Consider the following 72,089-nt stretch of genomic DNA (forward strand, 5'->3'; position numbering starts at 1 on the left):
TGGTCAGGTTACAATGCCACAACGATGGCTCATCATAAAATGAACTGAAATAAATCATGAAATGAGATCACATCAGATGATACACCAACATGTTCGCTCACAAACATGGCTTCCGTATTCACCCATTTCAGAGTGCAGGGAAAAATTAGTTTTCTTGATCAAACGTTAAAATCACCCGAGATACCCATCAACTCGGATCCCTTTATTGCAGTGGCCATAGTGGAGTGACCCTGTATCCACATTAAAAAGTAGGTTCTTTTCAGCATTGGCTACAAGCATTGCGAAAGCCAAAAGGAAAGACCTATTGGGGTTTCCTGTGCTTGGTCTGAGTTAGTGCTCTATTTGTATGGCCTACAGCAGGGGTCTCCAAACCGGTCCTGGAGGGCCGGATCCATGCCAGATTTGTTGGATATCCCCATTGAGATACATGTAGTTATTTTAAAAATCTGGCCTGGATCCGGCCCTCCAGGACTGGTTTGGAGACCCCTGGCCTACAGGGTCATTTTCCTACTGGCGATTTCTCACATTCTGTTTAGCAGTGCTTATTTTTATTTTACTTGCCCATACTTTACTGTCATTACAGTTACAGGACACACATACTATTCAGTGCAGCTGTACTACAGACAAACGTTAAATAAATATAAAATAAATTATCCATAACAATAACTGTCAGCAATAGACATGCACTTTACAACACTCCCCGAATGCTGATAAATAAGAGGGCAACAACCCTCCATGCATTTTACCTCTAACGCACCACACAAACCCAAATACTCTTTGATCCAACATCACATGTTATTATCTCAATTTTAAGTGCAGTACAACCTAAACACAATCAATCATAGATCCATCTGCTTATCCATCTGTAGGTCAATAACCTAATCCAAGCCCACTGACCTATCTCCTTGATCTCTTATTAATGTTGCCCTCCTGAATCCCATGTAACGGCCTCTAATGCAATTTCCATATCTTCCCTCATTCAAGGCTGGACTGAGTGCCATAGAGTCATGTTCATGCTCCATGCCAGTATTTGGCCAATAGGATACAATATCCTTACCTCAAGAAACAACTGGTGGGTTGCATGCCTATATCTTCAAGAAATCCCCTGAGTGTAAACTAACTATTTGCACTTACAGTCTCGATATTTTGGTCCTCAATATTTTTAACACTATATTCTGTCAGTGATTCACTTTATAGCTTGAAATTGTAATTATATCTCACTTTAAATTTAAAAAAACTTTAGAAAATCTCTGAAAAAAACATAGGTTTAAGGGACTTTATAGTTAGGTGAAAATATCAGTTAAAGAGTATGGTTTTAAATCAACAAAACGGATGAAATTCACCAGTTATGGCTATCTCAAGTAACTGTAAGTCTTGCCTTAAAGTAACTATAACTTGTGCATTCACCACGCACTGCTAATTGCCTCCTCTACTGCATCATTCATGACATGTTCGATGACATCTTTGATAACATTCTTGCAACATCTTAAATTACATCATTGATGGCAATACTGTGCATAACTGGGTAACAAGTTATAGTTACTTTAGGCACAACTTATAGTTATTTGAGATAACTTTAACTGGTGAATTTCAGTGGTTTTGTTAGTTTGTGGTAACCAATTTGTTTCATTAACCCATGATCGCAAATGCTGGTGTAAACACGAGAAACGTTTTGCTTCTACGTTAATGTGAGCGATTAACCTATAATTGTTTGGTGAGGCTGGGCTTCCATTCTTGTAGACGGGTTGAAAGATGTTTCCTTTCCATGAATCTAGGATGATGTTTGTGCGAAAGATTTGAGTGAAGAGCGGTGCAAGATAATGAGCCCAGTAGAATATGTCCCTTTTAAATAGGACATTGGACCCGCGGACCCTTCAGCCTTCAACTTCTTCAATATGTTTACTGGTTGTTTGATGTCCCAAATTAAATCACATTCTTCTGAGGGTTACTTGTAAGACTCTCAGTTTCTATAGGGTAAGCCAAGCCACCCCGGGTTTTCGGTATTGGTTTTAACTTTTGTGAATCCTTGATTTTGGCTCTGACCTGATGGCCTTCGTCCTTGCCACCAATGGCTGGCAGAGGCTACATTTCTTGAATGTGGGCTTCCCAGGCTTTTGCTGCAATCCCTGCGTTTTGATGTCTGGCCTTCCCAGATAGTAATCCGTTTACCGCTTGCCAGAATTCTTTGATATTTGGCCTCTTGTTGGACCATAAGAGCTTATTCCAGACATCCTCTTAATATTTTCTTTTTGCTCTCTAGAATTCCTTTTGATATTGTGCTCTTGAGCTCCGTAATGTGGTTTTATCAGACCTCTTCCCTTTATTTGCTTCTATTGTTATTTTTCTCCCTTCTCTTGTGATTTGAGTTTTTTATCTTGCGCAGTCCACTACCATACCAGCTTTGCCTTCCTTAACCCCCTTTTTTATGCATACCGTCTGAGATATTCAGAAGTTGTGCTCTGGCTGGGAATTCTGTGAGTAAAGTTGAAATTAAGGTTGCCCATGCTTTTTCACGTTCACCTGCTGCATTTTTTACTTCTTCAAAGTTTACTGTTCATCTTTTTACCTCTTCTAACATTCCTAAACAACTGTAGACTTCAGCCATTATCTTCTGTATTCTAGGTCAATGTCATTTTAGAATGTTTAGGTTGTCAGTGACTGGGGTGGTGATTAGACCATTTGTTCAGTGCAATTGGTTAAATTTACAACCTATTCGGAGAGTTTGTAGTAGATAATCACTTTCTGTGTGTGGAATGATTTGAAAAGTGCTGCACCAGGGGCAAGGCTGTCTCACTTATCAGCGTGAAATATTTTGTTGAACATGTTTTTCCACAAAGATAGGTGATTGACACGGGAATGTCCTCCTTAAAATTTCCATTTGAGATCTTTTGACCTAATTTTTCCATTTGCTTCCGTAGCCTAAGACTACCAAGTTGGATCCCCTTTTTTGCTTCCGTGACTTAAGTTTCTGTTGAAGTCCCCAGAAATTATGAAGAGCAAGTGCCACTGTAGGTTTTGTAGCATCTTTAGTAATTTGCACAGGATTACCATTTTTTCCACTTTCCTCTCTTTGCAAGGATAAATATAGACATTTATGATGAAAAGTGACTTCAGATTAGGTCTGTCTTTTTTGTGTACTAGCTTGGTTGCTTGTATCTAATTTACTTCACAAAAGAATGTTTCTGAATCCCAATTAAACTTTGCGGAGAAGTAATTGACCAGGCCCTCCCATGATGCCTGAAATTTTATAACTTTTCAGCTGGAATTTGATGTTCCACTTAGCCAACAATTGGTGCTGGTTCTAGGCTCCAGGTTTCCTGAGTTAAAATGATGTCAATCCTTGGAGAAATTACATTGCGTCTCCATCTTGTAGTAGGTTCTTGAAATCATGGGTTTTCCAAGAGCAAATACAAATACAATCTGGATCCGTGGCAGAAGTTGTGCTGAAATGGGTGTTGATAGTGCAGTGTGGATCCATTACCGGGCTGTTGATGTCAGGACCTGTTGGTTGCCTGGACCTTGGGGTCCCATGGCCAAACCTAGTTTGCAACCACCATAACATCATGTTAAAATTGCTGGTCCTGACCAATGTGCTAATTTCTTGGGCATTGGACTATCCTTAAAATTTCAAAGTTTGTTGGACTCCGGTCTACCCCTCTTGCCCCCCTGAAGACTGAACTCCTTCCTCCATTGAGAACTGCTTTTTGGAGTGTGTTTCTTTTAATTGAGAGAAGCAGTGGACCTGGATATCTTGGCAGTTCGATCTTTTGTAGCTCCAATCGCCATGCTTGAAAAATTTCCCACTATATTGGGTGAGGTCTAAGTTGTTACAGTTGCCTCTATTAATTGTTTAGGGGTGAGGTTGGAATTATATTCTAAGGAGATCTGAGGAAGTAATATGAGCAAGGTCCTTTATTTCCTTTGTTAAATTTATAATGGCTCCTCTGTTTAAGTGTTGATGGAGCAAGGTGGTAAATCAAAATTTTGTGTACCCCTCCCGAAATCAATGTTCCATAACGTTAATATTTTACTAATGGCGTGATGTGTTTAAATAACCAACCTTAGAATAATATGCATACATGAACATATGCGAACTCTAATCTAGCTTGCATGATGCCATAAAATGAATCAATATGTGATGTTATTGTGATGTGAATTAACGCACAGTTTAATTATAAACAAACGCAAATTAAATGTGCTTATTGTAAACGTTTTGTGCTAAAAAGTCGCTGGATATGTGAGTATAAAACGCATCTATGTGGCTTATTTGCTAGGTAACAACTAATAGGGAAATATTAGAATGGTGGCAGGTAAACAGAAGGGTCTCGTTACCATAATTAACATGAATTTGTGTTTGTTTCTATGATAACACCAAAATGTGGCCTGTGCGGCCTAGTCTGAAAATGGCCGTTTTGAGTCACTGCGAGCGAATATTGGTCTACGGACTTATCATCTAAAATTCTGCCAGCGCGAGTGAGCTGACTGTACTTGGATGAGAGGTTCAAGGACACCTCGCCCCGGAACCTAGGATGGGTGCCAAGCATGGACGATGTAATGCTCAGAGCCTGGGAACTTTCTCCTATGTTTCGATTGAAGGAAGCGCCTAGGTCACAATCTGTCTTAAACAAAACCTCTTTATTTTTCTGCTGATTCATCGTGAAAAACATACTGTAATGATGAGGAAGTGCTCATCTACCCCAAATTTGTCCAATCAGAACTAAACTTGGTGATGTTAGTTACTTTTTTAGATCGATTAAGTTAGGAAATAGTGTATAAAACCCCTGATTTTGCTTAGAAGGGGTCGCTCTTTCGATTTCCCCTGGAAGTGCTGCCGGATTGAAGATCGATTCCTGGATGTAAGAACTTCTGTTTTATTTTGTTTTCCTTTGCAGGTCTGTTAGGCTAAGATGAGGGTGTTAGCTAGGGATGTGAGGAGAAAATGCATTTGGAACTATCTTTTCTTAGCTAAACTTTACTGAACTTTAAAATAAATGTCTATTTCTGAGCTTTAAAATAAAAGATTTTATTGAATAAAGAAATAAATAAACGCCTAAATGTCGGACATACTAAAAGTTTGCTTTGAATAAAGATTAGATAAATGAAGAAGTAAAAGCTGGTCTTTGGTTCTTCCTACGCCTAATTTTCGTTCTAGCAGATCAATTGCCATTATGGTGGTGTGTCGGAATAAAAAGGTGTTTAAAGAAACCATGGTAAAATGTTTTAAACTGCAGGTGTAAATAATAAATAGATAAATAGGTGTAGACATTCCTCCAATGTTATAGTAGGACTACTATATGGTTATTGGCCAAATCTTTGCGCTGAATTAATTGAACAGAGTAAGAAAGCAGTGTAATGGGCCCCACTGTTGAACGTTATGTGTGTTTCTGAGGTATTGGAGAAATGGCCATGGTGATTTAGAATTTATTTCTGGAGTCCCGCTGTAGCAGTTATTACTTGGTAGCAGAGTAGTGGTTGCTAAGGAAATTAGCTAGGATTATGTATAAAAGCACTATATAGAGTTTAAAATGTACAGATTTATGAACTAACATCTGTTGAGTTCGTATTACGTTATATGTAGTTCAGAAAAAGCTTCCAAGTATTGTGTGAAGCTAGTGCCTCTGTCTGCAGACAGAGGAAGTGTGGCAAGTAAAGTCGCACAGTGCATTGGTCTGTTTCAAAGAAGTAGTATTGTCATATACTGCAGTGGTATTGTCGTATATCACTTTTTAGGGACATTAGGTGTGAAAGGATAAATGTATAGTGAGGACAGTCTATGAAATCTCAGCTTTAAAGCATAGGGATCATTGTGTATCCTGATTAAAACTTATCGCTGAAGGAAATCCTAAGACTTAACCCGAGCTTGATAGAAGGGTAAAGGAGTGGTGTCTACTCTACTAACGATAGAGGAATTCTGTGGTGGGTTAGCAGGAAGCCCTGCCTGCTGGTGATAAAGAGTTCATGTATACATGAATAGGGTTTTCTGTATGAACATGTGTAAATGTAATTGCAATACGCGTTCAAGTGAAACTCTGGGACTGTCTCTAAGGAGGTGAAAAAGATCTCTGTATGAGCTTACCTAGAAAAACAAGTTTGTTATTGCCTGATAGAAGGGTAAGGCCAGTAGTGTTGCTTTATCAGAGAGTCTAAAAATTCTGAGGAGATAAGCGTCGTCTACTCCGGTTACAGAATACTTGTGCGATTTAAAATTCTATCACTTCATTAGCGAAACAGGCACATGGTATTGTTTTCTGTAAGTTACTAACTGATTTTGTAAAATATCTTGTAAATACGGCTTCTTGAAAAATCCTTGAAGGGAAGGGTTAATCGGTGCTGCAGAAGCCGAAGCGCTGGTGACGTCAAAAGTGTCGCACTGGGATTGGTTCTCGTGACCAAGTCCGAGTCGGAGCTGATAGGTTCATCGCGAAAAAGCAGCAAACCGATTGGTTAAGCACTTAGAAAAACGTATTGTGTTCTAATTGGTACGTTAGTGTGAACCGCACCGCTATAGGTTGGTGATACGGAATAGCAAACAGGGAAGTGCACAATCTTTTGAAAGACAGAGAATTATCGGAAAAATTGTCTTAATATCACGAAGATGAGAAGAAGAAACCTTCATGGTTTAAGAAATTAAAGAATGTATTTTCAACGAAATTGTGACTAGAGAGGGAAAATTACTTCCTCCAACGCAAACACCCGCTTCTTACATGTTAACAAAATATGGCTACCATACATGTGTTTGGTTAGAGAACTGGGCAAGGTATACTCAGGAGGATGGTGTGTTAGCTTTTCCTGAAGAAGGATCGCTTGATTCGGCAGTGTTGAGAAATTTGAAAGACAAAATGATGAAGCTTGAGCCGAGGCCTAGACACAATTTGAGGCTTTAGTTGAATGGGAAGATGAGATGCATGAGCAAGAGAGTGAAAGACTATGCAGACATATCAGACCGAGAGGTAGAGGTCGAAATTTATGGGGTGAAACCCATGAAAGCAGAATGCGTAGATGGAGAGACAGTAATATATTTGATGGTATGTATCCCGTTAGGTTAGTGGATGAATATGAGGGTCGGAAATGTACGGAAAAGAAAGAGAATATAGAGACAGCGAACCAAAGTTATGGTGACAGTGAACCTGAAGATGTAGTATTAGAAGAAATATTAAAGAGGAGACCACCACCATATCAGCCAAGTTCTTTATGGACTACTCCGAATGCTCCGGTAATAGATGAAAGAAATAATGAAACCCCAAGACCATATTCGAGTTTAAAAGATGTGCCAGGCAGAGTAGAGGTTAGATATGTTCCAAATACACCTGTTGTGGAAGCTAGAAATTACAGGTACTCCTGTATCAAGGAATGATTCACATTGAAGTGTGCAAAGTAGTGAAAATAGAAATGATAAGCAACCAAATATTTCTGATTATGAACATTCTACACATGAATTAATTCAGAACCTTACTAAAAACATGGAAGCAGTAACTGTACCTGTAACGTTGTATTTAGGCTCCTGGCACCGATCCGCCACGGCTTGTGCCGTTTGCAGCGGCGGTGGCCACACGAGCACAATCTCACTTCCGCCCCCACATACTCACTTCCGCCCTGCTGGCCAATTGGCAGGTTAGCGGTCTAGTGAGTGGAATACTCAGCTGTACTTACCTGCAGCGCTAGCGTCAGTCGGGGCTAATCGGCTGGTAAGAGAGAGGCTGCTGAGGCTCCGTGCTCGATTGCATGACGAACAAACTTTTAACTTCTTTGTAACAGAATAATTGTTATTTTAAAATTGCGCCTTAGCGCCTGTGATCCGGTACAATTGTTGATTTTAATAACAAAGGCTACCTGTACTTCATCGCCGTCCTGGCGCAACGCCCCTGCATCTAAGCTTTCATTGGGTTAACGTTGTACTTAGGCTCCTGGCACCGATCCGCCACGGCTTGTGCCGTTTGCAGCGGCGGTGGCCACACGAGCACAATCTCACTTCCGCCCCCACATACTCACTTCCGCCCTGCTGGCCAATTGGCAGGTTAGCGGTCTAGTGTGTCTCTTCCCTAAACTTATTTCATGTGTCAATGGCGGAAGCGCAGCGGACGAGCGCAGCGGGAGCGCCGACTTCGCGCCGAAGTCGTGCCAAAGTCCTGCCCGTCTGCGCCCGTCCGCGCCAGCACGGGCCCAGGGACCAGTCCCCCTGCCCGCACTTTTACGTCTTATTCTCGCTCCGCCTTACTTGGGCTGCGAGGGTTTCCGTGTCCCTCGGGCTTGGTCTTGACCTGCCAAAAAGTGCCTTTCACCTGCCCACACTTCTCCCTTGCCTTGGACTCCGTCAACTCAAGCATTGACTGCCTATCCTCCACCTTCTGGAATCTCCCCCCCCCTAAGGACACCCTTCTCTCCACTTCGCAGAATGCTTGCCCCCCTTTGAGCTTCATCAGTATTAACTGTCGCTCTCTCTCGAAACATAAGAGAGATATTTTCGACCTTCTGGAGACAGCTAACCCAGCTGCCATGTTTGTCACTGAAACCTGGTTAAATGATAGCTCTGGCCCTGATATCGCCATGGCTCTCCCCAATGATTATACCTTTATGGGGCGTAACCGAGCTCTCAAAGATGGCGGGGGAATTGCCATTATTTTCAAGCGAGAATTCACCTGCAAATGGGAAGACCTTGACTTTCCAAACTGTGAAGCTGGCTTGTTCAAACTTACTCTCTCCCCCCAATTTACTTTAACTGGTACCCTGATCTACCGCCCACCGGGCTCCGCTAGCAGTTGGGCTGCTTCACTTCCTGAACTTATTGCCCCATATTTAGCGCAATCTACTAATTTCACTATCGTTGGTGACTTAAACATTCACTTCAACTCTGCGTCGTGTGCCATTTCTAGACGCCTCCTACAGGATCTTGAAGCGCTAGATCTACACCTCTACAATTCCGACCCTACCCATAAGGCCGGCAATCTTCTAGACCCCATCATTTCTAACCCTACTAGCCTCTCCTATCATTCTTCAACCCCAGTCACCTGGTCGGACCATTACATTGTCAACTTTTCAATCAAAATGACTGTGGCCAACTCCGCTAACCCTGCCCTCCCACACAAAGCCAGTAGGAACTGGAAACGTCTAGACGTAGATAAATTAAACTCTCTTCTAGCCAATTCTATACCCACGTTTTCGAGCATGTCTATTAAAGAGCTACCTACGGTTAAATCATGGTTGACAACTGCTTTGGACTCCTGTCTCCCTACTCAAAAAAATAAATCACAAATCCAACATCCACCGGCACCGTGGTTTAATGACTCCCTCCGCCAAGAAAAATCCAAATGTAAAAAACTGGAGCGCATATGGCGTTCCAATTACAATCCAGAGCACAAAGCTAAATATAAGTCTGCCCTCAAAGCCTACCACTCCGCTTGTGACATAGCCAGAGCCAATTTTGCAAACAACACTATACTCACGGCTCAAAACAGACCCAAAGCCCTGTTTAAAATAGTCAAAGAACTGTCAGGTGCATCCTCTGTACCCAAGGATCCCTGTCTGGACACTGCCCAGTGTAATGCTTTAGCCAACTTCTTTCGCGAGAAAATTGAGAGGATTTATGACATCTTTAATTCAACTCCCACTGTTTCCACCTCCTCTGGTCAAGTTGTATGCCACTCCCCTGCTTCTAGCCCCTGCTCCACCCCAACTACTCCCCCACTCCATGCTTGGGATCCTATTTCCCCCCCGCTCCTAAAAAAGTATCTCCAAGACATCACTTCTGGCTCACCCTTAGACCCAATGCCTCCTCAAATTCTGAAATCTCTGGACCCAACCTCACTTCACATTATCTTGGATGTCTTAAATGCTTCATTAGCTGAAGCAATTGTCCCAAACGAATGGAAGCACGCAATGGTGGTCCCATTACTAAAAAAGGCGAACGCAGATCCTAACAACCCCTCCAATTTCCGCCCCATTTCTTTGCTTTCATGTTTCTCCAAAATCTTGGAGAAACACGTTAATTCCCTACTAAATTCCCATGTTGAATCTTCTAATCTCCTCCATGGTTCTCAATCCGGTTTCAGGGCTGGCTTCTCCACGGAAACCACGCTCCTTGGCGTGTCGGAGACCATCAGACGTCAGGTGGACAATGGGGAGACTGTGGCACTCATCTTACTTGATTTGAGTGCCGCATTCGACACCGTCTCCCATTCCATCTTACTGTCCTCCCTCAAGGCTATTGGTGTCGGTGGCTCCGCCCTCGCCTGGATTGCCAACTTTCTTTCGGACCGCACGTTTCAAGTCTTTTCCTCCTCTTCTGTCTCGTCCACTCTCCCTTCCATTCACGGTGTCCCCCAAGGGTCTATTCTTAGCCCCCTCTTTTTTAACCTATATGTGAGACCTCTTGCTTTTCTGGCAGAACAGGCCGGTCTCACAATTTATTCCTATGCTGATGACACTCAAGTCATCTACTCACTCTCTACCAACAAAAACCTTTCCTTCTCCTCTCTTCAATCCGGGCTGAAACAAATATCTGACTGGATGCTGAAACACAAATTAAAATTGAACGGGGACAAAACAGAACTGCTCCTGTTTGGCTCAGACACCTCGCTCTGGGGCCCGCAACATTGGCCACCAGAGATGGGCCCCCTACCTATTCCTACCGGGTCAGCTCGTAATCTTGGGGTTATTCTCGATAACCAACTCTCCTTCAAACAACACGTGGTCAAAGTCTCTGCCACCTGCACCACCATCATCAGGTGGCTGAGGAAAATCACGTGGATGCTGCCGGCTGATACCCTGAGGACCGTAGTCCAGGCACTTGTCACCTCTCGCCTGGACTATGGGAACATCTTACTCTTGGGTGCCAGCAAGGAGGTAACCAGGAAATATCAGGTTGTTCAGAACATGGCAGTCCGCCTTATCTGTCATCTGCCTGCTAGATCCTCGGTCACACAGCATATGCGCAAACTGCATTGGTTGCGAATCGAGACCAGAATTCAATTTAAAGCTCTTTGCTATATGCACAAGATCATGACTGGAAAAGCCCTGCATTATCTTTCTGCTCTTGTGCACCAATACATTCCCCCTCGCTCACTTAGGTCGTCCACTCAGAACAAGTGCACAATTCCTCGCGTGAACAGAGCCAAAATGGGAGGACGCTCGTTCTCCCTGCTGGCACCTTCTTTATGGAACTCCCTTCCCCAATCTTTGCGCTCTGAGTTATGTTTTCTGACATTCCGCAAAGGAATCAAAACTTGGCTTTTCAACACCTAGACTTCTGTTCTGTTGTCCCTCCCCATCCTCTTTACCTTTCAGTTTGCCTTAGCGCCGGGAAACCTCCGGGTAGCTGCGCGCTTAACAAATGTAATTATAAATAAAATAAATAAAACGATAGGGCCGGTAATACCAGTATTTGAAAATCAGAAAATAAAAGAACCAAGCTTGACTATTCCGTTACAACAAAGTTTGCAAAAAGCAAGAGAGAATATTTATCCTGATTTGTCAGAAATAAAGCGAACTGTTAATATGAATCCACCTGAATTAACTTTTAATCAAAGTTCATTGTACAAATACCCGATTGGTGCAGAATCTGACTCTGCAACACCAGAGAAAAGTCTAGATAAAATAGATGTATTACAAACTCCTGTAGGACCGTCAGATAGGGAGTTGAGTGACTGGATCAAAACTTTGAAATTAACAGAGAATGAACCGAAAATATTGGATGTAGCAAAACTAAAAGTGGATATGGAAGAATGAATTATTGGAACAATTGGTACAGATAGACTGAAAGCGTATCAGGATGATGAACTTATGTTTATGTGCAAAAGCATTACATGGAGAGTTAAAACAGTATATGATCAATTGGATGAATTAGCAAATGAATTGGGAGTGGAATTTTCAAAATTCAAATAATTGCAGAAATCATATAGAGTGGATTTTGCAGAAAGAGACATTGAGAACATGAATCCTGCAGGAAGGTTGTTTCAAATAAAAGAGCTAATTGTGCTGTTGCAAAGATGGGGAGATGAAAATAAATGGAGACTGAAGTGGGCAAAGAAGAAGGAAGAAAATATTGATAAATCTACAATAGCTTCAGTAACAACTGAGTTTCCTATGAGAGAGATACCTGGAGGAGGATATGTACATGTTCCTTGGAGCAGACAGGATATATTGTAATTTACTAATGATTTCCCAAGATTGAGAGAGAAACCGGTAGAGTGGTATTGACAAGTGGACAGATTTGTGAAAGTGTCAAAAGTCCTATGGATTGATTTAGATGGATTGTTTGACATAGTGGTGCCTGCATATTTATGGACAGAATGCAAAATTGTTATAGATTGGCTAAGGGAAGAATTTGCCAGAGACAAAGTCACAGGAGGTCCGTCACCAGATGTAATGCGGAAATATGAACAGGTAATATTATGGGTGAAAAATAAAATACCTCCAAAAGAGACTGATTGGGTAAAAATAGACAGGACCACACAAGAACCAAAAGAATCAGTACATTCATTTTATGAACGATTGCTGTTAGTTTTCAAACAGTATAGTGGTTAAGAGGAACTAAATGAGAAAGATATGAGCCACTTTATATACAGATTTGTGTATGGATTAAGACCAGAGATTGGAGACATGATTCGACACAACATGATAGGATGGTGGTCAGGTACGGTGGATGATGTTTTGAGAAAAGCAAAATATTGCAGTGAAGAGATTGATGCAAAACAGAAAAAGCTAAAAGAGAAAGCCATGTGGGCACAGGTAAAGGTAGCTGAACAAAAAGTGGCGCAGATGGAAAGTAAAAATGCAGGGAATCAAGGAAATTATAAGGGTAAACCAAAGTTAGTGGGTAACATAGATGAATTAAAGAAGAAACATCCTAGTTTTAATTGCGGCAAGTTAGGGCACTGGAAGAAAGAGTGCAAATGTCCGCCAAGAGTTAATGCAGAAAATAATTCATTGAATTCGCAGGTGCAGTTTGAGATAAATCCACAACAACAGCAACAGCAGATAGCAAATCAGCAAAGTCAGGTGCCACAATCGCCACTGCCAAACAGTGTAAACCAGCAAAGATACATTGCGGAGACAGGATTCAGCGGAGGTGAACAGATAAAAAGACCGCAAAGAGTGAATGCGTGTCCTCAGTATTGGTTACAAGAAGAAGGTGGCAGTGAGTCGGATGAAAGTTTATGACAGTGCCTGAGAGAGGGAGAAGAGTGTGTGCTTGGAGCCACTCTTGAGGTGGATCAGTCTAGTCCATTTGTGAACGGAAAGGTGAATGATGTAGAAATAACTTTTCTAGTGGACACTGGTGCTACCCGTTCTACTGTAAGATCAGTGGAAATTCAAAATCTTCCTCTCTCTGGAAAGAGCATCCAAGTTGTAGGTGTAGCTAATAGACAGATACAAACCCCTTTGACAGAACCAGGTGAAGTAGAAATTGGAAGTTACAAAGATATGCATCGATTTGTGGTGTGTGACAGTAGTCCTGTTAATCTGTTAGGTAGGGATATACTGTGTAAAATGAATTGTGCCATATATTTTTCACCACATGGCATAGAATTGCAAAGCCCAGATGAAGGCAGTTTGTACAAAATGACGATGCTCATGATTGAGGCAGAACAGAGCAAGTTATTTCCTCTTTTTGATCGAGAAAAGATTCCTGTTGAATTGAAAGAAGTAGTGAAAGAGGAAGTATGGGATTTTACTGGAAAAGATATAGGATTAATGAAAGGTTTTAATCCTGTAAAAATTACAGTGAAAGAAGGTGCAAGTTACCCAAATATACCTCAGTATAAGATGACTGCAGAAATAATTGAGGGAATCACTCCAGTGATTGATAAAATGATTGAGCAAGGGATTCTTAGAGAAATAGAAAGCAGCCCTTGTAATGCACCGATCATGGGATTGAAAAAGTCAAACGTAACATTTAGAGTTGTTCAGGACCTTAGAAAGGTTAATAAAATTGTTGTTCCATGTTGCCCGATTGTTCCAAATCCAGCAGTGATTTTGTATCAAATTCCTAATGATGCAGAATGGTACACAGTGATTGACCTGTGCAATGCGTTCTTTACTGTCCCATTACATACAGAAAGTCAGACAATTTTTGCGTTCTGTTTCCAGAATCGTATTCTAGCATGGTGTAGAATTCCACAAGGTTACACTGAGAGTCCTTCGATTTTTAACCAGTTGCTAAAGAAACCATTAGAAAGTTTGAACATGCCTAGAGAGTCTGTATTAGTACAATACATAGATGATCTTTTGATTGCATCAAAAACTAAAGATGCATGCGTAACTGGCACAGTAGCATTGTTGAATCATTTGGCAGAAGAGGGACATAAAGTGTCTCTGTCAAAATTACAGTTTTGTCAGAAAGAAGTACAATATTTAGGCCATAAGATTGCAAAATGAATTAGACAAGTCACGATAGAAAGAATCAGAATGATACAAGGAATGCAACCACCCAAAACTCAAAGACAAGTGAGAATGTTCCTGGGAATGGAAGTTTATTGTAGACAGTGGATTAATAGATTTTCATTGATTGCAAAACCATTACAGAGATTGACAAAAGCAGACATCAGAGACCCAATAGTTTTGACTAAAACTGAAATGGAAGCATTTGAACAGTTGAAAACAAAACTATGTGAAGCACCGGCATTGGGAATGCCTGATTATGAAAAAGAGTTTGAACTGTACTGCAGTGAGCGAGAAGGATGTGCATTGTCAGTATTAATTCAGAGACATGGAAAAATGAGAAAAACAATTGCGTATTTTTCAGCTGTTTTGGACCCTGTTGCAAAAGCTTTGCCAGGATGTCTGAAAGCAGTAGCAGCAACCAGTGTAAGTTTGGAGCAGAGTGAGGGAATTGTGATGGGATTTCCTGTGAGGGTGTATGTACCTCATTCAGTGGAGATTCTCCTTACAAGAGCAAAGACACAATATATGACCAATAGCAGAATGAACCCGTTATGAAAAGGTAATTTTGGGAGCTGAAAATGTGACTATTGCCAGATGTGTGAATGTTAATCCTTCTACATTATTACCTGACACTATTGAAGCAGAAGAGAAAGGTGAACTTGATCATAAATGTCTGGATGTTCTTGAGTATTGCACAAAACCCAGGCCAGATATTAAGGATGAACCATTACCTGAGTCAGATTATTTGATGTTTGTAGATGGATCATGTCTGAGAACAGAAAGTGGCATTCTGAGTGCTGCTTATGCCATTTGTACAGTAGCAGAAGTGCTAGAAGCATCTTGTTTGAAAGGAATTCATTCTGGTCAAGTAGCCGAGTTGATTGCTTTTATACGAGCATGTGAACTGGGAAAAGAGGTGAAAGTAACCATAGTGATAGTCAATATGGTTATGGAGTTGTTCATGATTATGGACAACTCTGGTCTCAAAGAGGTTATTTAACTTCTGCGGGAACACCCATTTGGAATGCTGAGTTTGTGAAGACACTGATTGATGTAATTCAGCTTCCTGCAAGAATAGCTGTGGTAAAGTGTACAGCACATAAAAAGAATGAGGATTATATTTCTAAAGGAAATAATTATGCGGATGCCATTGCTAAGCATTGTGCAAAATATCAAATTTCAATCAATCGAGACAAAATTAAAGAACATGGTCCGAGTCCTTTAATGCTAACTACTGTAGTTGAGACATGGTGAAGCAGATACAGGAAGAGGCAGAATCAGAAGAAAAATATACTTGGCTAAAAGCAGGATGTAGACAGCAAGAAGAAGATGAAATTTGGGTTTACAAAGATGAAAGACCAGTAATGCCCGATAGCATGATTTCAGACATGGCTCGAATGTACCATGGTCAAGCCCATATTAGAAGAGATGCCATGATTCGTCTTTTCAGACAAACTTGGTATAATCCCAAATTCAGAATGATTGCTGAAAGTCTGTGCCAAAGGTGACTAGTATGCCAACAATTCAATCCAAACAGAAGAACTGTTGTGAGTTTGGGAACCATAGGACGGGAGGGTGGTCCATTTACAAGAGTTCAAATGGATTTTGTGGAATTGCCCCTATGCAACATGCTTAGATATGTTCTTGTGATAATCTGTTTGTTCTCTCAATGGGTTGAAGCATTCCCCACAAGGAGGAATGATGGAATAACTGTTGCCAAATTGTTTTACGAGAAATAATACTGTGTTTCGGATTCCCAGTGTCCATTGAATTAGACCGCGGACCACATTTTCAAAATGAGTTGATGCAAATGATCTGTGAAGCTCTGGACATTCGCCAGAAGCTGCATTGTGCTTACAGACCTGAGGCTTCAGGGGTAGTAGAGCAGGTAAATGGAACCATTAAAAACAGAATTGCAAAGATGTGTTTGGCAACAGGACTAAAGTGGCCAGATGCTTTGCCACTTGTCTTGATGACATTAAGAAGTATTCCTGACAAGAAAACTGGACTAAGTCCACATGAAGGGCAGGGTTATGAGATACGCTTATGTACCTGTTAACAAATTGCTAGCAATAAATGATAATATCATATTGGACTACTGCAAAAATCTGTCTGATGTGGTAACTTCTGTGCTCCACCAGGTGGGAACTGAGTCAAATTCTAAAGAGAAAAATCCAGCTCATGATCTAGTCCCTGGAGACTGGGTTCGAGTGAAAGTACATCGCAGAAGAAACTGTTTGGTACCTCGGTGGCAGAAGCCACAACAGGTAATCTTGGTCAGTACTACTGCAGTCAAGTGTGCTGGATTAAAGAGGTGGGTACATGCCAGCCACACCATCCGTGTACCTGCACCTGAATACCCATACGACGGTGAAAGTACAACTGACTCTGATTCTGAAGCTGAATCAGAAGAGAATCCAGATACTGAAGATCGACAGGAACGTCGACATCTGGAAGTGTCAGAAGCCAGTTCTGCGTCTGAAGGTGAAGGTGAAAGGGAGATTGTGGAGATACCAGATTCCGATGATCAACTTGAAGGTCGAGAATCGGTAAAGGCAGACACCAGTAAAGACACAAAAGCAAGTGAAGACAAGGTCATTGAAGTGGAAAAAGCTGAAGAGAAATCTGGAAACTCTGAAGGCAGGAACGGAAATCCTGAAACTGGGGAAGAGGAAGTGACTCACGAAAAGGATGAGATTCCAAGTACCAGTTATGAAGGTGTTCCTAACAGAGTGACAGAAAAGAAAGCTGAATCCGTTGAAGATAAAGACATTGTAAAGATCATAATCAATGACACAGTTGAAGATACTGAAAGTGAAACTGATGACAGTTCAGATGAAATTACATTAAGAAAAAGTCAGAGGAAAAGAGCGTGGAGAGTGGAGCATAACACAATAGAGCCAAAGACTAAAAGAATCCGTAAAGGAGATAATTGGCCTAAAGAAACTAGTGGACTAAGATTCAAACTGGTGAATAAAGCAAAAGAGGCAGAAGAACAAGCGAAGGAGATTACTAGCCAGAGAGAAACCCTGGGAAAGAAAATAGAAATTGTTCAAAGGCCAAAGAGAGTAAGACGACCAAATCAGAAATACAAATCGCCTGAGTGGACTTATATAGTTCTACCACCCATTGCTGAAGTCAATAGTAGTCAAGAAAACTTGTACTGCCCAAAAGCAATTGGGAAAGGTGAGTAAAAGAAGTCAGTTTAAGAGAAAATTGATTGGTATTCAAAGTATATGATATTAAGTAAAAGCCTGTAGTCCTGTGAGACGGATATTGTAAATATAGAAGAGGTCGGAGTTGACACAAGGTCGAAGAAAACTTGTTAGAGAAATAATTTATAATATAGATTAGAATAGAATTGACACAAGGTCGAAGAAAATTGTGTTAGGGAAAATGCCTATTAATAACCATAAAACAAAGTGTTCTATTTTTAGAAAATGGTGTAGATGTTGTTCCATTTGTATGGGATTATTTATAATATTATGGATAATTTTAGCTATTGTTACTCCTTTCCAGGATGAATTAACACAATTAAACTCAAATGTGAGTTTGAATAAGCCAAATGAGAAAGTAGAAGTTCATGAGACTCATGTGTATAAACCAGAGTTGCATCAAGATAGGTCTATCAGTGATTATTCACAAAATACATTTTCTTTTTAAAAAAAAATATTTTTATTAATCATTGCAAGAGAAACATACATAAGAAAAAAAAATAAGAGATTCTTAAAACGTTAGCATCTTATACGGTAATCAATGATACAGAGGAACACTTGAAAAATAATTGTTTTTTTCAGAATTCAGAGATGAATAAATGATGATTGTAGCCAGCATTACCCAAACAATAATATTACATGAAAGGTCTCCAAATTTTCTCTCTTTTCTTTAGAGATTGAGGTCCCCTTAGTTTTGCTAGTGAGAGTTCCATCAACTGTATCTTCTTGCTTAAAGCCCACCATTCCGAAATGAGCGGGGGATTAGGAGAAATCCATGCCCTCGCTATGACCAATCGTGCACAAGCAATTAAGATGGTAATGAGGTCTTTAAATGTATTACTTATATCCTGCAAATCGAGAAAAATCAGCTGTGCAGTGAATTTCGGGCTGGTTATTTTTTTTCCAAAATTCAGTCAGAGAAGGGCATGAAAAGAACATGTGCACTAGATTGGTGGCATGTAAGTCACATTTAGGACACTTCATGCGGCTGCTAACCTCATTGTTGCCTGCCCAGTTAGATATTCTCTGCGGAATATAGTAAAGTTGGCAAATAGTTCTATAGTGCTGCAATCTTAGGCTAGAGGACTGGACCACCTGATTGATTTTATGTAAAGAACCCGAAATTTGGTTTGATGTTATGTTTGTATCCATCCTATTGGTCCATTTAATAACAAGTTTGCCACAGTCGTCCATTTTTAAATTTATTAGACATGCGTACCCCTCACTAATAATTGATTTAGTTTTGTTAGAGTATAAACAATTTAAAATCTCTGATTGGATAGTTTCTTTAATTTTCATTTTTCTCACTAGAAAGTCTCTCAATTGTATGTATTTGAAGTACATGCCATCATCCAATTTATATATAGTTTTTAATAACGTAAAATCTAAGAAGCCCTCGTTTCCGAAAAGGTCTCCTAATTTACGAACCCCACATCTAGCCCAGGAAATCCCTGCCCCATCTGAAAAAATTCCAGGGAGGCCGGGGTTATCCCATAGGGGTAAGTCTGAGTGAAAGAAAGAAAATTTCCCATAATTTATAATGGTATTCCAGATGGCGATAATTTTTCTAGCAGTCTAGAATTTAACACATTTGAAAAAATTGGGATCATGGACCCTTAATAAGAAATGGTTGCTATCGGAGCCTAACATGAATTTATAGAAAAAAAATTGAGGCAATTTAGTGGTGAGCAAACTTCGTAGGCGAGAAAAAAAGGTAGCAAAAAAAAATAACTTAAAATCAGGAAACTTCAATCCACCTTTCTCAGTAGAGAGTTTCAATGATTGGATAGATCTGCGAGCTTTCTTATAGCCCCATATGTAGCTGCTACATAACCCATCAAGTCTTTTGAAAAAAACACTGCTAAGTCGAAGGGGGATGCATCTAAATAAGCAAAGAAATTTGGGGACAATTTTCATTTTAATTAAGTTAATCCGGCCAGCAAGGCTCAGTGGGATCTTATGCCACTTTTTAAAAGCCAGAGCCACTTCTTTCAGAAGTGGACTGTAATTAAGAGCGATTAGATCCCCAAGATAAGCTGACATTTTTGTTCCAAGGTACGTAGCGTTGTTACAGATGCCAAGGACTGGGGTCAATGTTTTATAATTTACTATTATTTGCATCTTGTTTAAATTCAATTTATTCCCAAATTCTTCTGATTCTCTAGTGATCAAGGGTAGTGATTTAGCTACATCAGTTGTAAAGATGGCTATATCATCCGCATATGCGGTTATTTTTAGAACATGACTGCCAAATTGAAAAGGAATAATGTTTGCTTGAGTCAGGGGTGCATTTAAAAATGGTTCTAAAAAAAGAGCAAACAGCAGGGGTGAGAGAGGACACCCCTGCCGGGTTCCTCTTGCTATTTGAAATTTGGTAGAGTCCATACCTGCATAACTTATCTTAGCTGTAGGTTGGTCGTACAGGGATCTGATCCATCCAATGTAGTTACTTTGAAAACCAAATGCCCTAAGAACAGCCCAGAAATAATCCCACCCCACTCGGTCGAACGCTTTTTCCGCGTCAAGCATTATCATACCGAGTGGGGAGAGCTCCGTAGAAGCTACATTGAAGGATGTAATAGCCATGTTGACATGGGCCCCGTTGTGTCTCTTCCTGTAACAAACCCATGCTGTTGTATGTTAACCAGCTCTGACATATGAGGGGCTAGCCGAGTGGCCAGTATTTTGCCAAAAGCCTTAGCATCAGTGTTTATCAAAGAAATGGACCTGTAGGACCCGCAGTCATTGGCTGGTTTCTATTTTTTTTTTAGAAAAAATACAATTTTAGCCTTATTCCATGAAGCTGGCGCTTTCCCTGTTTCCCTAATGGAATTGATAACTAAACTAAAAAGGGGAGCTAGTTCCTGTATACATATTTTATAAAGTTCGATTGGGATTAAGTCTTCCCCAGCCGCTTTACCGGATGGAAGAGAAGCTATTGCTGATCTTATCTCCATAATGGAGATATCGTCTTCCAATTGATTGAACCTTTCACCGTCATTTTGATTGGCCAGATTTTTATTAATGTAAGATAAGATGTGATCATTGGAAGGGGAGTTCTCAGGTGTATATAGCCTAGTGTAGTAGTTAACAAACTGATGTAATATATCTTCTGATTGAGTGTAACAGACCCGATTGACATCTTTAATAACTTTGATCATAGTCTTCGCTTTCTTGTCAGCAACTTTATATGCTAATAATTTTCCTATTTTGTCCCCACTTTCGTACTGCGAAACATGATACTGATGCAATTTCTGACTATGTCTCTCAATCAAGATCTTTTTAGTAACAAGCTTCAGATTAATCAAATCCATCTTTATCTGATCAGCATTAGGTGTTTCTTGCTGCAAAGCTTGTATTAGCTGGTTTTCCAAAGATATAAGATTAGAAGTCAATGTTTTAATCTCTTTCCGTCTTACTGAATTTATCCGTAAGACATATTATTGTGCGAAGCCCCTAATGCTAGCTTTACAGGCATCCCAAACGTGTATTACTGCCACAGAGTTTAAATTAATCTGTACAAATTCAGTAATGTGTAGCTTAAGCTGGGCAGTAAAAGTTGTATCTGAAAAGAGATATCTCGGGAAAGTGAATTGTCTGAACTCTTGTTTTTTAGTGGGTATATTAATTTCAATCAATATAGGATTATGATCAGACGTCACTCTGGGACATAATTCTATTGTACAGTTATTCGTGATTCTATCTGCCGCCCAAACCATATCGATTCGGGAACATAGTTTATGAGGTGCTGAGTAATATGTAAACCCGGCTACATTGGGATGTATGGTACGCCAAACATCTTTCAAGTTATGTATGCGACTTAGTTTTAATATCGCCGCTCTAACTTTACACATCCGTGTTAGGGCATGGCGATGAGTAGTATCTAAATGATAGTTCATCACACAGTTAAAATCACCCATAATGAGTTATTCGCCTTCCCAATGCAATAATTCAATGGTTAATCTATCATACATAGTTGGTTCGTCAATATTAGGGCCGTAAACCACACAGAATACATATTTAAAATGCTCCAGTTCTGCTTTAATAAAAGCCCATCTCCCCTTTGAGTCAGCCATTGTCCGTGTAATTTCTAAATTCAAATGTTTACATTTCATTATTGCGACCCCCCGTATGGAAACGCCCAAAGTTGAACAAATCATAAGATCATACCCCAATTGACTCAGCAATTTCAAAACTATTGCTTGAGTATATCAACACCTTGAATGTTGACGATTGCTATGTTTGTGTAAAATTGCCTGCATCAGTGTCAGAAGGTGTGACATATCATCACCTTCCTCTTACATATGGAGTAACCTGTAGTGTGATTGCAAGCTTGATTTATCAGGTTGGAAAATTGGAATACCATTATTCCAATACAGATGAGATTTTTGCTAAATTAAGGATTGATAATTCATTGAACAAAAAGAGACCTGGAAAAGTTATGGGAGAATATTTTTTACAAATGGAGGAATTGTCTCATGAGTATGCTTTTAAACATAATTTGACATGTAAACTGAGAACGGAGGAAAATACTTTTCTAGATATGGTTGAAGAGAGAAGAATTGCTTATAAAAGAAGAGAGAAAGTAAAACATGAAAAATCAAAATATTGGAAATTTAATGATGAAAATCTGGATGATAAGAATGTGAATGTAGCTATAAACATAGATACACCAATGTTAGGGAAATTTTGTATAAGAAGAGACAATACTCTGTATGACAATTATTTTGTGGGTGCAAGTCAATGTAAAGACACTTATAGAATTATAGGGGGTTGGGGATTTAAAGGAGGAAAAGATCCTGTTTTCCCAGGTGTTTATTTTATTTGCGGGCTTATTATAAGTTACCTGACCATGGGTATGGAACTTGTTATGTGGGTTTGGTCTTTCCTAAAAATTTTCATGTATATAGATGTACTAATGGTAAACATGAGATAGGCAAAGTTCTTAGTAGAAAGAAATGAGAGAGTGTATTAGAAATAACAGGTGATGTTTTTGGAGCACTGATACCAGCAGTGGGAATTTCATTCAATGCAAATAGAACCCGAAAATTATCTACAATAGTTGATCGATTGTCAACAGATACTGCAGGAGGTTTCTTGACGGTTGATACTGAAATGGTTGCCATGAGAGCAATGGTAATGCAAAATCGACTTGCCCTTGATATACTCTTAGCAAAAGAGGGAGGAGTCTGTGGAATATTGAAAGTGCAACATTGTTGTACTTATATTCCAGATAAAAGTAAAAATTTAGAAAGGTATATTACAAACGTTACAAATTTACATAAAGAGATTGAACCACTAGAGGTTGAAGGTTTTCTTGAGAAATTAGGTAGAAGTCTTACAGCAATTAAGCATTGGTTTCAGGAAATAGGTAGTTCAATAGTAGGTAAAATACTAATACCAATAACAATTATAGTAATAGTGATTTTTCTGATAAGTCTATGTTGTATATGTAAAAGTAGAAGAGATTTTAGAAAAACAATAAAGAAAACAATGCAAGAAAGAAAAGCAAGAGAAAGAGAAAAGAATAAAATAGAGATGGAAGAAGTCAGAGAGAATTTTTTAAAAGAAATAAAGGAGAAGGATACTAGAGTATAGATCATACTAATATGAAGAACTTGAAACATGTTCTGCTAAATTTTCCCAAATTTTGAGAGATGTTTGGTGATAGGATCACCAGATGAGGGAATTGATGGAGAGAGGTGGTAAATCAAACTTTTGTGTACCCCTCCCGAAATCAATGTTCCATAACGTTAATATTTTACTAATGGCGTGATGTGTTTAAATAACCAACCTTAGAGTAATATGCATACACGAACATATGGGAATACTAATCTTGCTTGCATGATACCATAAAATGAATTAATATGTGTTGTTATTGTGATGTGAATTAACGCACAGGTTAATTATAAACAAACGCAATTCAAATGTGCTTATTGTAAACGTTTTGTGCTAAAAAGTTGCTGGATATGTAAGTATAAAACGCATCGATGTGGCTTATTTGCTAGGTAACAACTAATAGGGAAATATTAGAATGGTGGGAGGTAAACAGAAGGGTCTCATTATCATAATTAACATGAATTTGTGTTTGTTTCTATGATAGTTCCAAAATGTGGCCTGTGAGGTCTAGGCTGAAAATGGCCGCTTTGAGTCACTGCAAGCGAATATTGGTCTACGCATGTACATCTAAAATTCTGCCAGCGCGAGTGAGCTGACTGTGCTTGGATGAGAGGTACAAGGACATCTCGCCCCGGAACCTAGGATGGGTGCCAAGCATGGACGATGTAATGCTCAGAGCCTGAAAACTTTCTCCTATGTTTCGATTGAAGGAAGCGCCTAGGTCACAAACTGTGTTAAACAAAGCCTCTTTATTTATCTGCTGATTCATCGTGAAAAACATACTGTAATGATGAGGAAGTGCTCATCTACCCCAAATTTGTCCAATCAGAACTCGACTTGGTGATGTTAGTTATTTTTTTAGATAGATTAAGTTAGGAAATAGTTTATAAAAACATCTGATTTTGCTTAGAAGGGGTCGCTCTTTCGATTTCCCCTGGAAATGCTGCCGGATTGAAGATCGATTCCTGGATGTAAGAACTTCTGTTTTATTTTGTTTTCCTTTGCAGGTCTGTTAGGCTAAGGTGAGGGTGTTAGCTAGGAATGTGAGGAGAGAATGAATTTGGAACTATCTGTTCATTGCTAAACTTTTCTGAACGTTAAAATAAATGTCTATTTCTGAGCATTAAAATAAATGATCATTTATGAAAATAAAGTTAAAGATTTTATTGAATAAATAAATGCCTAAATGTCGGACATACTAAAAGTTTGCTTTGAATAAAGATGAGATAAATGAAGAAGTAAAAGCTGGTCTTTGGTTCTTCCTACGCCTAATTTTCGTTCTAGCAGATCCATTGCCATTATGATGGTGTGTCGGAATAAAAAGGTGTTTAAAGAAACCATGGTAAAATGTTTTAAACTGCAGGTGTAAATAATAAATAGATAAATAGGTTTAGACATTCCGCCAATGTTATAGTAGGACTCCTGGGTTATTGGCAAAATCTTTGAGCTGAATTAAATGAACAGAGTAAGTATGCAGTGTAATGGGCCCCACTGTTGAACGTTATGTGTGTTTCTGAGGTTTTGGAGAAATGGCCATGGTGATTTTGAGTTTATTTCTGGAGTCCCGCTGTAGCAGTGTCAAACGCCCATATCGATGTATAGTCTGGTAATAACATGTGTTTTGTGGCAGGATATCCCCAGGTTGTTGCTTGCATTTTGGAAGCATGTGTCCCCGAGTAGGGCATCAGTTGGACTTGCTGGGGCTCTATCAAAGCTGCGTATGTTGCCCCTGTACTCATGTCTGCAGAGGTGTGTCTGTAGTGCATGCTTCTAGCTGTGTTTGAGTGTTTCTCCCTCTCTTCCCCCCCATTGGAGCTCGTATTGCTCATGAGTCAATTATGATGTTCCTTGCTGTCTAGGACTCTGGGAGGAGGTAGCTCATCAGTGCTGCTCAGGTGTCTGGCTTTAAGCTTGATTTATTTGTTTCCCAGTTGTGTAATGGATACATACCGACTGCTTGGCAGTCCCTGTACTGTAAAAGGAACAATTAATGTACTGTAATACGGCCCTTGATGGGTGTATTGGATTTTTTAGTGAATTCTGTTGTGTATAGGGAGGCCTTTGTGCAGTATATCAAGAAACACCAAAGGGCCTTGACGCTACTCAGTAAGGCTGAGTCAATATAACAACAAAACAAAACAATTGCCAATACTGAGCAAAACTCAAACACTTTTTTTGGAGGACCAGAACCTATGAATGAAACAAAAGGTCTGTACTTATTGCTAAATCATCATTTATTTATTCAATAAAGGGATATATTATCTTTCTACATGTGCATCAATAGAAAATACAGAAGAGAGAAAAGACTATGTACACAAAACTTCAATTCAACAAACAATCCCCAAGACACCACCATACTGTCAATGCAAACTTTCAGACATACCTCACACATATTCAATCAAGCATTCTTCTCCAACATTCATATCCATCCAAACAACACACCATAAAGGGTTAAATTAATTTTGCGTAACCCCAGGTCTGGTGGGCACCAATCACAATCCCAGGCTCAAACAACCAAATTAATAAAATGAAATCCAAACAGATTGTAGAAGAGAGTATAAATCAACAATATTTCCTACAATCAACAACTAAATAATTGCATTAATGATTCAATTGAATAACATGGTTTGTTTGCCCGGGATAACAATAGGTTTGGATTTCATCTTATTAATTTGGTTGTTTGAGCCTGTGATTGCGATTGGTGCCCACCAGACCTGGGGTTACGCAAAATTAATTTACCCCGTTCTGGTGTGTTGTTTGGATGTAATGTAATGTAATGTAATGTAATGTAATGTAAAATAGCATTTGTACCACGCAGCAGTCACTCCAGGGAGCATCAAGGCGCCAGATACTGATTCAGAGATGAAGGAAACAGGTAGGGAGTGGATGGAAACTCACCCAACTGTTACACTAGTGCTCTAACGCAGGAGTCCTGTAGCTTGAAAATCCAGGTTTTCAGTCCCTTTCTGAAGTCTTTTTCCTTGTCTAGGGCACGAAGGGCGGGGGGAAGAGTGTTCCACGCTTTTGCTCCAAGTACTGGTAGGGATTTACCACCTCTCGTGCTGAGCCTGAACCTAGGTACTGACAGGAAATTAGAGCTAGATGAACGGAGATTGCGAGAGGGATGGTATCTGGCGAATCTCTGCTGTAGATATTTTGGTCCCAGAGCATGGGTGGCTCTAAAGGTGATAATCAGTATTTTGAATAGAACTCTCTTGTTTATTGGGAGCCAATGTAGAGTATTTAGTGCAGATGATGCAGAGGATTTCTTCGGCCATTTAAGGACTAACCTAGCTGCAGCATTCTGCACCATTTGAAGTTTATGTGTGGTGGTTTTCGTAGTACCTGCATATAGACTATTACAATAGTCTATCCGCGACGTCACCAAAGCGACTGTTACCGTCTTCCTAGCCTCTAGTGGAAGGAGGTCGAAAAACTTCCTGAGTCCTTTAATGATGGCAAAGCAGTTACCTGCCACTTTCAAGGCTTGCTGCTTGAAAGAGAGATTGCTGTCAAATGTAATCCCTAGGTTTCGTGCCGATTGAGTTGTGTTCGGTGGGATTTCTGCCTTTTCTGGCCACCAGGTTTTGGGCGTGAAGTTGTTATTTGGGCCCATTGGCACGATTTCTGTCTTGCCTGTGTTGCATTTTAGATGATTGACTTTCATCCAATCAAAGGTTGCCGTGAGGCAGCTTTTAAGTTTTTCTTCCCATTCCTGTGTGTCTTTGTCCAAAACCAATATCAATTGAGTATCGTCGGCATAGGCGACTACATCAATTCCAAATGACGATATTAGTTTAATTAAAGGGGCGGTGTAGACATTAAACAGTGTTGGGCTGAGGCTTGAGCCCTGTGGAACGCCCATCTTTATCAATTTTTCCTTGGAGCGAAATTCTCCGAGAGTAACTACTTGTCTCCTGTCACTCAGGAAGTTTTTGATCCATTCCAACACTGTGCCAGAAATGCCAGAGGTTTCAAGTCTGTTAATCAGGATGGCGTGTGACACAGTGTCGAAGGCCGCCGACAGGTCTAATAAAATCAGGACGGCCTTCTTACCCTGGTCCAGAGCCATGCGGATGGTATCTGAGGTGAGCAGGAGGGCAGTTTCCGTGGAGTGTTGAGCCCTGAAACCCGACTGATTGGGATGCCAGGCTTCATTTCCTTCCAGGAATTTGGTGATCTGTTTGTTTACACAGGCTTCAGTGATTTTACACAGCATAGATGAATATGATATGAAAGGTTGAAGGTGTTTCTGTGAATTCTATTAATGGTGGATCCTGGGTTTCGGCGGCCTTAGGCAGGGCTGTGTGGTTAGCTGGATCAGTGCTTGGATTGAGGAAGTCCCAGTTACTTAGAATGGAAAGGTTCAGGGATGAGAATGATGCTGTTGAACTGCTTTTATATACTTCTACCTGTGTTGCGCCTGTGTTTGCAATTGTTGCTCCTGTAAGTCTCACATCTGGGTTATTTTATATCCCTCCTTTTTTGTCACAGTTGCAATTTTACCCTTTTTAGGTCTCGCAGAGAGACCTATTGTGGTGAAACCAAAAAGTTAAACCAGGCGGTTTGCGAGTGTGGATTTCCAACAGTTCACGTGAAATCACGTGACCACAAGCACGCGCATTTCCCCACCTCAAAGCCACATCAGACCCGACCTTACCATTTGCTTCTGTGCTTCCCCGCCCACTGCTTCACATTTCACGGCCGCCAGGCCGCGACTCACATTCAAACCTGGCCTAAAAAAAAAAAACGCTCTTCAAAGGCTCTGCTCCCTGCCCCCCCCCGCTCCACTCTCCTACTGTGCTGGCAGCCCAAACCCAGAGGACATCTCCCCTGGCCGCAGACCGTCGTTGCCCAAACTTCATGCATAATTGCCGAAGAGGCATTACTTCATTGGAACATGAGCATTTGGACACTAACTACATAATCAAGACATTTCTCTGTAGTCTCGATTTTACTTCAACCCCTCACCCCCCATATGCCAAAGTCCCTCCCACCCTTCCTTAGATCTTCACTTTTGTTTGAACTGCTTCACACTTCAACTCGCTCACTCCCCTTCTCCCCCGCCCCCCACCCCATCCGCACTGCAATCTCTCTTCGTCGGACTTAACGTTCTTCCCACCGTGTCAGTACCTCTTTGTCACTTCTGCACTGTAGCAGTCTTTCTGTGGGCCCCAGCCGGCTTTCCTCGTGATCTCTCAAGTGTTTCAGTCGCCACCGCTGCTTCGGCAGGCGGTAAAGTGCTTCACTCGCACACTTCTTTCACATTGACTCCGCCTTCAAGAGTTGCAACATGTGCAGAAGGTGCCGCAGTCAGTGCCCATGCCTGTCCTTATTTTAACATCCCACTAACCTCGATGCTTCCAAGTCTTGCAGGCCACTTCCCTGCATTATGGCCCATGCATCTGCGTATAGCTTGTGCTGCGCCCTTGTTCACCGCATCCCGTTCGTTCTGCACATGTCCACCCTGTTATAGTGTGGCTTCCGTCCTTTAAATAGAATGGCTCCACTGCTCGTTAGCCAGCTCCTGGATTAATACAACATGTAATGTTTTCTCCTGGCATTGCTTTCAACTGAGGTTTTCCTCTCACCCTCTGAGCCCCCTTACACACACTCTCCCCCTCCCTGGCGTTGTTGCAACCGTTTTGGGAAATGGACTGTGAATTTGGCAAGGGCCGTTTGCTTTTCAGGAAACAGCTAGCAGTTAACAGGCTGTATTATCAACGTTATGGAAATATCTGCGGCAAAATTAAAGGGACTAGCGACTGGTGGCAACACCAGGAGGGGACATGAACGTGCAGTCACTGATGGCTGTGGCTATCATGCTCAGCTTTTGGACCCAATAATTTGTAAAAAAAATCCAGTCAAGGTCTTGATAGTAAACGGTGGGCTTGATTAACTGCTTGTTTAGGTTTTGTTATTATTAGGGTAGTCTCAGCTATGATTTTCTAAACTTGTGTTTAATGAATGTCTTTCTTCTGTCCATGGTTCTCGTTTGTGTATGGTTGTAATGCTTTTATGTAATTGACACTGCCAATGTAGTAATATTATTACCATCTTCTCGCTCCCTGTATTCTGTTAAGATTACGATATGTCTCCATGTCATCAGGGAGACCATAGGCCAGTTCAGAATTTCCTCCAACAGACTATTGCATTCTGGGAGCTGTAGTCTTGATTCATCTCAACAGATAAAAAGAAAGGACTAACGTTTCTAAAACAATGACTTGTAAAAGGAAACTCGGTACCCTGAAGGCATGTGGTCATCTTGTAGCTACACTCTATAAAGGTCTTTCTTAGGGCTTTTCCTCACTGCGCCCTCTCGCTCCCTACTTATTTTGTGCTCTCTCTTTTGACCTTTGTCTCCTGCCCTCTCCCTCCTTGTCATCCCATACTACTCCCTACTTATTTTGTGCTCTCTCTTTTGACCTCTCCTCTCTCCCTCTCTTTACCTTCCCCCTGCTCTCCTTTTTCTCTCTCCCCATCTCCCCCTGTGCCTGCTCTCCTCTCTCCCCTCCGTCAATGCCACCAGCCGCCTGCCTGCCTGCCTCGCATCACCACATCAAAGGCAGCCCAGCCTCCCTCCCACAAGCTTCTCCCAGCGTGTGCTCTGCCTCAGGTCGGCATTTCTCCTCCCCTAATTATTCACTGCACGGCCTGCTGCTCCCCCGTCTTGTTTTTCACTGTTGCCTCCCTTTCCATGCCCAATGTCACCTTAGTGTCCCAGAGGCGTTCCTCTTTTCTTCTGTCCTCTGGTCAGTCCCTTCCCGTCTCTGTGTCTCTCCAATGCCCCACCATTGAGCGTTTTGCCCCACACCTTTTACACCGCATCCCGTTCATTCTGCACATGTCCACCCTGTTATAGTGTGGCTTCTGTCCTTTAAATAGATTGGCTCCACTGCTCGTTGGCCAGCTCCTTGTTTTTTTTTAGTTACTGCTGGAAGTAGATCTTGCTAGTTTGATGGTTTCAGTATTCATTTACATCCCTTTAATGAATGGCTTTGAAATCGTTTTCTTTTTCATTTTTTAAATGCAAACATTGACAAAGTCGGTCTTTTTGTCTTTTGCATAGTAAAACTGTTTTGCAAGCTTTAGTAAGGCACATGGTACTGTGTAGGCTGCAGCAGTCAGACAAAGGTGCGTTCTTCTTTTGTCTCTGTTTTCATATCACTTCTACCCAAGCTGTTTGTACTATCTGTAGTAGCTCTTCAGAAGTGCTGGCATATTGATTGGGCAATCCTGTCCACCCCCGTGAAGCACGATCAGCTTTTCCGAGACAGTGACCTACTTCTCGTCTATACCATCCTGCAATGAACCCCAAACTCGCCGGCTTTTTAGATACACCAGATTGTCTAGAAATTTACTGACATCTCCAGCATGCTAGAGAAGAAACATGTAGGGGTGCAGAGGTCAGTCGAAAGAGGCAGCCTCTTACCAATCAGTTTAGAGAAGTTGAGGAATCCCATTCATAGATTATTGCAAACAGCACTTTGAGCAACTGCTTCTGTATATGGCGACTCTTGCTGTCACTCTACTGCCCTCACTCTACTACTTTACCACCCTCCTCTACCGCCCTCAATCTACCACTCTACCGCACTCACTCTACCACTCTACCGCCCTCACTCTACCGCCCTAACTCTACCACTCTAGCGCTCTCACTCTACCACCCTCACTCTAACACTCTACCTCCCTCACGCCCTCACTCTACCGCCCTCACTCTACCGCCCCCACTTTACCACTCTACCGCCCTCACGCCCTCACTCTACCGCACTCACTATGCCACTCTACCGCCCTCACACACTCACTCTACTGCCCTCCCTCTACCACTCTACCGCCCTCACTCTACCACTATGCCGCCCTCACTCTACTGCCCTCACTCTACCACTCTACCGCCCTCACCCTACCACTCTACCGCCCTCACTCTACTGCCCTCACTCTACCACTATACCGCCATCACCCTAACACTCTACCGCCCTCACTCAACTGCCCACACTCAACCATGCACACTCTACCACCTTCACTCTACTGCCCTCATTCTACCGCACTCACTCTACTGCCCTCACTCACTCTACCGCCCTCACTCACTCGACCGCCCTCACTCACTCTACCGCCCTCAATCACTCTATCGCCCTCCCTCACTCTATCGCCCTCCCTCACTCTATCGCCCTCACTCACTCTATCACCCTCCCTCACTCTATCGCCCTCCCTCACTCTATCGCCCTCCATCACTCTACCGCCCTCAATCACTCTATCACCCTCCCTCACTCTATCGCCCTCCATCACGCTGTTGCCCTCCATCACTCTACCGCCCTCCATCACTCTATCACCCTCCCTCCCTCGATCGCCCTCACTCTAACACTCTACCTCCGTCACGCCCTCCCTCTACCGCCCACACTCTACCGCCCTCACTCTACCGCCCTCACTTTACCACTCTACCGCCCTCACGCCCTCACTCTACCGCACTCACTATGCTGCTCTACCGCCTTCACACACTCACTCTATTGCCCTCACTCTACCACTCTACCATACTCACTCTACCGCCCTCACGGCCTTCACTCTACCATCCTCCCTCTACCACTCTACCGCCCTCACTCTACCACTATGCCGCCCTCACTCTACCACTCTACCGCCCTCACTCTACCACTCTAACGCCTTCACCCTACCACTCTACCGCCCTCACTCTACTGCCCTCACTCTACCACTATACCGCCATCACCCTAACACTCTACCGCCCTCACTCAACTGCCCACACTCAACCACCCACACTCTACCACCTTCACTCTGCCGCCCTCATTCGACCGCACTCACTCTACTGCCCTCACTCACTCTACCGCCCTCACTCACTCTACCGCCCTCACTCACTCTACCGCCCTCAATCACTCTATTGCCCTCCCTCACTGTATCGCCCTCACTCACTCTACCGCCCTCCATCACTCTAGCGCCCTCCATCACTCTATCGCCCTCCATCACTCTATCGCCCTCCATCACTCTACCACCCTCCATCACTCTAGCACCCTCCCTCCCTCGATCGCCCTCCCTCTAACGCCCTCCCTCTATCGCTCTCCCTCTATCACCCACCCTCTATCGCCCTCCCTCTATCGCCCTCCCTCTATCGCCCTCCCTCTATCGCCCTCCCTCTATCTATCACCCTCCCTCTATCTATCACCCTCCCTCTATCTAGCACCCTCCCTCTATCTATCTATCGCACTCACTCTATCTATTGCATCACCATAGCATCACTCAGCACCACCACAGCATCACTCAGTGGCACCACAACATTCAACAACAACTGGTTCAAATATTTTCTGTCAATGTTTCAAGCTTTATTCCAAATGTCATAACAAGATGCTAAATGTTTTCACTTCTGTTCTTGTTAAAACATTGTGATTTGTCAGATCAATACATGTAAGACAGGGGAAAACTAAACATGTACCTTTACTAATGCTATAGATGTAACATTTGCTAATTTTATAACTATTGGCATTTCTAATAACAAAATTAATACTTTTATATTTTGAAAAACATAAACAGAAATTAAAAAATATTTACATTTTCCACACCGAAAAAAGATATTGTTATTTGCAATATCAATACATCTAAGTCACGTAAATACAACACATATTGCATTGCAAATGCTGTAGGTGTCATATTTGCGAAAGTTAAAACTATTGGCATTGTAAATGACAAAGCTATTAATTTCTCTATTTTCAAAACCAACACATAAATAAAATAATTGTCATTTACAATACCAATAGATCAAACTTTCCTAATGCAAGACCTATTGCATTGCAAATGCTTGTTTTGGTTTCTGCTTTGATGGAGATGATTCCAAGTCAGTTACTTCTGCTTCCTCCACACATAGTACTGAGTCAATATTTGTGCATTCTTTAGAATCTTGTTTTTGCGCTGGCCTGGGTCCGTCCTCGTTTTTCCAGACTGGTTGTTGCTCTTTGTTTCTCCCTTTGGCCCTTTTCCATGTAGGTTTTATGCTGTATGATGCATATGAAGCTGGGTTCAATCCCTTCCCTGTGGTTTAATGGTGAACCGTTTGGTGCCACATCTTCTCCCCTCACATGGTATTTTAGTGGCTGTGGAGGTGAATGGAGGGGCATGAGCGCGTATTGCTTGTACGGGATAAATGGCTCTTGGAAGGTTTGTGGTTGGAGGGGGGCAGGGTCTGGGCGTTGCTCAAGCCGCTACTCCTACGTCTCTGCTCTCCTGCACTCCTGCGTGGCCGCATGTATCATTGAGCCGGGGCGCATGCCCGGATTGCAAGCCGCACACGTGCCTAGGGGGACCATTTCAGCAGACCATGGGGCTCAAACAGGGCTGACGGAATTAGCCTACAGTACCGCTCCAGCGCCTCACTTGCTTTTTTTTTTATATAAATCTTTTTATTAAACATACTCGACATAAGGGTACAGTTCCACATGAGTCAAGAACGAGGAGTACAGCGAGATCAAGATACATACAGATACAGTAGAATAATCAGGGCCGGACTATGAACCACAACCTGCCCTGGCAAAGTGCTCGGCCGGCCCAGAGGTGCCGCCAAGCTCTTTGAGGGACCGGTTTTCGGCCGATTTTGGCACAGGGCCGATTTTGCAGCTATGATGCAAAAACGGCCCTGTAACAAAAACAGCCCCCAGATGCCCAAAACCGGCCCCACCCGTGCGGTGCACTGGAGGATTGCCCGGTGCCCGCTATGGCCAGTCCGGCCCTGAGGATAATACTTTGGAATTCATGGGGAGGGGGGATCAGCAGGATTGAAGGTACAGGGGGGGGACATATATTGCCACGATATTCATTCCAGGAGGCCCAGATCTTCGACCATTTTTGGGGACAGCCTCGAGCTGTATACACAGTCTTCTCCCTCAACATACACCAATCGAGATCTTTCTTTCAATCCGCAAACTTAGGAGCATGTGGTGCTCCCCAGAGTTGGGAGTTGTTCCTTTTGGCTATCATGCATCCCAGTGTGACCAATTGTATGGCATGTTTGTTGAGGTCTGTGGGTTCGCAGATGTTAAAGAGACATCTAGGGGCCTCCGGTATAATTCCGACCTCCAATGTTTCGCTCATTATGTCGTAAATTTTGCCCCAGTACTCATGGATCGGGTCGCAGTGCAATATTATGTGCATGAACGTGCCCATTTGGGTGCACCCTCTCCTGCAGGACCCATCTGCCGGATCACTCATGTGTGCCAATTGGGGACCTGTGATGTAAGTTCTGTGTAGAATCTTTAGTTGCACTAGTCAGAGACGCGCCGGGATGGTGACCATTTTGGGGGAGGAGACCGCTGCCTGCCAGTTTTGGTCATCTAACTCTATACTGTCCCCAACCCATTTCTCTCACAGGGACCTTAAGGGGTCGTCCATATTGTTTATGAGTTTTTTGTAAGTCAGGGAAATAGCTTTCTCGGGTAAATGACCGTCCAGTAACCTGTCTTCTAGTGGCGAATACTCAGGTGGGGAGGAGTCACGGGGCAGCGCTGTTTGCAGCGCGTGTCGAATTTGCAGGTAACGAAACCGCTCCGAATCCGCCATAGCATATTGCCGCTGGAGGACGTCGAAGGGCTTCACGTAGTTTTTGTCCCAGAGATCCCTGATGTGGGAAATGCCAATTAGGTCCCATTTACAAAAGCCCTTGGAGTCCCCAGGTCGCCCAGCCTCTGAGAATCCCACAACGGCGTGGTGGCGCCTCACTTGCTTGCACGCTTACACGCTGTATTTAATTGTGTGCTGCCAAGAGGTCCTCCTGGAAGTCCCCACCTCCGCCTGCCCCTTCTGTGGAGGTGGAAGGGCCTGGGGTCCTGACGGACGTTTCCACTTTTCTCTTGGTCTTCTCTTGCTCAACCACCCTATTTGGAGCAGTGGGTTGAGCAGTGAATTAAGCAGGGGGGAGTGCTACCCCTATCTTTCAGCGTGCTGCCTGTCTTGTTGTCTGGCCTGGGGAGGTCAGGAGGGAGTTGGGGCGAATCAGAGGCCAGCAAGTCCTGACTGGGCCCTTCGGCGCCCTGGCTGCTGGGAGCAGGCAAAATGCTGGCACAATACTGGTTCAGAGCAGGTGCAGGCACAGAGCCTCTCTCCTGCAGCCAGTTCCCTTCTCTGCCTCCCCTCCTATACCCATTGCACTACCTCAACGCAGCCCGGGCTTCCCTACAGAGCCTTTGGCGGCCATGGCGTCAGTGTGAAGGTGGCAGTTTGCGGCAAGAGGATGGATGGTGGTTTTCAGCAGCCTGCCAGCCGAGCTCTCCATTTTGGCAACTCGGTGAGCGTGCTTTCCCTTTAGCCAGTCGGCCCTTCTCACAGCAGCTGCGATGCTCACGTTTGCTTCCTGGGTCCTCGCTCCTCCCTTGTCTTTATGTTGTCACAGGAAGCTCGTAAGTCAGGGCCTAAGGAAAAGGGCTGTTATAGGCGGTACCTGCAGGAGCCATTGGCCCCCACAAGGACCTCCTGTATTCTACTAAATCCTATGCCCGTTTAGTCCGTGATCCTTTTTATTTCTGTCATATTCGCGATACTATTGCTCTGTGACGCCATGACTCCAGGCGGTAAGTTGAGGACCGTGATATGGCAATCCACCTATGCTTTGATATCTCCCTTTAAGACCCACTGGCAGCCTGTCTGTTCATTTTCCTATACTTGCAGAGTTGGTCTCTGTTTTTCTGAAACCTCATGTCCCATTGGTTTTTTGGCTGCATACCACGTGAACACACGTTCCAGGTATTCCTGTGCGGGATATTGACTATATGCCCCATTAGATCATGGCTATCATTATCATGTTTAAATTTTTTCACCTATATTATTTTTCTTAGTCACTGGTGTACCGTACACAGTGGAGCTTTGTACTAACTTTCAAGAGCTGGTTGGTATGGGTCTCTGCTTTGCCTGTTTAATGTTATCTGTGTGCACGTCTCCTTCCTTTATCGTTTTTTCTTATCCTTGAAACTCTCTGAACCTGTGCCTTCCGTCTCTACTGGTAGAGTTTGTGTCAGATGTGTTATGTATGGCACACTGCTTACATTTTGCTGTGTGTACCCTATCTAGCTCTTTTTATCTCTCCAGACACGTCCTCCCATATTCTGACATCTGACTAGTACGCCCTGAAGAAGGTAAGTGTGGTGTCCTGGCCTAGGGCCTAGAAAGTAGGGCCACAGGACACACGTGTTACTTTGGGTGGCTAGTAACTTACTGACCACGCCCAGGACCCTGGGCTCTTTATTAACAATGTAGCGTGTCCACGCTTACATCTGGGCTCTACCAAAGCCCCTTCACGCCTGAGGGGCGAAACATTCAGGAACAGTGGGAGGGGGCGTGTGCTGCAGTGGTACACCCCACTGGCAGCAACACTACATTCCTCCTTTACCTAGGGATGAAATGAAACTGAAAACAAGTACACAGATACTCAATAGTCTATCAGGTCAGCGAACATGCTGTGAAAGTTGTGGTTGCGGCATGCAAACAAAGTTCACCAACTGTCTCTGGTTCAGTCTCTGCTCAACGGGTAAAACCCATAACATTTCGAATATCAAAAACAGAACAGTCTTACTTTAGTCTCAGCGGGGTCAGCCATCTCGATCAGTTCAACGCCAGCACTGTGCCACAAAGTCACGATACCTCTTGGAAGGCTTTGGACACGGACGCAGGCTGTATCTTGCTTGGCTTCGGCCCTCCCCCGTAGCTGTGGGTGACTCTTCTGTGTCTCTGGACTCGTTGACGTTGGACTCTTCCACTGGTCTCTCCGTGACGTGGACGCTCGGGGTGGTGTCTTCTGTTTGGCCCGTTGCAGCGTCTGTTCCCACCGGTCCATATGGTCGGCGTTGGGGAGTCGGGTACCACTCATCCGGGTCAGGGTCTGCACTTCCCTCTGGTACTCGCTTGAAAAACGAGATGCTTCTTGTGACTGATTCCCCATTCCTGACAGCTGTGACCATGGTTCCGTTTATCTCCATCACAGTCCATGGGTCCAATTCGAAGGGCAGACGGAACTTTCCTCCGGGGTGGCGGTCTTTCACCAGAACCGTGTCCCCGACTTGTATGGGGCTGTCTGTTGCTCTTCTCCGTCGGGATGCTTCCTGGTTGGTTTTGGCGCGCTGCTCCATGGACCGGTTTCTTGGGTTTGGGGCAAGATCCCACGCTGGGTGGTGCGGGATAGTGTCCGCCATGACTCGATTGAAGGAGAGTCGGCTTGGGGAGACTCCTGTAGTGCAATGCGGGGTCAGGCGGTACTCTCGGAGGAATTGGTAGATGGCCAGCTCCAGACACTGGCCGTCGGCAACTGCAATTTGTATCGTTTTGTTCAAAGTGCTCATTAGTCTCTCGACCTCTCCGTTGGCCTGTGGCCATCTTGGCGTTATCCGTTTGTGTTTAATGCTCTGGCTCTGAAGATACTCCGTGAACTCATTGCCGTTGAACGGGGGTCCGTTGTCAGTGCGGACTTCCTTCATGAGCCCGTGGGTGGCCATTATCTTTTCGAATTTTGGTATTACTTCCGAGGCTGCTGTCGATGACACAATTTCTATTTCCGGATAGCGAGAGAAATCGTCCACTACGACGAGAATGTATTTGCCCCCAGGGAGACTGCCGAAGTCTGCACTCACTCGCACCCAAGGGGATGTTGGGCCTTCTTCGGTTATCACTGGCGCTGGAGGGTTTGGAAGGCTCGTCGCAAGACACACTGGGCACCTATGGATCACCTCTTCAACTGCTCTGTCGAGCCCAGGGAACCACACCTTACTCCGGAGCCTGTTTTTGGATTTGACGATCCCTTGGTGTGATCCGTGTGCCAGCAAGGCAGCTTGTTGGGCTAGGCTGCTGGGTAGCACCAGGCGGGGGCCTCTCAGGAGGCAACCTTCGGTTAAGACTGACAGTTCGTGTCTGACTTGGTACAGGGCTTTCAGGACGGCTTGGGCGTCAGAGGTGAGAAAAGATGCCGGGCTCTGCAGTGCCTTCCAGTCACCGGATTCTATGGCATGGATCGCGATTTGGAGGCAGTCATCGTCTTTAGTGGCCCTTGATACTTCTTCCAGGGACATGGGACGTGGTCTTGACCGTTCGACGATTAGTCGGACGTATTCTTCTGTGGCGGCTGCTTCCGCGTCGGTAACTGGACGGGCGTGTCTTGACAGATAGTCTGCAGGGTTACGCGTGCCGGGCCGGTATTCCACTGTGAATTGGAACTCCTGCAGCTGCAGCACCCACTTCTCAATCCTCGGGGGTGGGCGAGATGAAGAGCCTTGAAAAAGAGGTATGAGGGGCTTATGATCGGTGATCACTGAGAAGGGGTGTCCATAGAGGTAAATGTGGAAATGGCGGCATCCCCACAGGATAGCGATAGCCTCCCGCTCAATTTGGGAATAGCGTTGTTCGGTAGGCATTAGCGTACGGCTGGCGTATGCCACAGGGGCCCACTCTCCGCATGTTTGTCGTTGCGACAGGACAGCTCCTAGGCCGGTGGGACTGGCGTCTACCAGCAATTGTGACTCATGTTGCGGGTCGAAGTAGGCTAGGGTGGTGACAGCCGACAGAGCCGCCTTCGTGTTTGTGAATGACGCTTGTTGCTCCGGGCCCCATGTCCAGGTGGCATTTGACTTCGTGAGGTCGCGTAGGGGGCCGGTCAGGTCAGACAGATCTTTGATGAAGCGCCCGCAGTACGTCACCATGCCCAAGAAACTGCGGACGGCTGTTACAGAGGTGGTGGCTGGTGCGTTGTGAATGTCTCGGACTTTTTCTGAGTCTGGGCCTACTCCTTGATCGGAGAACTTGTAACCAAAGAAGCTTATGTCCTTGCGTAGAAATTCACATTTGTCTTTGTGGAGGGTCAGTCCTCTCTCTTTTAGCCGGTTGAATACCGCTTGTAGGCGTCTGATGTGTTCTTCCAGAGTTGGGGCGTGTACCAGAATATCATCGCTCACATTTAGCACGCCGTCAAGGCCTTGTAAGACATTGTGAATGATGTTTTGAAACACCTCGGCGGCGCTTGAAATGTCGAAGTTCAGCCTCGTATATCTCCACAGGCCGGCGTGGGTGGAGAAGGTTGTGATTGGGCGTGAGTCTGGGTGGAGCGGGATCTGATGGTACCCCGACCTCAGGTCCATCTTGGAGAACCACTTGGACCCCGCGAGCTCCCCGATGATGTCATCAATGGTCGGCGTCAAATGACGCTCTCTTTTAATGGCCAGGTTGGGGAGGCGCATATCCACACAAATTCTTACTGCTTCGGGCTGCTTCGGTTTTTTGGCCACCACAATGGGGGACACCCACGGTGTCGGTCCAGTCACTCGTTCGATGATGCCAGCTTGTTCTAACATCCTTAGTTCGGCTTCAACTTTGGGCCGGAGATGAAAAGCAATGCGTCTGTGTCGGAGGGCTACTGGGGCTACCGACTGGTCAATGTGGAGCATCCGATGCCTTCGAACAGGGAGGAATGTTCTGCGACCAGGTGGTCCAATCCTTGTGCTTGCACGGTCAGGGCAAAGTGTATGAGTCCTAGCTCTCGTGCTGTCTTGCAACCAAGGAGGAATCCCGAGCCTTCCTGGGAGACGTTGATTTTTGTCTGTAGCTGCGTAGACTCGTGGGACACAGCTGTCCGGAATACTCCGCACAGGCGCAATGGGTGCCGGGTCCCGTAGGCAAATACTTGCACTCTGGTGGGGTGGAGCGTGGGGGCGTTTTTGAGGCACTGGTACACGCTGGCGGCCATGAGATTTATCGTCGCACCGGTGTCGATGAGTGCTCTAACGGCTTGGCCATGTACTTGGACGGTGCACATTGGTTCGGTTGAAGACGTGGCTGCAAGGGTGTTAAGCATGCGCACCACGTGGACTGACGCGGTGTCTTCTTCGTCGTCGTCCATGTTGCTGCTGTTTGACGTGTTCGGTAATGGCGCCACTTGTCGCGCTCTCCTGGGTGGGCCACTCTGCTTCTTCCGCTGTGACGACAGGCAGACACTCACAAAGTGGTTGGCTTTGCCACATGCACTGCAGATTTTCCCTTGAGCTGGGCAGGTGCCCTTGTGTGGGGTGGCACCTCCGCACCACATGCAGGCTTGATCGTGAGCGGGCTGCGCTTGTTTTGGCCGCCCTTTTCGAGGGGGTCTTGTCCGGTTGTCAGGATGTTGTGACTTGACGGCGCAGACAGGTTCTGTCTTGACAGTGGCCGCGGGTTTTAGCTCCATGTGGGCCGCACGGGCCTTGGAAAGTTCCTTAGATCGTCCTAGGGCTAGGATGTCGCGCATCGGCATAGCGTCAGTTTCAAGCACTCTCTCAGGCAGCTTCAGGGAGGCGCAACCTTGAATGAATTGGGCGCGAATTTCATCCTCTGCATCCGGGAGCGTGCACGTGCTGGCCAGTTTCTTCAGCCGCGCGTAGAATACATCCACGGACTCTTCTGGGAGCTGGCGTGCTTGTCGGAGCAGGAACCGTTCGTAATCCGCACTGGTAAACGGCTCAAAGTACCTCCTGATGGCGTCCCGCAGGGTGGCGTATGTGTGGGGCGGGTCACCTTCCGTGATGTCCTTGGAGATGTCGTGAATAGCCTCCCCTCCCAGGTGCAAAAGCATGGCACGACGCCGCGCCACCGCGATGTCCGCTGCGATGAAGTAGTTCTCCAGTCGTTCAACCCACTTCCGCCAACGTGTGGCTTGCGAGGGGGGCGTTCCCGTGATGGAGAAGGGCTCTAGGGGCGGCACGTTGGCCATGGCGGCGAAAACAGGACTCGGTGAGATGTCCGGGCGCTCCTAGCAGGTAGGGGGAGACTGTGTGGCCTTCACCAGCGCTGTGGGAAGGAGCTTGCACTAGCGAGATGCACCCTGGCGCCGTCCCGCCGGATGTGTGAGGATTAGCAGGGTCTGCGGGGCCGAGGACACGCGAGATGCATGAGAACAAGCGGTGCACGTCGGGGACGTGTTGCTGGGCGCTTACTGCGCATGCGCGGGACCGCCGGGGATGCCGCGCTGGGCTGGCGTCTCTGGGAGAGGCGAAAACCGGGGCCCAAGGGTAGCTGGAGCCAACGAGAAAGGCCGCTGCTGGTACCTGGAAGTGGCACGCCGGCCACGCTGCAGAAGACGGCCGCCGAACGGCCCAGGAGGCAGATGGGAGCCGAGCGGGGATGCCGGAGGGCAGCGCGGGCCGCTGCAGGCAGGCAGGCGGGTCTCCTCCGCTTCTGGGCGGGCAGGGTGAGTCCTTGATGGCGCGGCTGGGGGCAGGCGATCCAGGATGCCGGGGCAGAGCGCTGCGAGCAGGGCTGCACGTCGAGGAGCTGCCGGGCAGCGGGGCTGCCGTTGGAGGGCCGCTCGTCGTTGAGCTGCTGGGCAGCGGGGGCGCCGTTGGGGGGGCGCGCTGTGACACAAGGCACGCGGTGGGGGCTGTGGACCACCGTCGTCGCCAATGTGGTGTCCTGGCCTAGGGCCTAGAAAGTAGGGCCACAGGACACACGTGTTACTTTGGGTGGCTAGTAACTTACTGACCACGCCCAGGACCCTGGGCTCTTTATTAACAATGTAGCGTGTCCACGCTTACGTCTGGGCTCTACCAAAGCCCCTTCACGCCTGAGGGGCGAAACATTCAGGAACAGTGGGAGGGGGCGTGTGCTGCAGTGGTACACCCCACTTGCAGCAACACTACAGTAAGACCCATATAGGGGTCAAACACCGAAACCCGCGTCGGCGCTGGTACTCTCCATCAGCAATAATATGTCCCTTTTGTTATTCTTTCCCACAGTTATCCATAGTTTCCCTTGTTATCCCAAACACAAAGTGTTACATCAACTAATTAATCTGCTTTTGTGCTCAATTTATGTATTGATCTTCTTTCACGGTATTTATCTTGTATAGCACTAAGTTATGTGATGTTCCCGTTATCTTTGTGTGAGGCTATATGTTGTTGCGTACATATCTAGTGTTTGTTCAACAGTGAACCCTGAGTTTGTAGGACATATGACTATGTGGTATTTTTCTGCGTGCTTGAACGAGTTTTTGTGTGTGTGGTAGGATGTGCTTGGATTTGTCTTGATACTTTTTCCACTATGACTTGATTATGACTACTAAAGCATTTGCAATGCAATAGGTCTCGCATTTACGCGAGTTTGAGCTATTGACATTGCAAATGACAATGCCTTTTATTTTTGTTTTCGTTTTTAAAACATAAATAAAAGGCATTGTTATTTACAATGCCAATAGCTTAAACTCACGTAAATGTGAGACCTATTTGCATTGCAAATGCTTGTTTAAAAGGCAAGTAAGGCACCATTGTGTGGATGTGCATCTACGAGAGTGCTGCCTGCAGATTCCCTTTCTGGTCTGGTACCGTCATGATCCTTGGTGCATTCCTGCTGTCACCGTTTATCAGCCAGGGTGCGGCCAGGTTTATAAACAGACAAGGTCAATCCAACAGGCAGTGACTATGCTTTACATTTATTATTTGCTGTTCTATATAGCGAGAACTCGGTCCAAGGTCTTCTACATGAGCACCAAACTACTCACTTGAGGTCAAATTCATATGTGTAGGCTCGGGGAGAATACGCGGTTTGCCCAGAATTACACAATGTGGAGCCGACGCAGGGTCTTGAACCTGTTTACTCTGTTCCAAACTTAAGCGCTTTGCATGAGCACTAGTTACGTTTCACATAGACACATTCATTTTTGGTAGGCACGTGGAGATTCAGTGATTTGCCCCGAATGACAGGATGTTGAGCGTGTCTGCCGAGACCCGAACCCAATTCCCCAGGTTTGAGGTAGACCCGCTCTAGCTATTAGGCCACATTCTCTACCCTTTGCAAGCTGTTATGTTTAGCAAATTTATTGGGAGGTGTTTGCGGGTGTTAAGAGTCCAAACTTTGGATGCTAGAGCGGGCCTCTAAAAATTGGATCTCTGTGCCTAAGACTGCAGTTTTAACGAGTCACTTCCAACTCAAACCCTGAGAGTTCCATACTTTATTTACCGCTGTTGCTAGCAGTTTTCGAGATCACACAATGTATGTTTAAATTGCCGATTTCAAACCCTAGCCTGGTAATGTGTACCAGCACAATAACACAACAAGCTGAAGTATGTTCTTTCAGTATGGCAATCATGGTGTAAAGGTCAGAACTGGACTGGAGTACGCTTTGGGGGTCAGGTAACTGTCCAAATTCTACTTACTTGCCCCTCTGACCTTCTATCTGCTGCATTTGGTTGTCCTAGTCAGGCCGGAGAAGCCGAACACAACTCTTTCAAACTTTTCATAAGTTTGTAAACTATGCAGTACCAATGCTTGTATGCGGTTGTGACTAAAAGAACTGAGATTTACGTTTTCTTTAAAAATCTATATCTCGAGGAGCAATCCTGTGGATTTTGCTTATATTGGTCTTAAAAAATCATAAAAATATCTATTTTTATAAATTGGTGTCGGATTTCTTTTGTGTTGTGTGACTTTCTTGTTTTGTTGTTTAGTGCTTTTAAATTCTTTACACCAGTTCCTTTGTTTAAGCATTGCTGCTTGAAGCCACAGCTACCCAAGGTAGAGCCAAAGGGTTTGCAAATGAGCCTGATTAAACCTAAGACAGTTTTTGCAAGTACATTACATGGTATGGTAAGGGGGAGGATGTAGCCTTACAGCTAGAGCGCTCAACCTTGGACCTGGTGATGGATTAAACCCAGATCTGTTGACTGGGTGTGAGTTTGATTGGTTCAGATGCTCCGTTCATCACCACCCCCTTTTGTACCGCTTTGTTCGCCATAAGTTGCCAGGGTATGCTCAGACGTGAGTCCCTTGCTCACTTTGCCACTGGATTCAAGCAAGCCTGCCTGAAGACGGCTGGAATGCCAGAAACCGGTCCTAGGAAGCTTGTTTCCGGTCCAGGGAAGGCATGGCTTGGCAGTTCGGGCCGGACTGTTCCCATGAGGGTCAGACTGATTTGCATATGGCCATGTCTGAACTGGGGTGGCAGAGTGGGCTAAAGAACGGTGATGGATTAAACCCAGATCTGTTGACTGGGTGTGAGTGTCCATCACCACCCATTTTTGTACCGCTGTATTCTCTCTGTGGGCTTACCCATTGCCTTTTTATTTGTTCCTTCAATTGTCATTCAAAACGGCTTGCTTGTGGTTAATCCTTCCTCTTTGTCCCTCCTTATTGTATTGGTTTCCTCCCACGGAACAACGCCCAACTACTGTTAATATTACGTTTCTGAGTTTATGTGTTCATTTGGGGGGACTATTTTTTTTTTTGATTCCTACTCGTGTCACTGTTTGCTCTTGTTTGATGGTTCAGCTTCGGTGCCCGTCACTTGATCTCCCTATTCCGTTCACATACCGGGATGAAATGTCAAACGCTCTGGAGGCTGGTTTTGAAATTGCCTTTTTCATTTTCTCTGACTTCAACGTGCAAGGATTTCCCCCAAACCTCTCACGAGTCACTGTTTGTTGATTTAGCGAGCCTCAGTCACCGGACCATCAGCAGCCAAACCTTGCAGCACAGTTGAGAACAAGGCTTGGGCACCTCCTGTTGCATTTTTTCTGACGCTTGTTTATATAATGTGAACTCAAGCGACCCGAAGGTGTTGGAGCAATTTAGATAAGCGCTAGTTACATTACACAATGTCAGATACATTTTGGGGGCATTTTTATAGAGTGCGAACTCAACTGATCCAAAGGTATTGAAGGGCTTTACAAAAGCGGTTGTTACATTACACAAGGTCAGGTTAATTTGTTTGCTTTTAGGTGTACGGAGATTAAGTGATGCCACTGCTGCCCCTGTTTATTCATTATTTCCCTCTACCTGACAAATGGGAGCAGCATTCGTCCTTCCCACGTCACTACATGCCCACCACGCTGCCTCTTCCTGTCCTTCTCCGCTCAGAGCTCTAATTTCAGAGCACATTCACAGCAGCTCTCCGGAGACTTTGAGACATTTTTTATTATATAATGTAAACTTCATTACTTTCCCTCTACCTGACAAATTGGAGCATTTTGTTGTTGTTGATAGGTCCTGTGCTCCTATACCTAGCGGACTGGGACAGAGGGCTGGGTCAGGGGCTTGCTGGTAAACGGATGCTGCAAGCAGTGTTTTCAATTGAAAACTCTGGAGAAGGGTGCCTGGTGAATAGAGAGCTGGGGGAGGAGGGATGTGACTTGTCCTCCATTGGAAAGTACTTCATTGTTTTTTTTCCATAGGCTGTTCAATACTCCAGTGATACAGTTGCACACAGAATGTTAGGGTGCTGTTGACTTGCATCGAGACACTTGTCTTTCTATCTGTGCGTTAAAACGCCAAGGAATGTGTTCATAAATGTTTCCTGAGGCAAGCATGTTTTCCTGATTCACACTGCATGACCCAGTGTGTAGTAATTGTGTAGCTTTTCAGTAACTGGGGGCACAGCACCCATGATAATGTGCTGCAGTGCTAAACACTTATAAGGTCCCAAAGGCGAGACCTATTGGCTATGCCAATGCTTGTTCTTTTTTACAGTACGTACTTCATGAGAGCACATGTGTTTCTCGTTTCCCTGTGGTTTTCCCTTCTGTAAATTGGACATACAGCACTAACAGAGCTTTGTGCTGCTGCTTTTCCTCACTCTGCCTTAACTATTATCTTGCTTTGTTTATTCTATTTACATTTACAACATTATTTGTTTTTATATGCACACACCTGTGTGCTCAGTTACCCACTTTTGCTGCTTTAACTATATTCTTACTTTGTTTGTTACTGTCTACAATTATAACATGTGTTTTTTTCACACACACATCTTTGAGCTATGTTATGTTACTTCCTTTTTATGGTCTGGTTTGACAGCACAGATGTCGCTAAACAATAATGCGTTGCCCCTGGGTCCCCTTGTGTGATGCAAGGGTGATGCAACACTATGGAAAATAAGGGCCTAAATGTGCATCTTGATTTGATACTATTGAAATCATTGTTTACATCTCTCTTCAGAATTACAAAACAAATTCCTCATTTTTAGGTCTCGCCTGTCAATGCGCATGCGCATTGAGCGGAGCGAGACTATACGGGCTTAAACAAGGTTTAACTAGCTGGCGATTTACTGGCGATTTGATGCAGTGCATGTGCGCTTTTAGCTCAATGCGCAAGCGCAATGAGTTAAAATGCGCGTGCACAGCATCAAATCGCCAGTCTTCGCTATCTGTTTCCCAGCTTGGTGGCGCCAGCACCTCCCCTCTCTCTCCCCGCACACAGCCAGGCTTGCATTTCTCCTCCCCCTCCCCAGCCGCCAGCACCTCCCCTCTCTCTCCCTGTAGTTTCACGGCCGCCAGGTTCGCATTTCTCCTCCCCCTCCCCAGCCGCCAGCACCTCCCCTCTCTCTGCCTGCAGTTTCATGGCTGCCAGGCCGTGTCTCCCTTTATTTTACTTGTCTTGTTGTATTTTACAGCACCACCGTTTTCTCTTTATCTGCAGCAGTTGCCCTGCTTCAACTCACGGAGCAGTGTACTGCTATATCACATCGGAGCAGCATGCCCCGTTTATTTGGCAACAGATCTATGCTCTGTTCGTGACAACAACCATTCTGCTCTGTACCGTACAGTAGAACTTCGCTCAGTGAGAAGCATTCACTCCTGCTGTGCATCATACAACATATTTATTTTCCATGTGTATGACGACATCATGCTCTGCATGTTACCGCAGGTCTGCGCTAGTTGACTGGTAGCAGCGGGCATTTTTAATGTTATAGAGCAGCAGCTTCCTGCTGTGGCTCATACAGAATCTGCATGCTTAATTATCCGAGTAGGTTCCCTGCTCCATGGAAACATTTCAGCCGGCTTACTGTAGTGGTAGCATCTCGGAGGCTGCATATTTCTGCGCCCAGTTTCACAGAGGTATAGTTTGACTCCACGGAGAATAAGAGCCTAGCTCCCTGAAACGTTACAAGCACTTTGTGCTTGCCCGTTGCTCTTTATAGATTAGCACCCAACGCCTTTACCTATACACTTTGTATCATACCGCAGCACCGCATGTTATTGGCTACTACGGAATATCATAGCGACCATCCACAAACCTCTGCTTGCACCCTACTTTGTTTCTTTCAGCAGCACTTCACAACGTGTTTCTGCATGCTTCTTTGTGTTGTGCAGTACCTCACGAATTCTGCTTTGTTTCAAATATTAGTGCACTTCTTCATAAACTGCAGCACTCCAGCGCCTGTGTCTATATTTGCTCTGTATAATCGAGCAGCCCCTGCAAACGTGCTTGCATGCATTTTTAAATAAAACAACATCTTGACGCAGAAGGCATCTTCAAAGCTCCGAAGACTTTACCTCTGCTTGCACCCTACTTTGTTTCTTTCAGCAGCACTTCACAACTTGTTTCTGCATGCTTCTTTGTGTTGTGCAGTACCTCACGAATTCTGCTTTGTTTCAAAGAGTAGTGCACTTCTTCATAAACTGCAGCACTCCAGCGCCTGTGTCTATATTTGCTCTGTATAATCGAGCAGCCCCTGCAAACGTGCTTGCATGCATTTTTACGTAAAACAACATCTTGACGCAGAAGGCATCCTCAAAGCTCTGAAGACTTTAGATAATGTGGGACCACACTTGCTTTATTCAAATCTCGCGTATCCGTTAGAGGCGTTTGAAGCATACTTTCACTGCTTTCCTTGAAGTGATTGCGTTCCAAAGTTCGTATATCTTGTGGTAAGCCAGGTCATATAATTGTACATTAAACACAAATGGCCTTCCCTTCAAATAATACCTTAATTCAGCACTCATCATTGCTTTCTTTGGATGATGAAAACAACTTTTGCTGTTAAATATATTGGACCTCTATCACGTGCTGTGCTGTGTGTTTAAGAGGGCGAGGCTGTAGCGCAGAAGGTGTCATGCACATCGCCAGACTTCGCCATCTGTTCCCCAGCTTGGTGCCGCCAGCACCTCCCCTCTCTCTCCCCGCACACAGCCAGGCTCGCATTTCTCCTCCCCCTCCCCAGCCGTCAGCACCTCCCCTCTCTCTCCCTGCAGTTTCACGGCCGCCAGGCCGTGTCTCCCTTTATTTTACTTTTCTTGTTGTATATAATTGTACATTAAACACATATGGCCTTCCCTTCAAATAATACCTTAATTCGGCACTCATCATTGCTTTCTTTGGATAATGAAAACAACTTTTGCTGTTAAATATATTGGACCGCTATCAGGTGCTGTGCTGTGTGTTTAAGAGGGCGAGGCTGTAGCGCAGAAGGTGTCATGCATTCCGCAGCTTAAGAAACCTGTTTATCTTTAGCGATGCTAATAAGGATGAATGTGGTGATTCCTTGCTGTGAAGAAGCCTTAAGCTGTGCGATCATTTGTTAATATTTCCGACGTCAGCCATTGTGCACGTGAAATCTTCAGAGTAACGTTCCCATCTTTCCTCTGATCTGGGGCAGCATACGAGGAAGTAATTTAGTTTTCATTAATACCAAGGTCACTTTACTGACAGATTTGATGCAGTTCTGTTTCCTGATCTGCCCGTGCCACCAGTCGCGTAGCTTCCATTTGTGCGGCAGGTGCAGTGGCACCGGGGCACACTGCACTCATGTGATTGCTGTATTTCAAAGTTCAAACAGAGGCGACAGAGTCTTTTCTTTTCTTGCAATAGGGCCCGTGACCCACGGGCTACGCCACTGCGTGCGACCCTCCCTGGTCTGCAGTCACAGACTTGTGACTTTCCCGTCACTTCTGTGTGTTTGCGACTGCAGAGTGCGGGTACGTTTTCTGCCAGGGTGGCGCTTCTTTCTGCAGCAGTTCCTTCGGCCTTTTGACCGGGCTGGGTGTCTCTTGCGCAGAGCGGCACACATGCAGTCTTACAGTTCTTCCCTGTCCTCCTATGAAATCATCTAAAATGGCACGTCATGTACTGACTTTGTTAGGCTACTAGGGTGAATTAAGTGTTGTAAATATTTAAACAAATTAGAATAATTAGCCAGCATGAAATGTGTTCACATGTCGCATGGCAGAACATTTTCACAAAACTAAACGTTTGTATTTACAAGCCTGTTTCTTTTTATAGTCATGTAAATACAACACATATTACATTACAAATGCTATAGGTGTCACGTTTGCAAAAATTTTAAACTATTGGCATTGTAAATGACAAAGCTATTAATTTTGATATTTTCAAGACCAACACATAAAAAAAATTGTCATTTACAAAACCAATAGCTCCAACTTTTCTAATGCGAGACCTGTTGCATTTCCAATGCTTGTTGTTTTCCTTTCCTTACTGCTCAATGTGTAAAATTCATTTAAGGGTATTTACATTTTGTTGTGTGTTACAAAACATGACAACTAGCAGCCTTTACCTTCCCTGCACCAAGCAAGATTGTCATATAATTTACTTTACTTTGCTTGCTCTGACTGCAAAGTGAGAGTAGTTTGTAAACATAAATCAACATGTTAAAAAACATAAGCAGCAATTTGTCACAAGACATGGACTGGCATTTGAATTCTGTCTGCGAAACTGAGCTAACATGACAAGATAAACAAAGAATTTAAAGCCATTTTACATATTGCTTGGACCTTCATGACCCACCAAAATTTTGCTCGCGACCCACAGTTATGGAAACACTGGTCTAAGGGTAAGGAACGTTATTTACCCGAGAAGAAGCAGACATAAATTTGCACAAGTTTTGGTGCATTAATACCTTCAGTAGCAGTAGCCTTAAACAATATAAAGATTAAAAAGCTGTCAACCTTGGCAGATAGATTAGACACTAACATGGCTGGTGCACATTATTAACAAGGAGCTTCTTGCATTGAGGGCTATGATCATCCAGATTCGATTTGCTTTCGATATACTTCTCACAAAGGATGGTGGAGTTCGCAAGGTGTTACATGTTAGACAATACTAGTCCTACATCCCAACAATAGATAACCAGAATGACATCTTTGTCATGAACATTTCAAATGTCACATATGAACTAAAAGAGCTTGGAGAAACTGGTGCTTGCGAGGGAGCAGTTTCCTTAGCTAGTTCTACTGGGAAAGGATGTTCAAAGATGAGTGGTTTGGAAGCATACAGCGGTGGCTCCTCTGTTATGGCGGAGGAGCGTCGTCCCACTGATGGAGCCAGCTGATAAAGCATGTAAAATAAAATGATAATAAAGCAATAATAAAACTGCTTCAGTATCATTTTATTTTACAATTTGGAGCTGGAACCATGTCTTGAGGGTGGGTCCTGACAGCAGCAGGAGGAGTGGTGGGCACAGGGCATTGCAAATGCGCATGACGGTTTGGCCGGCTGTCTTAGGACGGTCAAACTAACATGCACACTTCACTATCTCTATGCTGTTGCACTGACAGCAGCAGGCACAGGCTCCTAGTCCTTGCTTGAACGTAAAATCAACCTACTACGCCCAATACTGGCACTTCTCTCATGCTGGGTAATACCAGCATGAGAGCAGCGTCTGGATTGGCACATCGGAGTCTGGGAGCCTGTGCATCTGGAGTTCAAGGGCACCAATGCGGCACATACGTTTTCTTTTTTTTCTTTTATTATTGCCTGTGCTGGCACACCAAATGTCCCTGCTGAGAGCCGCCACTGGAAGCATAGTCAGAGGAATCCTTAAGTAGCTTTCGACCCCTATACTGATTATACTAATTGGAGCAGCATGTGTGTTTCTTTTCTTAGACACTGTGGAATATATTCATCAAAGGTTGGGATAAACTGTGGAGGAAAGAAGCTGTCAGCAACGGTGGAAGAAAAAGAAAACGGACTGATGTGAAAATAGAGGATTTACAAAGTGACCTGTATACTGAAATTGAGAGTTGGAGGAAAACAGATGGTAGAATCTAAAGCTGATCCGTCCTGTGAAGTTTCCAGAACAGGTGTTTATTATGATTCTGAGGAATCATCGGGGAGGGACTGTGATGTTACTTTCCTGATGAAATTGAATTTTTTGCAGTAATAAAAACTCATACTGTAGCTAACTTAAGTCAAACTAGGACTCAGACGTCATCTTTACTCTGACATTTCATTGTATCATTTGAATAGAACTGTATTTTCATGTCTCACTAGAATAAAAACTAAATGAGAAGGACAAAGATTTTCACAGACTGTTCTGAATAAAGTATACACATTGAAGGTTAACCTAACTTTCCCAGATATAATCACATATCATGTAACTTTTCTTTTCCATGTGCAGATGTTGCTTGTGACAAGCTTCATGTAGTAGAATTACTAAAATCTTGTCATATGTATTCAGTTGTAAATGTTTCTCTTTTGCTTTATCCTAATTGGTTAGGAGCCAGAAAAACATGTACTACTGTAGTAAATGTATGAAATCATTTGTTTAGAAGCCTATATAGGAGTGTGATTTCTTGAGGTAAGAGCAGTGCTTAATTTGAGCTGATGGTTTCCGGTGCGAGGTTCACCAGCACTTATTTTTGGTGAACAGCACTTATTTTTCCGCATCAGATGTTTCCCGGGTGCAAGAGAGGGAAAAACACACTGATCGGAAAGAAAGAGAAAGAAGGCACAGCCATCACACAGGTATAAGGCAGGACCCTGCAAGAGCAAGAAAAGAGGTTGGAGTGTCTGGTAGTCGATTAAAAACTACCAACCTTGGCATGCAGCATGCCAAAGATTAATTAGGGTGGCTGACAGATTCTGAACAGAGCTTTCGGCCCTGATACTCGTTTTGTCACAGATTAAGCACTGAATGGGGGGGGGGGTCCCTTTCCCCTTACTTTAGAAGGCAAATCCATACCGAATTTCTCCCCAACTTTATACTCTATATTTTACTGATCTGAACTTTACCGAGTTCTTGATTGATTCTGTACCTTAGCTGAACCTTGCACTATAATTTATTGATAAATTGATTTTGGTTCCATTGAATTAATTTCTGTAAGACTAACTTCTAAAAAACCTTTAAGGTTGAGATTTAATTTTCCGCCATTCTTGTAGGATGAAATGTGTCCTACATTTCTGTCATTTGAAATCACCACCCTTAACTTCCATAATTCAGACAGGTCCATGGGGGAGCACCAAATTTTGTCCAGGGATCACACCACTCCATATCCAACAAAGTGCACTTTGGGGTCAGATTGAATAGGTTTTTCTAATAATGGATAAAAAGTCCATGGTAGCTGTAGGAAATTAGTATCTGCTTCTTATGGTGACCTCACTTTTTGCTGATGTCATACTATATTTGGCTTAGTCTGTCTGGGATACTGTAATCTAGGACCTCAGTCTATCTGCTTTCTCCCTTAAATTGCAATGCATGTACTCCAGGTACAATCCAGATTGGATTCTGGGGTACCCTTATCAGTCCCTAGTATATGGTACCGCATGTACCCAGGGCATAGGTACCCCAGAGGCCTCCCATAGGCTGCAGCATGTATTATGCCACCCATGAGAAGCCATCCAAATTGACACAACAGGCCTGCTCCTGAAGACTGTGTAAGATAGTGCTTGCACCACTTACTGAGATATAGGTTCACTATATCTCTCAAATCACTACACATATATACCTATCAGTCACCCATATGGCAGGCCTTAACAATCCTGAAGGCAGGGTGCTGAGTTTCACGTGAGAGGGTGCCCCTGCATTTTTTTTTTACAAACTTTATTGATCACCACAGAAAATCTCCAGGCTATCATATCCATTACTTTGTGGAATTTTCTGTTTACATATATTATCTATTCGCATTTACGAGTGTATGCGTACATAATCAGGAAGGATATAATAGCATCATTGTTCTTATGATACTATGGATAGATACAAGATGGAGAACATCATTTGAGTAGATAATCAACATAGAACCAAACATGCCCATTTTAATAACCCCTCCCCCCACCCACCTCCTGGCCCTTCGGTTCCATGTGACTCTCGCGTCTAACCACTAGTGTAGAAATCACATCTTATGGCTCACTGCTGAAGTGCGGGTGTTTATGCTGTGTAGTCGTTTGACAGTTAGTAAACCTAGAACAACATAACATGGGTTTCACTGCGAGGTAGAATTGGCTTGGTGTGGGTAAAGGTCTATTGTTTTGAACCACTCCAGCATGATATCCCATTCCATGACAATGGGGCGTTTTCGCAATCCATGTGCCTCCTCGTGCCTAATTACTGTGCTTTCTGCACTACACCAGCATACCACCTCATCTTGCCATGCAGATAGAGAGGGGCATCTTGTGGACGTCCATCTCATGGTGATAACGCGCGTAGCTAGTATAAGGGCAAGGTCTAGGAAGCAAAGTTGAACTTTTAGGGTGCTTGTGCGCTTGCGGAGACCTAGTAGACACTCAGTTATGTTGTCCTCAACTATACATGCGTAATCTCCCAAAGTGCATTACGAACCCAGCCCAGTAGTCACGAAGGTGAGGACAAGCCCATAGCATGTGAACGAAGCCCGTCTCCTGAGATCTACAACGTGGACAACAGTGTTGGGAGTCCGGGAACATGCGATGTGATCGCCGCTGGGTTAAATATGATCTGTCCAACACCATGCTAGGGTGTCCCTGCATGAGTAGAGTCCCTCTGCAGCCTTCGGAGACCATTCTCCAGGGTTGTCTGTGATGCGACCAGACATATATGTTTAAGTGCATTATAACCTCGCAGTAAATGCTAACTTTAAAACGGCTGCTTAGAAACATGTTGTGTTTGGTGTCAAACACATTGGAATCATACCTCCACACCTGTAACTGGTGTGGGAGGTATGATTCCACCCTTCTAGAGGGACATACGTGGGTCAACGGTCTACCCGGTACCTGCTTTCTCGACCTGAGCATCACAAAATGGATGCTGCCAGCCACAGACACAGGTCTGCCCTCCTGCTGCTGAGCCAAGCTTGCAGAGGAAGGCATGACAATAGGTTTCCTGTCACAGGGAGGTGTAACCACCTCTCAGACAGGATTTAGTGTATCAGGGCTGGGTGGGTGCAGTCCCTGTGTGCCAGAATGTCTGCACTGGGGGCACATTTGATGTCCCTGTGCATAGTCCAGCTCAAACCAGTTCTTGGAGCCATAGGCTCCTGCTCTGGCAAGACACTGGACAAAGGACATGGGTATAGCCACCCCACTGTCCTGCCCCTCCCCTACGAGGGTCCACAGAATCTATCCAACCCCTTCCCATGGGTATAAAGTGGGTTACATGATCACAGGACTTTAGATTTTACCTGGCCAAGATTCTGCTAAGAAGAAACCAAGTACTTCGACTGCCTGCACGACACTGGATGACTGAAGAATCTCCCTTGGAGTAAAGGAGTAGTTACTCCCCTGTAAAAGCAGGCACCTGAACGCATCTACCCGGTTTGCTTCTCCCAAGCTCCTGAAGACTCTGAAGATTTCAGCCACACAGGAGGTGGGTTCCCGAAGGTCACTGAGTTTGATCTGTCCTCTCAGCAATTCAGAGCCCAGTATCGCTCGTGGGGACCGTGCAACCCGAACCCCTGTGCACTGCGTACTTTTGCAGTTGCATAGGCTTAGTGATGATTCCTGAGCCTGTGCTTTGGTCTCCTTGTAGTCCAGACCCCGAGCAGTATTTGCACTGAAGATTTCCGGCCTCCACTTTCTGGGTGTCCTGTGGGCTTTTCCTTTGCATACTTGCTTGAGGCCTCCTCGTGATCCCTGGTCCGTTGGCCTGTGGGTCCTATTGAGGGTCACCTTGTGAATTCTTGGGTTTCCCTGGTTGCTCCAGACATGCCCTGACTCTCCATTGCTAGGAGAGTCCCCTGGACCTTGCTGGTCCACACCATAACCTGTTTCCTCTGATCATGTGGGTTGCAGTTGCCAAGGCTTTTTGGTGCTCCAGCCAGACATCGTGCCCCTCAACTCTCGACATCCTTCGTGGGACAGCTCCCCTCTGGATTCCTGGTCCCCGTTGCTGCAGAGTCAAGCGACCCTTCTCACCTAAAGCACCCAGCATTGGTGGGAATTTGACTACCGAGCTCCTGGTCACCAGAAGTGACCCAGACTCTGTCCCCTCTGCTTTCAGGTTCTGCTCACCTTGAATCCAGGCTTGGATTCCACCGGACACTCTTCGCCTTCCTGGCAGCAGTACTTCTTTGCAGCTCTCCATTGAAAACGACTAAGGTTTCCGACACCACTTGACACCTATGCACCCGGCTTCTCTGGGATAGGTAACACGGGTACCTCTGTACTCCTGGGTGGGTTGGCCTTAGAGCCTCCTAAGTTCCAAAGGGTTTGCACGAAGTCCTCTTAGAAGTGTCGTTAACTTGTAAATTTCCAACTGCTACTTTCCCATAGAGTTCTACGGAGCACGCGTCTGTGTTTTCTCACTGCACCCGTCCTCCGTGTGTCACTCCTCTGGGTGGTTCCTTGGGGTCCCAGCAATTCTACGTGCTCTAGGCACTGTGTCTATTGAAGTCGTGTTTGTTATACTATTTTTTTAGTATATGGTTCGGTCTCCCCTGGAACCCTCTGTGAATTGTGCTATTTACGAATGTTCTATTGAATCAGTATTGTGTGCTTTGTGCCCTAGTCTCACATAGAGACTAGTAGAGAGTGTTATATTATTAAATACATTTTTTGTATAAACACTGCGTGGTTCTCCTTTCATTTAGTCATTTAGGAGGTGATATTCTGGTAAAACAAGCTGCTTTACATTCCTTCAAGATTAAGCCTGAAGGCTGCTCTCCATAGCATAAGGGACGTGTGGACTGGTAAAAGATGCCCACTTTAATTAGTGGACAGCATATACCAACCCACCTTCTCACAGTAGCCTTAGAGTACATTGTAGAAGATGGTTTTCTAAGATCCAGTTACAAGTTATCAAGATGGTAAGTATATATAAAAATATATATATAGTATATATATAAAATAAGAAGTTTAGCAGATTAGCCTCATCAGGAGGCGCCTCCCTGCTGCTCAGCCTGCACACTCCAACTGAAACTCAACACATCACCAGGCACCCATGCATTCCATGGCATCACCAAACATTCAGCATTCCACTCAACACCAAGCACTCCAGCACTCATCCTGGCTGAGCAGTAGGGAAGGTGAGCTAAGGGAAAGGTATGTCAGCACTTAAGTCACAACACATTTCTTTTCCTTATGGAAAACTATTGACAGAAATAATGTGAAAAGTGAAGGCATGCATATAAACCAAACAGAAGAAAATAGGAGATAAAATACATTTCTAAATCATTAAATACGTCAAATTCACAAATAATTGATAGAGCATTGCTAATGCATAAATGCATTAAAGTCACTAAAAGAATTGATAGAATATTTCTAAGGCAAACAACACTTCCCAAAGCAATAAATACATGTTGTGATCGACACAGAGAGATGATATAAAGAAGTGGCCTATGTTGAGGACACGGAGAGCACACAGATATATCAGCCTCTCGTCCGGGCTCCAAACTGTCCTCCAGCCCCACTTTCGACCTCCCGTGATCCCACATTCCGCCTGCCGGATTCCACACGGGAACTCTGGTAAGAGTGAAGAATATAACAATGCATTAAACTCCCACCAAAATATTAAACTCTCACCCATCCACTTTCCGAAGGAAACAAACAGATACAAGCATTCCGTGACCAGAAAGGACATGGCGTCACATACAACACACATCTCCGGCAACACACTTCACTCTAAACCGAATACACAAACCTGCAACAGAGCACTCAAGCAGTACATCTCAGCATTGGGGTACATCCATCCCCACAACTCAGTATTGGGGTACTCCCAACTCCACAACTCAGTACTAGGGTAATAACCCTACACACAATACTAAGGTACACAACCTTACAACTTAGCACTGGGGTACGTCCAACCCCACAACTCGGTACTAGGGTAAGTCCAACTCTACAGCTCAGCACTAGGGTACGTCCAACCCTACAACACAGCACTAGGGTACGTCCAACCCTACAACACAGCACTAGGGTACTCACCACCCTACAACTCTGTACTTGGGTACTCACAACCCTACAACCCTGCACTAGGGTACGTCCAACCCTACAACTCGGAACTAGGGTACTCAAAACCCAACAACTCGGTAGTACGGTACTCACAACCCTACAACTTGGTACTAGGGTACTCACCACCCTACAACTCTGTACTAGGGTACTACTCACAGCCCTACAAGTCAAACCCACCAGAAAACGAGACCTCCCCATACGCACACAATTGTTAAACACACAAGGCCGCAAGCCAGAGTAGGAGAATCTATAATCATTTGAGAAAGAGTAAATTCAACTTGCATTTAGCATAAATTTAAGAAGGCAAAACAGGGAAGCATACTTTCCATACACCATCATATAGGGTAAACAATCAACATCCACATCAAATAATAAGACTGGCACACAACACAATCAAGAAATGCATATGACATGAAATAAACATTGCAGCATAACAACCACAGAAATTAAAAGAAACATAGTTTAACATCATTTAAAAAAAAATCTAATTTCCCCTGGTGAACTATCCCTTACCCGACATTCTTCTAAAATCACCAGCAACAGGAGAGACAATATAGCATGGTAATTAAAATGAGCATACATTTAAATTCCCTTCAATTGAACCTACAGACTCGAACTGCACAGCGTAAAATATTTTAGTAAACGTTTTCCTTGTAGTGCACACATCTTCAAAAATCACATGGCCTGGAATATAAATGATATGACCTCACCGGTACCCCCACACGGCTAACGAAAATTGAAGGCAAGGTATCCGCGTGCACTGCTAGGATATTCTAAAACGCAGAGTGACACAAGGAAACTGTGGTGACGGTCTAGCGTCACGCAGGCAGGGAACGGAAGGGCGGGACCGGAAGCGGAAGGTGGCCATTTTAGGTTGTTGGCGCCGACCGCGGGAAGGTTCAGAAGCTGTTCCCGGCGCTCCGGTTAATAAAGAGAAATTAACCCCGTAACGTTTCGTTGTGGTGTTTTGGGGCTTCTACAAATGGCGACGAGGATTGGGATGTAAACCCCGCCCCCAGCCACCGAAATTAAACGGAAAAAAAATCGGAAAAACGGACGAAAAAACACACACACCGGAGCGTGGCAGAGGACACTAGGCAGCCTTCACCTGAAGCCCAGCCAGTACTAGCAGGCCAGCGGACACATGCAGAGGCAGAGGTACGCCCACAGTGAGAGATTGCATAAAGCTGCACGGCGTGAAAAGGGGGCTGCTGCACACAACGAGTAAAAGCACGGGTTCATAAGGGAGCCCCACCGCATCGCAGCGAACCTCACCTCTGACCAGAGGCCCAGCTCAGCACGCTGGCGGCGCGGCAACCACGCAGGGAAGGGTCAAGAGCAAGTGAAGCAGACCATAAGGGCAGTCAGCAAACGCTTACACCTAGCGAAGGCAAGACAAAGAGCGGTGCTACAGACAGTTAGCACAGTGACGAGGACGCTGACGCGCATCGACCACCAGGGAGCCCACCTGGCAAGCGCATACCAGAGCAAGCAGGTACCAGGGGTGGCAACAAGATGGCAACTCAGTCCACCTCCCTCACCCAAATGGTGCCATTCCTTGCAAAAAGCGGTGAACCAGAAATGCAGTGGGAGGACTGGAAACGGTACTTCCTCAACTATTTGGAATCCCTGGAGGAAGAAGGCGAGGCGCCATTCTCGAGTCCGAGGAGGAAGAAGATATTGTTACACAACTTAGGTCCAGAGGGGATCAGGGTGTACGATACCATAGTCAAGGGCACAAGAGATGCAGCAGACACGGATGTGTTCGGTCACGCCATTGCAGACCTAGACGCACACTACAGGCCAGTAGTTTGTGTGGCAATAGACAGACACAACTTTTTTCAGAGGAAGCAAAAAGGGGAGAGTCGGTGGACGAATATGTGGTGGCACTGCAAAAATTGGCCTTGACATGCAAGTTCGGAACGCTGCATGATGACCTTATAAGAGACCAGATCCTTATGCACACGTCCAGCACTCACATTCAGGAGAAATTGTGGGTCAATGGAGACGCCCCCCTGAAGGAAGTATGGGCCATGGTGAAAAAGGCGGAGATGTCTAAGAGATGCGCGCAAGCGGCCCGGAAAGAGACAGGAGGAACACAAACCGTATGTAAGATAACAACACCAGGAAGGAACGAGAGATCGAGGCCAAGAGACCAACAAAGGGGCCAAGATGGAAAACAGACACCCCAAACCAGCCACGCTGACCAGAGGACAAACAGGGGCGGACAGCCGAGTTGCTATAGATGTGGAAGCATGTCGCATTTGGGAAATAACAAAGCGTGCCCCGCATTCAGGGCTAAATGCTCATTCTGCAGCGTGTTCGGGCACTACGAGAAGGTGTGCCGCCGAAAACCCAGAGGAGCCATGATCAAATACGTGGAACAGGAACAACAAGGAGAAGTAGAGGGCCAGGAAGAAGAAGAGGATCTGGAGGAAATCCTCTACATCGATGTGCAAGTACTAGAGATGGAAGGTGAAGAGACAGACAAACCTAAGCTGACAATGAGCATCGGAGGGGTGTCGATGGAAATGATCGCAGATAGCGGAGCACCCATCTCCATAATCCAGAGGAAGGTTTGGGAAGAGAAGTTTGGGGCCCAAAGAGAAGAAGGATTGCACCCAATGGATTTGAGGCCAGTAACATACACTGGGCAAAGGATCCCAATGTTAGGGTATTGCCCCTTATTGTTTGAATTCAGAGGATGCCAGGCAAACTGCAAATTATACATTGCCGAGAAGGGGCCATCAGTGCTCAGCTGGAAGGACCAAGGAGCACTGGGCATACTGTTGAATCCAGGCGGAGTAGAGAAGATCTTACTAATGGACATGGAAGGAGATGACAAAGGAGGGTCCTGGCATAAGGCATACCCCAAGGTCTTCAACGGACAAATAGGAGAACTGATCAAGTACAGACACCTCATAAAGCTGAAGGAAGGAGCAGTCCCTGTCGTCCACAAAGTGAGGAACATCCCGTTCCGGTGCAGAGAAGCAGTACAAGCAGAACTTGACAGACTGGAAAAAGAAGGGGTCATAAGAGCCATCGAGAGTGCGGAATGGCTTTCGCCTCTGGTAGTAGCACAGAAGCCGAACGGGAGGGTGAGGCTATGTGTCGACCTCAGAGAACTCAACAAAAACATCCTGGTCGACAAGTTTCCCTTACCCCGCATCAGCGAGATGTTGGCAAAGACCAAAGGCAAACGGTGGTTCTCCACAATAGACTTGTTATCTGCCTATCACCAAGTCAAGTTGCAACCTTCATGCAGTCACCTCACGTCGTTCATCACTCCCTTTGGCTGTTACGAGTTTGTAAGGATGCCGTTTGGCCTGGCCTCAGCGGCTGCAGTATTCCAAAAACTTATGCACAGGCTATTTCGGAAAGAAAATGGAGTCCAGTTCTTCCAGGACGACATTCTGGTCATGGGAGAAACAAAAATGGAACACGATGAGAAGCTGCACATGGTACTACGCACACTGCAAGAAAATGGATTGACGGCGGAGTGGTCAAAATGCAAGTTCGGGGTGCAATCTGTCACGTATCTGGGACACGAAGTGAGCGGAAAGGGGATTGAACCAAAAAGAACCAACATGCAAGCCATCCTGGGCGCACCAGACCCGAGCAAGAAGGAAGACGTCAGGTCATTCCTGGTAATGGCTGAATTTTACAGCAAATTCATTCCCCACTTTGCCACAAAAACTCATCACTTACGGCAACTTTTGAAGGAAAGGAATGGATTTCAGTGGAACCAGGAGGAACAGAATGAATTCGAGACTCTGAAACAAGAGATGAGCGAAGCAATTCCCCTCAAGGGATTTGACCCGGATGCGGAATCGATACTGACAACAGACGCGAGTGACCGTGGCCTGGGAGCGGTGCTAATGCAGCGGTCGGAGAGTGGGGAGATATCCACAGTTTGTTTTGCCTCAAGGTCTCTGGCGCCTAACAAAGAGAAGTTTAGCGTCATTGAGAAAGAGATGCTGGCTGTCGTATGGGCGATGGAGAGATTTAGGCAGTATCTGTGGGGTGCAAAATTCTTGGTGAGAACAGATCACAAACCTTTGGTCAAGGTACTGACGTCCAGCGGGCATGCGCACGCCACCCAGAGGATTGCCAAAATGACACTGCGTCTGCTAGACTTTGTGTATGAAGTTGAACATATACCAGGACCGCAGAACAAAGTAGCCGATTTTTTAAGTCGAGCGGCAGCCATGGAGGAAGCGAACGAGCAAGTGCGCCCAAAGTGGGAAGGATACATAGTGCCCACCATTCAGGTCATGGAAAGGGTGATTAGCGCACAAGACTGGGAAGAGGCCTACAAGGCAGATGAAGACATGGAAGTGATCAAGGGATATGTAACCCACAGATGGCCGGAAAAGAGGCACCTAAAGGAGGCACTAAGACGGTACTGGGAAGTAAGAGATGAGCTGTCTCTGGCAGAGAATCCAGTGTTTCTTCTAAGAGGCGACAAAGTAGTTCCACCGCAAGGCATAATTGAACACTTGATGGTACTTCTACATGAAGGGCACCAGGGAATCACCAAGGCCCTGGCCAGACAGGCGTACTGGTGGCCGGCCATTGATGCCCAAGTTGAAAGGCATGTGAGAGCATGCGCGTCGTGTGCCAAGGCCGACAAATCCCAGAGCGTGATGAGACCTGCTTTAGGAAAGTTCCCAGTGCCGGAAGGACCATGGGAAATGGTGTCAGTTGATATGGGACCCGTCCTCAACAAGGACGAAATGCAGAAGTACGCCATCATCATAGTTGACAGGTATTCTAAGTGGCCTGAGGTGGTTATAAAGGAGAAAGTGGATACAGAGGCGGTGGTAGACTTTCTACGCAACGTTTTCATCAGGGAAGGAATCCCTAAAGTCATCACTTGCGACAACGGACCGCAGTTTGAGTCTGCGAAGTGGGAAGAGTTCACATCCAGGAATGGCATTGTGGTAAATCACACCCCCATCTATCATCCAGCGGGCAACGGTCAAGTTGAACGCTTCAATCGAGTGATAATGGGCACCATCCAAGCGGCTATTGATGATGGACTGGACTGGGAGAGAGAATTACTGAAGATGTTATGGGCCTACCGCATAACCCCGGGCAGCACGGGGTACAGTCCCTTCAAAGTATTGAGAGGAAGGGATGCCTTCACGAAGGACAACATGGGATGGAGAAAAATGGTGGTGCAAAGTAAATGGTCACCTGCGGTGGTCAGAAAGAACCTAGAGAGAGCCCAGGAAGTGTACACTGAGCATTTCAACAAGAGACATAATGTGCAAGGAGTGGAGTTGGAGAAAGGCGACTGGGTCAGAGTGAAGTCAGCCATCTTAAAAAGGAAAGGGGAGAGCAAGTTCTCACCGCCCCTACGAGTAATAGAGCCTTATGCCCGGTCGGCCTTACTCAATGACGGTAAGGTGTGGTCACAGGACAGACTGGCGAAATGCAGCAAGATCCTGAAGTGGGGAGTAGAGACGGAGGAAGACACTGAGAATGTAGAAGAAGGAGAAGGAGAAAGTAACGGAAGGAACAAGGGAAATGTAGAAGAAGGTGTGGAGCAAGTAGGAGAGAGCAGTATGGAAGGGAATGGAGAAGACAGAGCTGAGGAAGGAACGGAAGGCGGGAGCAAGGAAGGATCGGACAAGGAGGTGATGAAGAGCGCTACGGAGGAAGCAAGTGGAAGGAGTGACAGAGCGATGCAGAGTGGCAAAGTAGGAGATGGAGCGAAGAAGACGAGAGCGGGAAGGATAGTAAAGGTTCCAGTAAAGTTCAAGGACTTTGATATGGACTACAAGTAAGGACTAGAATTTCTGTTGTGTCATTGCATAAAAGGGAGGAGATATGTGGTAATGGTCTAGAGTCACGCAGGCAGGAAACGGAAGGGCGGGACCGGAAGCGGAAGGCGGCCATTTTATGTTGTTGGCGCCGACCGCGGGAAGGTTCAGAAGCTGTTCCCGGCGCTCCGGTTAATAAAGAGAAATTAACCCCGTAACGTTTAGTTGTGGTGTTTTGGGGGCTTCTACAGAAACCTGCTGTACTCCACTCCGGTCAGTGTTGAAAGCTTCAGCTACACGTCGCGTCACGAGATGTTTGAACAGCATCGCAAAAGCATGAAGAGACAAAAAAAGATTCCTCCAAGTTCTGCCTTCACAGCTGAGACTGTCAACGAACACAGACATCCTTGACCTCTCAGGAGTGCGTTCTGTTTTAACAGCAATAAGACAAAGTAAAGTATGCAGAAACCGTTAGGACCACACTTCACCTGCGCATGCATGTTGGTCAGCGCACCAGTCTTTTTACTTGCGCACCACTTGGAAGTCCCAGCCCCCACTGAGGTACCAGCATGCAGGATGGAGCCTTGCAAAGAGCAGAGCTTTTCACTGCCATGACATGGATGGCACGGAACAGGGCCGGCTTTAGCGATGGTGGAGCCCTGTGCGATAATATTTGTTGGCGCCCCACCAATGACCACCTCTGCCACGGATTCCCTCACCACCACCCTTTAACAGTGCCCCTCAAGTCTCCAGAACCACTGTCTCTGGGATTCATTTAGTTTTATAGCACCACTCATACCAGTGAAAGATGTTAGAGCACATCACACACACATTGCACAGACAATCAGAAGTGTGTAAATCAGTGGATAGGAAATGTTACATCAGACAGGACTACAAGGTGTTGTGTAGGAGTAACATGCCATCGATACTGGTAGACAATATAGTTTGAGTCCTTATTCTGGAAAAGCACAAATTCAGAATTTAAAATGTAACTCCATTGTTAGGGGTTCCTTTTAATAATAAGAATTGTTTTCTACCCAAATGAACCCTTATGGCAAGATTAGGATAATGAAAGACTGGGCGAAAAAACATATAGCTCTAACATACACCTTGCAGTTTACACACAGCTCTTTGATGACCGTTAATAGCTCAGTGTTCTATAATAGGATTTTGACTTACCAACGACAAGTAACAAAAGTAGCTCTCTTACAGAAGCAGTAACCCACTGACCTATTTACATTACATGAACTTTGTTATCTGTATGGTACACGTTCTTAGCAACAGGCATTTTAACCCTCTGTACTACTTTTGGATGAGTCAAAACTTCCACTAGACACACTGTCTCTTTCCAGGAAGACGATTAATCACCGGAGTTATCTTGACATTTTAATTGATGCCTGAAAATTGCTGGATGCCAGGAACACTGCATCAGGTGTTTTTTAAATGATGATATACTTGCAAAAAATGACGCCTCCACCTCAAGTCAGTGCCCAGTGCGATTGCACCAATTGCACTGCCCCAGAGCCAGCGCTGGCACCGAACGAGGTTGGTGCTTCGGCTCTTGCCATCCTGAGCTCACAGTTACATGCTCGAGCTGTAAACCAACGGTAAGGCAGAGCCAAAAATTGCACAGATTTTTTGTTGACAAAAAAAAAGTCCCTCAAAATCACATCAAAGGTTTTGTAGGTCAAAGGCATTGCAAATATTTTGAAAAAAACAGACTCCTCGACGTCTCCATTTGACCAGACCCGGACTGGCCATAGCGGGCACTGGGCAATCCCCCGGTGCGCCGCACGGGTGAAGGCCGGTTTTGGACCTCTGGGGGCCGTTTTTGTTACTGGGCCCTGTAACAAAATTGGCCTAAACCCGGCCCTGGTAAAGAGCTCGGCAGGGGGGGAGGAGGCGGCCGAGCACTTTGCCAGGGCCGGTTTTGGTTCTCAGTCCGGCCCTGCATTTGACCCAATCCTGTCGATGACCATGTAGATTTTCGGCCATGTCCCTCTGCCAACTGCCAATCCAGATCAAAATAAATGAAAGTATACAACCAATTAGATGCTGGTGCCTCATGTGTATAGTAGAACATAAACACCAGGGATGCCACATCCATTTTTTTTTAGTCAACACAAAGCAGAAAAAACCTCCCAGGCTGTGAGGTCACAAAATACTGCCCATATCATTAGAAAGGAATGCTTCCAGTTACTATTTCTGGCTCAGTAAGCAGCTCCAAGTGCTTTCACCAATTGTAGAAGTCTGTTCAGCACATCAAGGTGGGCATCTTCACCACTTGTAGAAATCTGTTTCAGACTAGCTGACATCAGTTCATGAAGGCCCTAGATGACGAGAAGGTCAAACGCCCCTGGCTGCAGGCTGTTCAGGTGATGAGGGACACTGGTGAGGCTGACCAGTGCGTTGCTTTTACTTCAAGTTTGTTTGCTTAGTTCCAGTTTCTTCAGTAAATTCTATAGTTCCAGTTTCTTAAGTAGGTTCAAATACAGTCTATCTTCCCCAATGCGTAGGTTCTTTTCTCAAATCGTCGCCATTGTATTAATGTATAAAATATCCATGGTAGCTGTAGAGTAGACTGTAGAAGATGGTTTATTAAGATTCAGTTACAAGTTATCAAGATGGTAAGTTTAAGGTAAGTATATATACGTTAGAAAGTTTAGCAGATTATCCCGACTAGGAGCAGCCTCCCTGCTGCTCAGCCTGCATACTCCAACTGACACTCAGCACATGACCGGGCACCCATGCATCCTATGACATCACCAAGCATTCAGCATTCCACTCATCACAAGGCACTCCAGCACTCCTCCTGGCTGAGCAGTAGGGAAGGTGAGCTAAGGAAAAGGTATGGCAACACTTAAGTCACAACAGTTTTGCTCACTGTCACTAGAGCGCATGTGTTTTCCAAGTCCAGGAGTCTCTCTCATGTACTCCTTTTTAGGTCTCGCCTGGCGTTGCAACGCGAAAGCGCTGTCGCCAGCGAGACTTATTGTCATCCTGATGCCTCCTAAGGAGACAGACCGGGGCACGAGCAGATTGTGGTCTGTGGACGTGCACGTACAGCCACGCGCACGTCCACAGACCACGCGCACATCCCCCGCATACAGTTTCACGTTAGCGCGTACAGCCACGCGCACATTTCCTGTCCAGCTTCACAGTGTAACTTTCGGGCCATTGACCCACCCGGTCTGGGGGGGGGGGGGCGGGGGAGGCCTTAGGCTGCAGAGCACCTGGGGCCGGGACTGCAAGGCCCACACAGCAGCGGGGCTTCCAGCGGAGAAGCAGCCCCTCCCTCCTTCATCCCGGGGGCATATTAACTTCTCGCGGCATCGCCTTAGGCAGCAGAGCACCTGGGGCCGGGACTGCAAGGCCCACACAGCAGCGGGGCTTCCAGCGGAGTTGCAGCCCCTCCCTTCTTCATCCCGGGGCTATTTAATTACCCACATAGCACCGTGACGTGGGACCCACGCGCAGGCAGGCGCCGGGCGAAGCCCGGGCAAAGGGGGGGCCGTCTGTGGCCGTCCGGGGCCAGAGGAGGCCGGGCAGGGCCTACCCCATTTTATCTGCCAATCGATGCTGTGGACCCCCAAAGGTACTGTACTCTCAAATTTGCCATCAGAGGGGGTTCTGGAGTCCCTGTTCGTCACTACTGGACACTTCTTGTTGCTCTTTAAGGGACCAATTGTCTGCTCTCATTGATATTGCCTCTGTCCCGCCGCAAGCAATCTTTGCCTGTTTCCATTTATCTCTATTTCCCTGGTATCGGAAAATGGAAGGATAATGAGGGTGGGGGTGTATCCTCCAGTAAAAAAGGGAAAAAGACAAAAAAAATGACCCATGCAGCAATGAACTGTGTGTTATCCAAAATTGAAGACCTTGTTAATGATTGCAAAGAGGCTTTAGCTGGAAACAGTACTGAGGTTCTAGATGTTCTTGCGCAAAAGTCTGCTAGAGTTTCACCCAAGTTGCAAAGAAAACTAATTCCTACCATGTTTGCTAAACAGAACCCCCGTAAGCAGAGCCCCAGTGCTTCACAAAAAGCAGGACCAGACACAGATCTTATTGTGCATATGGCACCAGAGCCAAACCTCGTGAGGGGCCAGATCAGGACCATGTTATGCCGTTGGTCCCATGTACAAATAGGTTTGCTCCCCTGGATTCAGATCCTGCAGACATAATAGATACTTCTGAATCGGCAGCGAGGGGCAATCCCGATAGAGCTACTGGGGGGAGAGATGCTAGCTGTAACCTATGCATGACCACTAAGTTGGAGCTCCTAGATAGGATCCAGACCCTGGAAAATTTAGTGACATCCTTAACCACGAAGGTGGAGGGTCTAGCTCAAGGGAGAGGGGTCAGGTGTTTAGACTCTGCTCCACCTACCCCACGGGGGCAACTCAAAACTGCTAACAAGGCAGGTTCTGTTCAACCTAGAGAGGTTTTTCCAAATGCCCCCTCTTCAATGGTTAATGATCCAAAGGGCGGTGGGAGGGTAACTAGACCACCTCACATCCCTAGTTCATATGCTGACTCTGTGAGACGCACTACGCCAAAAGGGCCTCCCATGGGACAAGACCCACCCACGAGGCTTAAGCAACCAGTGGTTTGCCCTATTCCAGCTGCGAACAAGTTTCCACTAAATTTAGGCGCACAAGGCATTCCACCACACCGTCTATCTGCTAGGCCTATTGTTTACATGAATCGCGTTCCTAAATTGGTTACGGCAGGGGGCTACGAAAGTAATGAGTCTATTCACAATAAAACAATCCACTGCCTGAGGCACACAAGGGGGTGCAGATGTATTATAAGAGAAGACATGGCTAGAGTAAGACGGACCACTAGGACTGACTCCACGACTGATTGCGTGGAGATTGAATTCCTTGACCCTATTATAGCAGAAAATCTATTAATTTTGGATTTCAGAACATCTCCTCCCGAACACTCTTCCATCCAGATCCGCCGGTTCCCTCTCTGGCAGCAGGCCCATGTGCCAGAGGATTCCGGGTTGAGGCAAATTGACTGACTAGACAATGCACTTACTCTTCCTTTGGGTCTCGATCCATACCCACTAGGTGGGGAAGCCATGAGCCAAGCTCCCTCTGACCAAGCTGCTGATGTCTTTACGACCAATAGGGAGACCGTGCCTGACAATCTTGGTACAGTGGGTAAAGGGGGGGGGGGTGGGATGAAGGAAGTGCTCCACAGTCTCCAACTTCCTGTTCCTGTCCAGCAGGCTCCTCCCAGTGCTTTCTTCATGTGCTGGTCACTTTCATTCGGATCTTGACCTGGAAGGATTACTGTTTGTGGATGCTGCTGGATATTTGGATTTGAGGCCTTTTTGAATTTCTTTGGATCACTTTTGGATTAGAAATTTCACAAGTAAGTTTGTTTGGGGCATTACAGTTGCTGCAACCACAATTTTGGAATTTTCGATTTTTGGGCTGTTGTTGGGGCCTTTTGACCAGGGGTAGTGAGTGGTGCATGGGCCTAGTCTTTCTGTGGGGTGTCTTGAATTTAAACATCATGGAGGGCATGGATGGCATGGGATTGTGCTGATTTTTCTGTGTTTTTCGATTTTTGGGCTGTTGTTGTGGCCTTTTGACCAGGGGTAGAGAGTGGTGCATGGGCCTAGTCTTTCTGTGGGGTGTCTTGAATTTAAACATCATGGAGGTCATGGATGGAATGGGATTGTGCTGATTTTTCTGTGTTTTTCAATTTTTTGGGGTGTTCATGGGGACAGGCCATGTGGGTGGGGGCCATTTTGAGTGCTGGTACAGGCAGGCCCTGGCCATGTGCTGGAAGGCAAGTGGCCATTTTGAATGCAGGCAGTGTTCTTAGGCCTGCAACCATTTTGCCTAGTTTTCAACCATTATGCCCAGGGGTAGTGAGTGGTGCATGGGCCTAGTCTTTCTGTGGGGTGTCTTGAATTTAAACATCATGGAGGGCATGGATGGCATGGGATTGTGCTGATTTTTCTGCGTTTTTCGATTTTTTGGGCTGTTGTTGTGGCCTTTTGACCAGGGGTAGTGAGTGGTGCATGGGCCTAGACTTTCTGTGGGGTGTCTTGAATTTAAACATCATGGAGGGCATGGATGGCATGGGATTGTGCTGATTTTTCTGTGTTTTTCAATTTTGTGGGCTGTTGTTGTGGCCTTTTGACCAGGGGTAGTGAGTGGTGCATGGGCCTAGTCTTTCTGTGGGGTGTCTTGAATTTAAACATCATGGAGGGCATGGATGGCATGGGATTGTGCTGATTTTTCTGTGTTTTTCGATTGTTTGGGGTGTTCATGGGGACAGGCCATGTGGGTGGGGGCCATTTTGAGTGCTGGTACAGGCAGGCCCTGGTCATGTGCTGGGAGGCAAGTGGCCATTTTGAATGCAGGCAGTGTTCTTAGGCCTGCAACCATTTTGCCTAGTTTTCAACCACTATGCCCAGGGGTAGTGAGTGGTGCATGGGCCTAGTCTTTCTGTGGGGTGTCTTGAATTTAAACATCATGGGGGGCATGGATGGCATGGGATTGTGCTGATTTTTCTGTGGTTTTCGATTTTTGGGCTGTTGTTGTGGCCTTTTGACCAGGGGTAGTGAGTGGTGCATGGGCCTAGTCTTTCTGTGGGGTGTCTTGAATTTAAACATCATGGAGGGCATGGATGGCATGGGATTGTGCTGATTTTTCTGTGTTTTTCGATTTTTGGGCTGTTGTTGTGGCCTTTTGACCAGGGGTAGTGAGTGGTGCATGGGCCTAGTCTTTCTGTGGGGTGTCTTGAATTTAAACATCATGGAGGGCATGGATGGCATGATATTGTGCCGATTTTTCTGTGTTTTTCGATTTTTTGGGGTGTTCATGGGGACAGGCCATGTGGGTGGGGGCCATTTGAGTGCTGGTACAGGCCGGCCCTGGCTATGTGCTGGGAGGCAAGTGGCCATTTTGAATGCAGGCAGTGTTCTTAGGCCTGCAACCATTTTGCCTAGTTTTCAACCATTATGCCCAGGGGTAGTGAGTGGTGCATGGGCCTAGTCTTTCTGTGGGGTGTCTTGAATTTAAACATCATGGAGGGCATGGATGGCATGGGATTGTGCTGATTTTTCAGTGTTTTTCGATTTTTGGGCTGTTGTTGTGGCCTTTTGACCAGGGGTAGTGAGTGGTGCATGGGCCTAGTCTTTCTGTGGGGTGTCTTGAATTTAAACATCATGGAGGGCATGGATGGCATGGGATTGTGCTGATTTTTCTGTGTTTTTCGATTTTTTGGGCTGTTGTTGTGGCCTTTTGACCAGGGGTAGTGAGTGGTGCATGGGCCTAGTCTTTCTGTGGGGTGTCTTGAATTTAAACATCATGGAGGGCATGGATGGCATGGGATTGTGCTGATTTTTCTGTGTTTTTCGATTTTTGGGCTGTTGTTGTGGCCTTTTGACCAGGGGTAGTGAGTGGTGCATGGGCCTAGTCTTTCTGTGGGGTGTCTTGAATTTAAACATCATGGAGGGCATGGATGGCATGGGATTGTGCTGATTTTTCTGTGTTTTTCGATTTTTGGGCTGTTGTTGTGGCCTTTTGACCAGGGGTAGTGAGTGGTGCATGGGCCTAGTCTTTCTGTGGGGTGTCTTGAATTTAAACATCATGGAGGGCATGGATGGCATGATATTGTGCCGATTTTTCTGTGTTTTTCGATTTTTTGGGGTGTTCATGGGGACAGGCCATGTGGGTGGGGGCCATTTGAGTGCTGGTAGAGGCCGGCCCTGGCTATGTGCTGGGAGGCAAGTGGTCATTTTGAATGCAGGCAGTGTTCTTAGGCCTGCAACCATTTTGCCTAGTTTTCAACCATTATGCCCAGGGGTAGTGAGTGGTGCATGGGCCTAGTCTTTCTGTGGGGTGTCTTGAATTTAAACATCATGGAGGGCATGGATGGCATGGGATTGTGCTGATTTTTCAGTGTTTTTCGATTTTTGGGCTGTTGTTGTGGCCTTTTGACCAGGGGTAGTGAGTGGTGCATGGGCCTAGTCTTTCTGTGGGGTGTCTTGAATTTAAACATCATGGAGGGCATGGATGGCATGGGATTGTGCTGATTTTTCTGTGTTTTTCGATTTTTTGGGCTGTTGTTGTGGCCTTTTGACCAGGGGTAGTGAGTGGTGCATGGGCCTAGTCTTTCAGTGGGGTGTCTTGAATTTAAACATCATGGAGGGCATGGATGGCATGGGATTGTGCTGATTTTTCTGTGTTTTTCGATTTTTGGGCTGTTGTTGTGGCCTTTTGACCAGGGGTAGTGAGTAGTGCATGGGCCTAGTCTTTCTGTGGGGTGTCTTGAATTTAAACATCATGGAGGGCATGGATGGCATGGGATTGTGCTGATTTTCTGTGTTTTTCGATTTTTTGGGGTGGTCATGGGGACAGGCCATGTGGGTGGGGGCCATTTTGTGTGCTGGTACAGGCAGGCCCTGGCCATGTGCTGGGAGGCAAGTGGTCATTTTGAATGTAGGCAGTGTTCTTAGGCCTGCAACCATTTTGCCTAGCTTTCAACCATTATGCCCAGGGGTAGTGAGTGGTGCATGGGCCTAGTCTTTCTGTGGGGTGTCTTGAATTTAAACATCATGGAGGGCATGGATGGCATGGGATTGTGCTGATTTTTCTGTGTTTTTCGATTTTTGGGCTGTTGTTGTGGCCTTTTGACCAGGGGTAGCGAGTGGTGCAGGGGCCTAGTCTTTCTGTGGGGTGTCTTGAATTTAAACATCATGGAGGGCATGGATGGCATGGGATTGTGCTGATTGTTCTGTGTTTTTCAATTTTTTGGGGTGTTCATGGGGACAGGCCATGTGGGTGGGGCCATTTTGAGTGCTGGTACAGGCAGGCCCTGGCCATGTGCTGGGAGGCAAGTGGCCATTTTGAATGCAGGCAGTGTTCTTAGGCCTGCAACCATTTTGCCTAGTTTTCAACCATTATGCCCAGGGGTAGTGAGTGGTGCATGGGCCTAGTCTTTCTGTGGGGTGTCTTGAATTTAAACATCATGGAGGGCATGGATGGCATGGGATTGTGCTGATTGTTCTGTGTTTTTCGATTTTTTGGGGTGTTCATGGGGACAGGCCATGTGGGTGGGGCCATTTTGAGTGCTGGTACAGGCAGGCCCTGGCCATGTGCTGGGAGGCAAGTGGCCATTTTGAATGCAGGCAGTGTTCTTAGGCCTGCAACCATTTTGCCTAGTTTTCAACCATTATGCCCAGGGGTAGTGAGTGGTGCATGGGCCTAGTCTTTCTGTGGGGTGTCTTGAATTTAAA

Source organism: Lissotriton vulgaris, chromosome 2_1 (assembly GCF_964263255.1).
Source record: "Lissotriton vulgaris chromosome 2_1, aLisVul1.2, whole genome shotgun sequence".
NCBI lineage: Eukaryota > Metazoa > Chordata > Amphibia > Caudata > Salamandridae > Lissotriton > Lissotriton vulgaris.